The following is a 72,089-nucleotide window of genomic DNA, read 5'->3' on the forward strand; positions in this document are numbered from 1 at the left end:
ATCTTATTGCCCAACTTCTGGTGGAATTAATATACTTGATTTTCTTTTCCCTTTGATTGTCAGATTTGAGGAGGGGGGATGAGGGGTTGGATTTGGTAACTTTGCTGTATCCTGTCTTTGATCTATGAATTGTTTTGGCGTCATTTATATATCTTCCTTTTTAATATGGCACAATACTATTTCTTACCTGATCAAAATATAAATCAATACTGCAGATTTTCCGTGGTTTGGCGTACATCCACTCTGCTCATGGTGTCTGCCATAGAGACATCAAACCTCAAAATCTCCTTGTATGTTGATTCTATGTCATCTGTTCTATACTTCTAAGTTCCAACTGTCCTGGCTCCTGTTTTTGCATTCTTTAACGTGCACTTGGTGTTTTCTAGGTTGACCCCCTAACGCATCAACTTAAAATTTGCGACTTTGGAAGTGCTAAAGCTTTGGTAAGTTTGTCATTTTCTACTAAGCATCTTTTATTCATATTCATATGTAGTGCTGGAGTCTAAACCCTTGAGAGCACAAAAAGAAACACACAATAAAATGTGAATCATAAGTTGCAAATCCTAAGCTATTTGGCACTGCATTTCTTTTTGTGCATGGCACTTTCCATTAATGAGTGTTGTGTATTTTTCTCTGATTAATTTCCTTCTCTGAAGGTCAAGGGAGAACCTAACATATCATACATATGCTCTCGTTATTACCGAGCACCAGAACTGATATTCGGAGCAACAGAATATACATCTTCAATTGATATCTGGTCAGCTGGTTGTGTTCTTGCAGAACTTCTTCTTGGCCAGGTTGGTCTTTTGGGAAATTATGAAGTGTACTTGCTTCTGCTTGCTTTCCATGATCCTCTTTTCATTGACCCTTATTTTCTTTTTTTCTTGTCACATAATAGCCATTGTTCCCAGGTGAGAATGCAGTGGATCAACTTGTGGAGATTATCAAGGTAAGAATATAACATTCATGTTGAAATTGCCAAAAACTCAAGTAATGCAATAATTACAAAATTAATTGATTGTGACTATATTTTCAGGTTCTTGGTACTCCTACTAGAGAGGAAATTCGATGCATGAATCCCAACTATACTGATTTTCGGTTTCCACAAATCAAAGCTCACCCTTGGCACAAGGTATTAGGACAACCCCCCTCCCCTCCCCCTATTTTGTCATTCCATTTATTATACTGGATCATACTATAATGTGCATCACTTGGGCCTAATTTCATATGATGAATTTATGAAAGGGGGTGAGTGCTGTTGCTATGTTCATACATTGTTCATTTAGAAAGATTGAGGCGATTAAGTGGCCAGTATTTTGAGAGAATTGCCATTTAAGTGTTAAGCATTAGTATCCTAAGCCCTTGTAGCCTTGTGAAATTTATATGGCATCTCTTTTGCTGTCTCTGTGTGGTTTTTTTTATAAGAACCATTTATTTTTTGTTTTTTTTGGGAAGAAGATGATGTGTTGTTGGAAATCCTTGCATGCATCTGATTCTTGAATCTGGTGGAAATTCAAGGTCTATGTGTGAATCTGCATATATCGTATACAAGTATCTATAGATATATGTAATTGTCAATCAATGAACAGTTTGATGCTTGAAAGTATTTGTATACTGATAATGATGTTCGTTGATGCAGGTTTTTCATAAAAGAATGCCACCTGAAGCCATAGATCTTGCTTCACGACTACTTCAGTATTCACCCAGTCTTCGATGCACTGCAGTAAGTAACTGGCATCACCCATCACCCCCCCCCCCCCCCCCCCCCAACACACACACACACTTACTTTTTTGCACAATCTCTTTTGGCATAATCTCATTCTTATTTCCTCATTTGACCTTGCCTTTATGTAAAACCCTCCCTTCCCGTCCTAGGAAAAAAAAAATTTACATGTAATGATATCTAGAATTATATTCCCTATAACTAATCTTGTTGAATTTTATATGGTATTACATGTTCCTAACGTTTTTGCTAGTTTTAGAACCTGGACTTATCTTTTTCCCTTTTGGCTTGCAGTTGGAAGCATGTGTTCATCCTTTCTTTGATGAGCTTCGGGATCCCAATGCTCGCCTTCCAAATGGTCGCCCACTGCCACCTCTTTTCAATTTCAAGCAAGAAGTATGTCTTTATTATCTGTCTTGTGTGCTGGTGTGCTTTGATTTTCTTAATTACTAGATTGATATTCATTCAAGAGGTTTTCCACTACACTAATTCTGTATGGTGAAGGTAATTAATTAATTTCTTTATTACTCCTTGCAGTTAACTGGAGTTCCACCTGAGTTGATAAACCGGTTAATACCGGAACATGTGAGGCGACAGATGGGTCTTTCTCTTCCTGGATAAGCATAACTTGGGGCAGTGGAGTAGGTGAGGGTAATCTTTTGCTTACAGATGGAGGATGATAAAAACCTGGGAAGGTTGTCCTGGTTTAGATACTGGTGAACCTTGTGGCCTCTGTGGCTTTTTGCACACCCTACAAAGATGTATACATATACTGGCCATTTGGCTAGAGCTGCAATAACTGGTCTTATGTATTATCTGTTTCCTGTACATCATTTTGATCCGTAAATGTCTCAGGTGTATAACAAAGATGCAAAGCAATATCTCAGCTAGGTAGGGTTGCTAAATAGAAACATAGCCTGAAAACTAAGGGGCTCGAAAGGCATGCAGGCTGGCTTGTACGGCATAATTATTGCTCTTTTCTTAAATGTATTCTTGCCCTGTGGTCTTAAGGTAGACATTGACATGTTATTCTTGTTCATATTCCTACCAACAATTTTAGAGTAGATTTCTTTATATTGTTGCCAAAAGTTGTCTGAATTTGTTTTGTGCTTGGAAATTATGAAAGGGAATGTACATATTGTTTGATATTCTGTGTGCGCACATCAGGAATTTGTTGTGCAAAGGAGTTGCACTGCGTATAAATGATATATCGGTGATGAATGATGGTGGTAGATGCTTAAAGGGTCACACAGGTTTGTACATATAGCAAATAGAAGAGGCTATTGCTACTATCCGAGTTCATAGTTGATTGTTTCATTGTAAGGAAATCACGACTATAGTTGTTTTTATCACGAGCTTTGCTCAGCCTTTGGTAACACACTAACACCCGTATCAGTGACTAATCGTATGAAATAGTTCATGAATCTTAGTAGTATGAATATTTCATTATTTATACTGGCAACACAACAAATAGAACTTGGGCTTTAAATTGGTACTAAAATGGGGTACTAATTAAGCACAACTCTATTGTGACAACGTACTGTACTCGAGTTATTGAGGACGTGAATATTCCAATAGACTACCTTTAATTGAAAGTTGGATGTTCTCTGTACTAATTCCTCTTAACCCCAAAATACTAATCATCTAAATTATGGGAGAAAACAACAGATTACAGAGCTATTGTACCTTATCTAAATGATAGAATTAGCCAATCTAAACCTAATATACCCAAAATTTCATTGCTTGACATTGAGCTATGTTGATATTCGGTACAAGCTGATTCTTACAAAATTTTAATAAATGGTGTGCAACACTTAGTTACATCAAACTCTATGTCTATATGTCTAGAGCTCCAACTCCATTATATTTTGGATGATGTAATGTGTGTCCACGGTTTCTTACAAAATTTTAATAAATGGTGAACCATCAACAAAAATCGCCCCTTAAACAGACTTGAGGCAATGCGACTTCATTCTTTGCAGGGAAGTGCTATCCAGAAAATTGTGGACGAAGCTCTCTTCTTCCTTAAAGCTAGTATACACAATCTCAGTGTCACGAGAAAAACAATGGAGGAGTTCTGTGAACTTTTGGGTAAAGATGATCAATGTCCACAAGTCCTTTGTAATCTTCTCAAGAAACATGCCTAGTAGATTCAACAGGCTACTACAAACAACCTTAGGAATAGGAACATAATAAAAATTATAATTAATTTGTGCAAGAATAAGGATGAACTTCAGAGGACCTCTTTAGAAGCTGTTACTTGTCACGAAGAGTCTGGAAGGGAAGCTGGTTGGGAATCAACGTAGATGGTGGCGACTGGCGAGCATGTTGATCTGTCTACCCGGATTAAAAATACACTATAACAGCTCCTAGGTGTTGGTTTCACCTCTGCTCAAGCGGAAGCCCTGGCCATTCTTTTAGCAGTTGATAACACTTATTTCAGCAATAAAAGTGTCGAGATGTGGACAGACTCATATGACATGATCAAGAGTATTAAGTATGAAGAGCAAGCACAAAGAGAAGTGAAGGCAACTATCAGAGATTTCAAGAATAGAGCAGCAACACTATCATGTCTTACGATTATTAGGAAAGTCCCTAAAACTATAGTAGCAGACTAGCAGAGGCACATAAACTTGCATGCTAGGAAAAACCCTGACTCCATAATGTAATTTTTTTTTCTTCAACAATGCAAGTTAAATTAATCTCAAGGTCTCAAGTAATTTCACTATGTATTTCTCCTTAATCCACATACAATATTTATATATAGGTATACTTGGAGGGCAATGCCAAATAACCTAAGATAATGACAATATATTCTAAGATATCCTTTCACAATATTCACAATATTATCATTCCTAAAATATATCCCAATACCCCCAACAAGTTGGAGAGTACGGATCTCGGACACCCAACTTGCGAAGAAGAAACTCAAACTTAGCTTTTCCCAAAGCCTTTGTAAAAATGTCAGCCAACTGAACAGTCGTAGAGACATACGAAGGTTTAATCGTCCCATTTGTAATCGCATCCCGAACAAAATGTCAATCTGCTTCAATATGTTTCGTTCGTTCATGGAACACTGGATTTCGCGCAATGTATAACGCTGACTGACTATTACTATAAAGATGCATCCCATTCTCATGTTTAACAGCTAAGTCACCAAGAATTCGTTTCAACCACTTTAATTCACAAGTCACTGCAGCCATCAAACGATATTCTGCTTCCGCTGAAGAAAGAGAAACAATAGGTTGCTTTTTGGTTTTCCATGATATTGGAGACAAACCAAGAAGCACAAACCAACCACTCAAAGATCGCCTAGAAAGAGGACAACCTGCCTAATCTGTGTCACACCATCCTTCCAACCGTAGAGCACTGTCGGATCTCAATAAAATTCCCTGTCCAAGGCTCTTCTTCAAATATTTAACTATTATCAGAGCTGCTTCCCAATGATCAATCCTGGGATTTTGCATAAACTGTGATAAAATATGCACAGAGTATGTTAAATCTGGTCTAGTAATAGATAAATAAATCAATCGATCTAAGACGATGATGTTTCTCTATATCATGAAAATACTCTCCCTGCGCCAAGGCCAACCTGTGATTTTGTTCCATAGGGAACTCTGCAGGTTTGGCATCTAGTAAACCTACCTTAGTAATAATATCCAACACATATTTCCTCTGACAAATAAAGATCCCCTGTGCATTCCAGCTGCCTCTAGCCCTAAAAAATATTTCAACACTCCAAGATCTTTCATCTTAAAGCAATTTCCCAGATATGATTTAAAATTAATCATAGCAGATTTATCGTTCCCTGCAATAATTAAATCATCGACATATACTAATTTAATACATTAAGTTGCATCTTTCCCTTTGTCAGAGTAAATACAGAATAATCATAATATGATTGTTTAAAGCCATAAGATTTAAAGCTGTAGCTAGCTTTGCAAATCAACACCGGGGAGCTTATTGGAGACCATATAATGACTTTTTCATCCCGCAAATCATGTCAGAGTTATTTATTAAAACCTAGAGGTATTCTCATGTACACCTCTTCTTCTAAATCACCATGAAGAAAGACATTGTGAATATCCATCAGGCCCGTATCCGAGCCGGGGCAGCCGGGGCGATTGCCCAGGGCCTCAAAAAGTAGCCCAAAATTTTGTTATTATCTAATTCAATGCAATTAGTCTCAAGTTTTGTTCATTTGTCTTGCTGGTCAGCATTAATAAATAGAGCATTCTTTCTATGCAGTCAGAGGTTCGAATACCACATCCTTCAATTTTTGTAAAAATTTCTTTTTGTCAAATACACTGAAAAAAAACGTTTTCTTTATTCCTTTTTCACTTTCTTTTTTCTTTTTTTTTGAGGAAAATCCTTTTTCACTTTCTTCGTTATCAATCAAAAATATATTTTTTTTATCTCTACATTATCTTATGAGAAAAAATATATTTTCTGAAAGACCCATGCGTAATGTTAGTAATCAATTTAGTTTTAAAATGCCCATTATATCATAGTGTTGATTTGACTAATTGGCTTGCTATGTGAAATACTTGTATCTGCACAAATTTGCTGTTAATTTAGGTATTTTATGTATTTATTGTTTTTAGTTATGATATATGCAACTGTGCGTTATATTTACTTAGTACAAAATATTATTTATACTTAATACAGTATATATTAATATATAGTTGGACTATATGATTTTTTATCTTTCTAAAATAGCGAGCTAGCTAAAAGTAAATTATTTATTTAAAGTAATAATCATACAATATCCAAGTAAAAAAACTAGATCGAGAAATGAGAGGAAAAAAAAAAAAAAAAAGCTACCACGTCAATTGATCCCAATTCAAAAGCCGACTATATTTTTTCAACCATACAACGGCTTGCAAAGCTACGATGATCATTGTTTACAACCCCGAAAAAAAAGGAGAATTTCCTAGTGACAACTTATAAGTGGTTTTCTCGTTTCTAATTCTAATCGTTCCCTACATATTGTCAGAGAAAGTTAGTGGGAATCGATAGTTATTAGAGTGGTTACTCAACTTACTGTTTTAAAAATAATACGGAGTACTTCATAGTAATAAAATTTGAGAATTAGATACATATAACTAAAATGGGGCCCCAATATATTAGTTCGCCCCAGGCCTTCAAAATCTCAGAAACGGCCCTGCTATCCATCTGATGGACATCCCAATTTTTCACTGCTGCAACTGCTAGAAAAGTCCTAACGATCACCATTTTTTCCACAAGAGCAAAAGTCTCGGTATAGTCTAAGCCTTCGACCTGATGATGGCCGAAAATCACTAACCTCGCCTTCAATCGCTACAAATTACCATGCTCATCTAATTTTTCTTTGTACACCCATTTGCTTCCGAGAGCCTTTTTACCAGGTCGCAATTTTTCAAGCACCCAATTGCCTTGCTCCTCAAGAGCCCGAATTTCTTCCGCCATTGCTTTCCTCCAACCTTCATGTTTCATAGCTTCCCTGAAAATTTTGGGCTCGTTGCCTCCTGTAATTGCAGCAATATACTACTATGTTTCACAGAAAAGCGATTAGAATCAACAAAATGTGTTAAAGGATAAACAGTACCTGCAGGAGGCGATGTCACGAGTGAAATTTGAGGAGTAGATGGACATTTTTTTTTTCTGTATGGTGTGAGTCACAAAATCATGAAGTTAACCAAGGGAAATTTTTGTCTCATGCCTTTTCCCATCTCAAGAGTGTCATGCTGCTCATTCCCAAATAAATCACCACCCTCACGCTGCCTTTTTCCAATTAAATCATCACCCTCTCGCTACTCAATCTCCCCTATATTACTCTCCCTTTGCTGCCCATCTTGGTCTGGGGTCACGACCTGCTGGTTGTTGGTCATTTGATCACTAGAATGCTGCTCATAGGGCGTGGCAGTACCCTTCGCAAGCAGGCTCCGGTCTACCATTGTCTGTCGCGGCCTAGCTGCGTAGCATGCTGCCCCATCACGCACATCACCACACACATCATCTTTTGCTGTTAATCCAACCTCCTGCGCTACATCCCACTCACTATCACTGAAATAATCTTCCGTCATAGGCACTCGATACCCCCTAGGGAGATCCTCATTCACCGGAGTAACAAACGAAAATTCAAGTTCATGAAATTGAACATCTCATGAAACAAAAAATTCTTTTGTCTCTAAATCATATGCTTTCCAACCCTTTTTCCCAAAGGGCTACCCCAAGAAAACACATCTCCGACTAGCAAATTTGTCACCCTTACTTCGTTGGTTATAAGCATAGCATAAACATCCAAAAGCTCGAATATAATCATACAAAGGAGTTTATTAAATAACACATCAATCGGAGTTTTATAGTCAAGCAATCTAGGAGTTCTATTAATCAAATGACAAGCCGCTTGCACACATTCTCCCCAAAATTTTAATGGTAGATTAGCTTGAAATCTTAATGCCCTCGCCACATTTAAAATATGTTGGTGTTTATGCTCAACTCTCCCATTTTGTTGAGGTGTGCTCACACATAATGTCTCAAACAATATTCCATTATCAAAGAAATAATCCCTCAAAGAATTAAACTCCGTTCCTTTTTCACTTCTCATAATTTTAATTTCTTGATCAAATTGTCTAACAATAGAAATAAAATTGAGAAACATATATTTAACTTCCGTTGTATTTTTAATCAAGTAGGTCCACACACCTCTAGAAAAGTCATTTACAATAGTGAGGAAATAATGAGCTCTACAAGACGATGAAGTCTTGTAAGGCCCCCACAAATCCACATGAACAAGTTCAAAGATACGACTAGCCATATTAATACTAATAGGAAAACTATCGCTATGTTGTTTTGCTCGAGGACATACATCACATGATTTATTCTTAAAACTTCTACTTGAACTACTCACAATCGGAAGAAATTGCATAACCTTTGTTGAAGGATGTTCTATTCTTTGATGCCAAAGCTCAAATGTTTGATTCTCGTTCACAACCAAAGCCTTCACCCGAGGAACACCACGAAAGTAATAAAGTCCATCTACTCGTTCACTCATTCCAATCACCTTCCTCGTTAGTAGGTACTGTATAACACAAAGTTTGTTAGTAAATTGCATAACACAATTTGATTCATCACTCAATTAAGTCACTGAAATTAAGTTGCAATTTAATTGTGATACAAAGAGGACATTCTCAATGGTTAATCCACAGTCCAAGATAACCGATCCAATTTTGTTTGCATTGGCATTTCCCATCCGACAGTCCTACCGGACATTTTTGAACATTAGAAACGTTCGTCAACAAAGATAAATCGCAAGTGACATGATTCGATGCTCCGGTGTCAATGATCCAACCTAGGTTATGCTTACCATTAGTCTTGGATGCAAGACTATTCAAATGGGCTAAGATCTGTTGGACTTGATCAGATATAAGCCCCACAAGAGATGCTCCATCTCTTGTTGATGATGCGGTGCTGCTGTTGTGGTGTAATGCAGACTTGCCGCTTAAGTTGTTGGCTCTCACAGGAGCAACAATCGGACCACTACCCTGCCTCCGTGGACTTCCACCTCCGCGGCCTCCCCGAGACCTCTCACTACTCCTATCTGGAAAGTTAGGTAGATGATAACAAGTGGCCTTAACATGCATGACCATCATGGTGGCAGTGGGTACAAGTATTTCTTCCACTATCAGCCATCACACCCAATTACACAATGTCTGAAGGTAAATTAAAATTTCACAAAAAGTAATTTGTAATCTGTCACCAAAAAGTACGCTCCCATAATAAAATCCACTCAAAAATTTCTCACAATTAAAAAAACTCACAAAAACTTTTCTCAAAGAATAGTTTCAAATATGATTGTGAACTCTCACAATTCTCCCGCAAATAGTGAAAAATTAAAATTTGTGAACTCTCAAACAAATTGTCGCAAGATCTCGAAAGTTTTGTTATACATAAATAAAAAAATTTGGATCAAACCTAAGCTCTTGATACCATGTTAGATTAATCTCAAGATCTATTTCAATATCTATTTCTCCTTAATCTACATACAATAATTATATATAGGTATACTTGGAGGGCAAGGCCAAATAACCTAAGACAATCATAATATATTCTAAGATATCCTTTCACAATATTCACAATATTATCATTCCTAAAATATATCCCAATAATGCAAATTCATCATCACTATATACACTGGAAGTATAAGTGACTCACAAAGTCCCAAGTTTAAAAATATTTGGTTTAAAAAAAAAAAGTTTAATAATTTTTTTTTTTTTTTTTTGAAAATGTACATATTCAAATTGATTAATACTAGTATAAAATAATTTTCGGGTTTTTCTATATAATAACCCTCTTAATTTCACTTTTTACATTGTGTAAATTCCGTTAGCGGGGCCCACTATCCACTTAATAATATACTACCTCCGCTTCATATTACTCGCAACAATTTCCTAAGATGGCCGCTTCACATTACTCACAACAAATATTTTTCTTTCCTATATAGTAAGTTTTTGACTATGAAATGACATTTTTTTACCCTTACTTTTTTTTTTTTTTAAAACATCCTAATTAAATTATAAACTTATTCTTATTACATTAATCTCTTAGGTTAATTAATTTCACCTTACCACCATATTCTTCCTAATTCATTCCCTCCATCTACATGCAACATCTTCTTTCATAAGTTTTCTCTCTCTTCCTTCATAATCCCCCACATTCAATGGCAACCACCACCTTCAAGGGAAACCACCACCATCACCACCGCCACTGCCACCGACCACCACCACCTTCAATAATGAAAACCACCGCCTTGTTTTCTCTCTCTTCCTTTGCCTTTTTGTTTCCTCATTAGCTATGAAACCCAAAGTCAAAGGGTTTTTTTTGTCAAATTTAACCATCAAAACTCTAGATCTAGAGTTTTGATGGTTAAATTTGACCAATTAATGTTGTAATCAATGATAGAGAAGGGTTTGTGGGTTCGCGGTAGTTTTGTTCATAGTTGCTAGATTCGTGGGTGCGGTGGCATCGTGGGTTCGTGGGTTAGTGGCGGTGGTGGGTTCCAGGATTTTCGTGGTTTATGCGTTGGTGGTGGTGGTGGTGCGTGATGGTGGGTTCTAGGATTTTCGTGGTTTGTAAGTTGGTGGTGGTGGGTTCTCGGATTTTCGTGGTGGCGGGTTTAACGTTGAGTGGTTTCGCTTGGTTGCTCGGTTCGTGGTGGTGCTGGCCTGCGGTGTGTCGGTGGTGCTTCTAGTGTCGGGTTCGTCGATTTCAGTGCTGGGTGGTGGTTTCGGTGATGTCGGGTAGTGGTGGTGGGTGGTTTCGGTGATGCTGGGTGGTGGTGGTGGCTGATTTAGGTGATGCTTGGTGGTGTTGGTGGTGGTGGGTTTTTTTTTATTAAATTAAGCTTGAATTTGTTTTTTCTTTTATTTTGGTTGGATTAATAGTTAAGCATATACCCTTATTTTTCAATAATCAGACTTTCAATCTTTTGCCTAGTGTAGACACCTAAAAATGTCTCCCCAAAAACAAACCCGATGATGAACACCTTTCACCGCCATTATTGGTAGGGTTGAGTATTTAATCTTTGGAGTGATTAAATCCATGTTCTATCCAATAAATTTCATAAACCAATCCATTTCCTAGCTCATTTCCCTAAACCATAACTTGTTTTCCACTTTTCGTGTCCACATCGCAAAAACCGGAAGAAACTGATTTTTTGGTCTTATAATTTTGATCCAATTATTATTTGGTTGAATAGGCCTCGAAATAAGATTTCCAACAATATATTATAAGCCCAATTCCAATTTAAAACGAAGAAGATATGAGCCAAACACTAAACTCGGTAAAAAACCGACACCCTTCTACTAAAACGGTCATATATTAAAATATTTATTATTTTGACTTTATTCTAATTGAGTTGAAAATTAGACTTGATAAGCTTTCCAATGATATATTATATGCCTTATTCCGAGTTACGGATCAAAAGTTATCGCAATTTTAAAAACGCGTAAAAAACTGGAATGGTCGCGCAGGCAATAAAACTACCGCATCGCGGGAGAAAGTGACGTGGCACGGGGTATGGTTCTGTGACACGGGATTTTTCACCGTGTCACGGTGCTTTCCCGTGTCTTTTCCGCGTTTCTTTCCCACGCGCCTAAGAATCTGGACGCAAAAACTACACCGTGTCACGAGAAAAAGTGCCTCGCCATGGGAAATATTGCCGCGTCACAACATATATTACCGTTTCACGGTGCACATCCCGTGACACGGGATTGCTCCGTGTTTTACCCGCGTAATCCTTAAACGCGTTTTATCCTCTGTAGGTTTGTTTCAGTCCCGCGTCACACCAAATTACCCCGCGTCACACTAAAGTGAACCGTGTCACGTTGCATTTTGCCGTGTAACGGTGCATTTTGCCGTGTCGCGGTAACCTTGTTTAGGGTTTTTAATCTTTTTAGGGTTCCGTGTGTTCCCTCTACTCATTTTCCCTGTAAATACCCCCTCCTTTCTGCAGTTCGGGGCACCAAAAATCACTCTCTCTCTCTCTCCCTACACTGAAAATCATTCTCTTCTCCCTCTTTAACCTAATTTCTAGCCTCCCTATTCTTCCACAATACTTCCCTTATGCACTCCAAGGAGTCCATACTTGACCCGAGGCTCCGTCCTTAAACCAAGGTGTGAAAGGTATAATTGACTAAGGGTTTGGACCAAATCAACTCTACTTTTTGTTAATTTAATTATTTCAATTTGATTTATTTTTATTGAAGTTACTAACAATTTATTCATGATGTAGCAATTTAAAGGAATGCGCGGAATGTGAGTAATTAATTAATTTTATTACTTATTTTATTATATTGCTAGTATCATGATTATGATTATTATTTGATTTGACTAACAATTTATTGTTGAATTGCTTCCAATATTAATGTTTATTCTATTATTATTTTTTGATTACCATATTGCATGTTTAAAGGGAATATGTAATTGAAAATCACGTCTAATAAGATAATTTGGACGCCCGGTTTAGGTTCCTTTTTAATCTTGTTGTTAATTAAAGTGATCACAATATTTTAGAATTATATGTTGCATTAATATTAAACTAATTTAGCTTAATAATAGTTTGGAGCAAATTGAATATTTGGTTTGTATGCCTTTGAGATCGCAGGAATCACTTTTCACTATAAGAATCGAGTAGAGGCCAATCAATACGGGTGAATGCGACTCCATGACTCACTTCGTACCATCATCCCCGATCCTCCTTTCATGGTTCCGAACCATATGAAGTTAGTAATCTCATGGATTATGAATGGGGTGTAACCTTCACGGGTCAATCGTTGTCGCCTTCGTTGTCCCTTAATCGTGGTTGCCTTTAATGATCCGTGAACGGTTTACAAGTTCCTTAAAAACTTGTTGGAAGCTCCCTACTTTCCTTATCCCTAATCGTATTATGTCAATTCCCACTTCCTATGAGTGCCAAGCATATTCACAACATGCTTTAACGTAGGCGCACTTTGAACGACACCTACACCTAGGTATCCGCAAACTTGTACTTTGTTGCGAGTAACCTGAAGTGGAGGTAGTATTTTTTATCGACTTGCTCGTTGGAAAATATCCCGTGAAGGTTTTAAAAAATAACCCAAAATTATTATACAAGTAAATCAAGTAATTTAAAAATAAGAAACTCCACTTGTTCATTCGAGTAATCTTTACTGGAACAATTTCTAACACGCAAGTTGATAAAAAAAATATTAATAGGTGGAGAGTGGGCCCCACTAAAGGAATTTGTTTAAGGCAAGAAACTAAGAATATTCACAAAGTTTTATATGCGGCTAGTCGCACTGTACAGACTTCCTTGAAGCTCCATCTCCGATCTATCAGCTGTCATTGTCATGGGTTAGGGTGGTTTCGTCGTCGTGGGTTAGGGGCTGATGTGGGTGATATGTCTAATTTATATAGTGTTTTATCCCCGTCCCGTGGTCATTATTAGTAGTGTTTTTGGCTCTTTCGGGCCACTTTTATTACTAATTTGTGTGTTCTAGTGTTTTCGTAGTTTTAGTTGTATTTTACAGGAAATTGCACTCTTGGAGCATTTTCCCGGGCCTTATTGGATCGACTACGGAAGCTAGAAGGACACGACCACTTTTGGAGCCCAAGATCGGTGAGAGCCGGTGATTAAGGGCTCGGTAATTTGGATCACGAGGCATTTGGACCATGTATTCGAGACCCGAGAGGAAATATGGATTGGGCCGAGAAATCTAGCCCAATCGAAGTCCAAGCCTCGAAGATGAAGACCGGGCCCGATCGGGCAAGCATACGCCCGATCGGGCGGCTGCGTGCATTAGTGCCCTCAAGGAAGAGGCGCGCTCGATCGGGTGAGCTAGGCTTGATCGGGCGCGGCACATCAGTAGGAGCATAGCAAAAAAGGCGCGCCCGATCGGGCGGCCTCTAGCCCGATCGGGCGCGTGTTTCTGGAAAGGGTCTTTTGACGAGCAATTAGTTTCTAATTAGGAGTTGTTTTTAGTTTTGTTTAAGTACGTTTTTAGGACGATTAATTGAGGGATCTCTCTTCCTTCTTAGACTTTCTCTCTCTACTTAGTTTTCTCTCTCTCTCTAAACTTTTGTTCTTAATTCTATCATTAATTCCAGATTTACTTTGGTAACGATTTCTTCCCTTAATCGTATTTATTTATTTTATTCCTTTCATCATGATTTATTTTATTACCTTGATTAGTTTAGTTTTTAATATGTGTGAGTAGTTTAATTTCTAGGGTTTATGGGGATCTAATAAATAATATGAAGGGGTAAATTATTGTTGTTGATTATCAATGCTAGATTAATTTCCTATTGATTGATTTAATGCTCTGTGACTAGATTAGGCCTATCTTTTATGCATGAGTTTGACAATATTGATTCAAAAATCGAGAGATGAGAATTAATGTTTAGGTCTAGCTTCAATAGGCAAGTTAATTTATAAATGGTTAAGTCAAGATTCGAGAGATGAGATTTAATACCGATAAATTAATTGTGTGATTGTAATAAGTAGCGAGAGCCCTTTACAATCTGGTTAATTGATGCATTGATGATTGGCTATTGTTGATTATTGGTATTGCATGATGATTTCTTATTGGATTGTTTTAATGTTTTACAATTGCGGCTTGTAAAAGTATATCAATATTAAATTGATGAATCGAGCAGATGTTAATTTGATATTAAAGGCTATTTTCAATGAGGACTTAGATCTAGTAAATTGCGAGAGCCTGTTAGATCTATGTTGATTAATAAATTGCGAGAGCCTGTTAATCATGTTATTTATGCCATGTCAATGATTGATTACCCTGTTTTACCCTGGAGTATTATTTATTGGTGAACCTATGCCCTAGATCCCTTTATATATTGTTTTCTTCCTACTCTTATTCTTTGTAGTTTAGTTTCTTGCTTAATTATAAACATTGGTTACTTAAATAATTTAGATTATATTAATTAATTAGGAGTAAAAAGACTTGTTTCTCTGCGGAGATCGACCCTACTTCCCTATCTACTTTAGTTAGAGGACTTAGGAATTATTTTTGATTAGGGAATACGACTTTACCCTATCAGTGGGTATGGTTAAGACTTCGATCAGGGTTAGGGTGGTTTTAGGGTGTGGGTTCGGGTTAGGGTTACGGTGGTTTTGGGTAATGGTTTTATGTGGGTGCATCTGGGTTAAGGGCTAGTGGCATTAGGGGCTAGGGCTTGTGGCGTGGGGCAATGTGTACGGGAGTTGGTGGTGGTGTGGTGGAGTTTAAGCTTTGAGGTGGTTAGAGGTTGCTTACTTGGTTAGAGGTTAATAGGGGGGTTACTAGGTCGGAGGGGTTACTTGGTCCGGACAGGGGTTACTAGGTTCGGTCAAAGGTTACTAGGTCCGGTTAGGGGTTACTCGATCAAGGGTTACTAAACCGGTCAGGGGTTACTAGTTAGGTCTGAGGTTACTGGATCGGAGGGGTTACTGGTCCATGTCACACCGTGCGACTGACCGCATCTAAAATCTGCTGAAGGGTATTTTGGATTTGCAATGTGGAAAGTTCTAAGTGAAGGGACATAACGAAGACAAGTGAAATTTAGAGGGTTATTATCTTGAAAAATCCTTTGTACTCACTTGTTTTTTTTTTTTTTTTTTTTTTTTTTTAATTTTTATTATTTGAAAAATTATACAATTTCATAAGAAAAATAATCCTACTAAACCTATACCACTAACAATCAAGTTTGTCTACCAAAAGGTACGATGAAGCCGTGAAGGTAAAGGAATATCTACTTCCAAAGACAATAAGCTCACAGATGGTGAGGTTCAATATAATTTAATCAAGCACTTAGTAGGGACTGAAACCTAACCATTCAGAATTGATCTCCAAATTCGGATTAGCCTGAGGTAATATATTTTTATTTTTTGTAACAATGAAATATTAATTTTACAATCTAGGATTTATTGTTAATTTTATTGTAGTATGCTCAATTTAAATTTGATAATTGAACTATTGGCTATTATTACTAAGGTTATGATCTCGTTATGATAGATCATAACGATTGATTGGTATAAAGATTGATTTTGTTACTAGAGAACCAAATTATGTGCCTTTTCGAGATTAATCGTACAACTTAATTAAATTTATCTTTGATATTTGGATGAAACTATGAAATTGGACCTTTTTTTTCACCTAAAAATATGTATTGCTGATCCATATTCTGTATTATTTATTTTCCTTAGAAAAAGAGATGAATAGAGAAGAACGAGTAGCTTTAAGGTTATGTGAGAAGAGGATGTGCATTATGAGCAAGAATGAAAGCTTGGATCGGATCTCATGGTTGCCGGAACACGTTCTCCATGTGATACTAGATAAAATTCCATTGAAAGATGCAGCTCGAAGTTCTGTATCGTCCATGACCTGGAAAAGTGTTTGCAGTTCATACCCCATGACCCCCTTCGTAAATTTGGATCATAACTTATTTGGACTGAAATCGCTTGAAAGTGTGCAAGACCCTGATATTGATGAAATAAGGAAGAATTTTATAGATTTTGCGGATGATGACTTGTTCCAACTGGTACAAAATAAATTACGCGTACATAAGTTAACATTGTATGTGGCAGTAAGTGATTCCATATGTATATCCCGCGTTGATCACTTGATTGAGATGGTCACTAAACTAAGTATGGTTGAAGAATTGTGCTTGTTTGTACAGACAAAAGACGCAGGGTGGAAGGAAATCGAAGAGGATTATGTTTATTACAGTATCCCATTCTCTGTTCTGGCTTCTAAAGGATTGCGTTCTCTTAATGTGCATGGATGCAAGTTTTCTAGCAGCATGTCGATTGCCTTTTCTTCACTGCAGCACTTGTCCTTAACATATGCAGTGATCGACGAGGATGATGTAATGAATATAACGCGCTCTTGTCCTGCAATTGAAACTTTAGAGTTTGATCATTGCACATTTTGGATTGAAACCCTTGACCTTTCGGTATTTCCTAGGCTAAAGAAGGCTACTTTTCTTGAAAATTATAATTGGCTCTATAATATTATTGTTGTTGATCACACTAGTCTTGAGAGTTTCAAGAGTGATGCTCTTACGATGTGTGAGTTCACTCCATCTGGTTGTGGTAGTATCAGAGAGCTGATCTTGTCCTGTCAAAGCTCCGTTAGTCTGCGTGATCTTTTTGTAGACCTAGATACCTTTCCACTCCTTGAGGAAGCCGAGCTTAGTATAGAATTGAGTTGTTTGGATGGTGCAAATACATTTAGAGCAGCTAATCATCATCTGAGGAGATTATCTTTGTCTATTTTTAAATTTTACGAAGGTATTCAAGTGAAGAAGATCGATATTGATTGTCCAAATTTGGAGTTCTTCAAGTTTCATGGTGGTGATCCGAAACAGATTTTCATCAACTGTCCCAGCCTAAGGCAGTTCCACTATGTGGGGATAAAATCCCAGTGTTTAACTCATCACCTGCGTGTTTGGAGGACATTTATTTTCGACTTGGTATGATTTGCAATTTCATCAGCCAGTGGTTTATCCAGTTGAGGGGATTAAGTGAACTGATGGCTCAATTGGGACGTGTGGTTCGTCTCAATCTAGATTGTTTTGTACAGGAGGTGATTTTTATCTGAAATCTTCTCTGTTTCTTAAAATTTTACAATATATCAGTAGTTTATTCTGTTAACCGCGGGCTTTTAATTTGATTTTGCCAGGTTGATTTTGTTCCCAAGGAATTTGGAGCTAATAATGAGACTTTACGACAGCATAATGTTCACTTAGAAATCTACCTGCGGCATCTTCATATTCCGGTTGGATTCGTTGATGGCTTGATTTGGAGCACTCGTGCAACCACCTTTTAACTATTTGTGGTCATCAACGTGATTTCGTCAAGGTAATAGATCATTCATTCACTTGATAAGTTGAAATAATAGACGACAATGCTTACTTTATGTTTGATTTTTAGGAAATGTGTCAAAAATTAGCGAAGAAATCTCAAGATGAAAATTGTGAGAAAAGTTGCGACAAATGTTGGTGGCATCACGTACAAAAATTTGAAGTTGAGAACTCGATCAAAGACGAAGACGTTACGTGTAATTTGGCAAGTCTTGTAGAGACGTCCCTGTTTAGACGACCTAAGACTTCTTTCAAGCTAGGGTGGCGCATAAATCAATATAATTAATGCTTCAAGCCTTCTATGCATTTAATAGGCTTAATTTGGAGTCAAATATTGCATTATTAACTCTGATTGTAAAGGACTAGATTATCTATCTTTAATGAAAAATATTTATTTGAAAATACAAATAAAATGCGTATGCACGAGCTTCATGTAATATATGTTTATTTTACAACAATTTGTACTAAACTCTTTTATCATAAAACTAAGTATTCTAATGCAACAAAAGTAAAATAATCTTTCTAGTTTTACAACTTTAACCAATACAAAATTTTATTATCTTGATTTGAATTGTATAAATAATAAGTACAAAGAAATTGTCATTTAATTAAATACATTGTATTCCTTCAATTTTTCTTAATGTATTGCTTGAAGTTTTACGTTTGTCAGCGTACTACTTTGACCATCAATATCTTTAATTAGATATTAATAAAAATTATTTTAAGAAAATATTAAATATACGTGGTGTTTGCTGATGATTGACTCAAAGTATGTGTGGTGTTGAACCAAAATTTCATGACAAAGGATTCCTAATGGAAGAGTTGTATGGCAATGTAGGTGTGTGTGTGAAAGTGATACTAAAGTTTGGTTGCCAGACTATGGCTATGGAAAAGATTTTAAAAGAGTCAAACGATAATGATTGTTTAGGTTGAGTAAGCTTAATAATAGGGCGCTGATATTGCCAAGGCAAAAGAGACACTTCCAAGACAAATTATCTATCCGCAACCCGTAATTTTTAAGGATCTAAATATGTCAAACTTATTTATTCAATAAAATGCTTTGTAATATTTGGTTGCCTTTAATATTAGTAGATAAATATTCCAATTGAAATCTCTTTAATTCAACTCCAAATACGTTTGATACATCTTCAAGGAGTTCTTCATTCACGATTGATACTGTGTACTAAACAAAACTAACATGTATGCACATTTTCTTCCATCATTATATGATTATCAATAATCTGCCAAAGAAATAAGTAAATAATTAAGATGCAATATTTAAAAACCTTTGTCTACTTAAAAAAACAATTGAAACCAATTCTTAAGAATGTCCAGCAACTAGATTTTAAAAATTTGAGAATTAAAGTATCCCACGTATACAGACATAGTGCTATTTTTTATAACCAAAAAAAAAAAAAAAACAAAAAAAAAACAAAAAAAAAAACATTAATGTAAATTTTTTATACCAAAATTTGTTTTCATAGTAAATTTAATAATAAAGGTACGTAGAACATCAATACGTTTTAAGTTGACATGAAAACACCTTTACAAACTAATAAAGGGCTTGATAAATAAATGAAATTTACTATTAAAACAAATTTAGAGGTAGCTAATACTTGTAAAGCTTTGATAATGGTGTCTCTTCCAATAAAACGTCAATTTTAGTGATTGTAAGAAGATTATACGTATGAGTGCATCCTCTGAAATTTTTCTTCTCAAAGGTGTTGATAAATAAATTGTGTGGAAAAATAACACCCAAGGGAAAGGATTGAAAGGTTCAGCTTCTGCTTATTGAAATAAGTTCTGTAAGAATTGCAGCTTCTCAACACATAACAATATTTTTGCATTTTCCCCATAATTGCAGGCTTGCAGGGTAAAAACCAAAGACAAATCTAGTAAGCATAACTTCTAGCATCAGAACAGCTGAAGTTGAATCTTCAGTTACTGAACTCCCACGATTCACTACAACATTAAAGGTCCCCTATCCTGATCTCATTTATCAGGGTAACAAAAACTTCAGATCAGATGTTTAAAACATCTATCTTATTGGCATATAAGAATACAACATTATTCTCTTCGTTATACATTTAACTCTACCGCTTGGAGTGCCAATACACGCCCTTAAGATTTTGAGACCTCATGAATAGCATTTGCCAAATATTCGACATTCTTTGTTGTAACACCAGCCATACTGCACCGTCAGATAAAAGGCATAAGATAGAGCTAACATTTGCCACAAAGAACTAGCAAAGGTAGCTGGAAAAAACTGATTGTAAAACAGTATTACCTGATACGGCCATTACGGGTCAAGTATATATGGAATTCACTGGTCAATCGATCAACCTGCTCAGGTGCCAACCCACTATAGCAGAACATACCAATCTGTTCATCCAAATAATAGGTTTATGAAATATTCTGACCGATGAGACATGTTTAATAACATAATTAAATGCATCATTTTTGCTGATTTCAAGTGCACAACTTTTTCTACCTGTTTAGTGATGTGTTCCCACGATAATGGTGACCCCAACTTCTCAATATTTTCACGTAAAGCTGTTCTCATTCCAATTATACGATCTGCCATGACCTGAAATTCATTTTATTAAATGACTTGATTGCAATTAAATTCACAGAATGAAATTCTTCATGATGATGGCATGAAAAGAACATGGGGTATATGGTACAAGATATCTCATATTGGAATTCTCCTTTAGTAACCTGTGCTAACAACATATGTGTATATAATCAATCCATCCTCTCTTACCAAGATGTGCGTGAGTGGGTGGGTGTGTAGAGAAAGAAGCATAATTTGAACAAGACATAAGAAATGTAACATTTCATGCATGCAAGCAGCAGCTTAGAAATGAGCTAGCTTCATTGATCTAACTGAAGTGTTTAGTCCCCTCTCCCCAAGTTCGTATGGGCAAAAAAGCCCCACATGCAACTAAAATACTAGATTTGAATTTAATGCACGATTTCATTATGTGCAAATTTTCTTTAGGCGTCACCTAATTCCTCAATACAAATTACCTTTTATGTTTCTTTAAAGTCCCGTTTTCAATTCCATTCCATCCCTAGCTATCAGATTTACAGCAAGGTGTAAAGGCCCTACACGCAACTAAAATACTAGGTTTGATGCGCACTTTCAATTTGTTTAAATTTGTATTAACTAGGCATCACCTAATTCCTGAACACAAACTTTATTTAAGTTTGGTTAAAAGTATTGTTTCCCTTTCCATTCCATCCCTAACCTAGATGGGAAGATCCTAAATTCTAATGTATTCAAATATTTTGTCCCAGCTTATTTTATAAAAACTCATTTTGTCTTGGAAAATATATATATATATATATATATATATATATATATATCGAGCAAATAAACGTATTTTGGTTGAAATACACTTAGTGTCGTATGAAATAGTCCGAGACGATTTTATCTCTAAACCATTCTGCAACTTTTTTCCTGAAATAAGTCAAAATAAGTTTAACACGACATGGCCCTAATGCTCTAACAGGTAATTAAATTTCATCCCCTCAATGTTACTCTTATTTTCCAAGTGCATGGTCTCTCATCTCTTTAAACTGATACTGCCATAAATGCCATTCACCCCAAGTAGAGCTGTCAAAAGCTGACCCGACCCGAAATACCGACACGGACTCGATTATTAACTGACTCATCTGAACCAGAAAAAATGGTGACCCAAACCTGATCTGACCCGACCTAAAACCAACCCTAGACCCGAATTGACCCGAGTATGTGAGACCCAAACCCGAACATGAACCGACCCAGAGATGACTCGATCCGAATGCAACCCGTAAATTATTGACTTGAACCAAACCTGACTTGAACCGAAATTGACCTAAACCTGTTTTAACCCATCAAAACCCGAATTTAACCCAACTTGTTGCTAACCTTGACCTGAATTCAACCCGACCCGTTCCTAACCCGATCCGAATTTAACCCGACCTGTTACAAACCCGACCCGAAATCAACCCGACCCATTCCTAACTCGACCCAAATCAACTAACTTGTTATTGACACGGCCTGAATTTTACCCGACCTATTACTAACCCGACCCAAAAATTTAACCCGATCTATTACTAACCCAACTCGAAATCAACACGACTGGTTATTGACCTGACCTAAATTCAAGGCAAATTGTTCCTGACCCGATTTCAAATCACCTTAAAATGCAATTTAGACCGCCTAATTATTGTTGATCAAACCATTTTGTCTAGGGAGACCAAGTCGGTCCAGGCCAGCAAAAGAAAAGAAAGAAGCATCATCCCCAAATTTAAGAGTAAAATATAGTATATATTTGTTGTATGGTTAAAGGAGATAATTATCTTCCTAAATTATAGACTACAGTTCCCTCGTATGTTGCCATACATATTACAGTCAAAGGAAATAATTAGCTTGATAGAAATGATAATTATCTATTTATAGTTAGTTGAACCCGAATATGACCCGACTTGGAAATGACCTGACCTGATTGTAACCCGCAAATTATTGACTTGAACATAACCTGACTTGAACTCGAGAATGACCTGACTTGGAAATAACCTAACCTGATTATAACTCGCAAATTATTGACTTGAACCGAACCCGACTTGAACCCAAGAATGACCCGACCTGATTTTAACCCGCAAATTATTGACTTGAATCGAACCCGACTCAAACTTGAGAATGACCCGACCTGATTCTAACCTGCAAATTACTGACTTAAACTGAACCCGACTCGAACCCGAGAATCACCCTAACCCGTTTTAATCCAAATTAAACCCGGCCTATTGTTCACCCGACCCAAATGTAACCTGTTATTAACCCGACCTTTACCTAACCCAAACCCGATAAAATGTATGACCCGACTCAAGCATGACCCAACCCGAACCCGACCCGCATAGGTTACGGCATTAACCTGAATTGACCCGACCCACTCTTATCCGACCCGTTTACCCGAATTGAAAGCTCTAACCCCAAGTATTAAAAATACAATGTGACTTACATGCATTGACATTCAAGTAACCAGTAAAGATATAATGCAAAATTTGTGAACAAAACAACCAATCAAGTAGCCTAGGCATTCCTTACCTTAACTTCCTTGAGCCACGTATTTTTTAGATCTGGATCACTAAGAATAATTGAAACAAGAAGGGCACCGTGAACAGGGGGATTGCTGTACATAGGTCTTGCGATTTGTTGCAATCGAGTTTTTACTGCCACAGCTTGTTTCTCGTCTTCACAAAGTACACTGCAGAATTGGGATCAGAAAAGAAGTCAGAGAAAAAGAATAAGTCTACATGAAGTTCACATGGTACATCACAAATCAGATACTCACTATGGAGATCAAGTTAGGTGCTTTCCCTGTTTCAACATTTTGTTTCAATATATACATGCATTGCCTAGCAGTCGGATTTTTCATCATGTCTTGCAGTTGGAGTTTTTAACATGATATCTGGAAGACAGCAAATGAAGACCCATACAGATGATTGGTAAACCTATGATATTATCAACTTAGACAAGAGCACAGCAACCTAGTATATTTTCAGTTGCTTTTAAAATGACTTGGTTGGAAGGGCTTAGAAAGGATATGAAGCATATGGATTTAAGTGAGAACGAGGTATTTGATCCTCAGGGATGGAGGAGGATGATTTTTGTGGATGACTATACGGAATAATCACTTTTGGTTTATGTAGCCGACCCCACTTATGGGATTAAGGTTTAATTGATTTGCTAATACCCCCATAACCCATATCCCTCAGTGTTGAGTCTTCTATAACATTTTTTTTCCTTAATTTTGGCAGAGAACAATATTAAAAGAAAAGGTTAATTTTGGCAGTGAATCCAACTTATCTTTTTTTTTTTTTCCATCTTTCCAAAATTCCAACCATCTCCAATGGTGAGACTCAAGTTTTAGTATTGAAACACAAAATGAGTTGTTTTTTACCTCAAATGGTGATACCATACCCACTTCTTAATTTAGCAACTCATGTGAAGTCTAATTTCCCAATGGTGAGACTCTCTTAAAATATACAAATGTCACTTTCAATTTATGACCTACTAAATCCATTTCTTTTTTTAATATCAAATATTTTAAGATTAAAAAACAAAAAAAAAAAAGGGTAAAAATAAAGTAAATTACAAAATATATTAGAATATTGACAAGGGCCCCACAATTTTTGTCGAGAATCTAAACTTAGCAACTTTCTTTTAGAGTTGCTAAGTTTAGATACAACTTATTGGTATACATTCCAAAAAATACTCTCTCTCTCTTAAAAATACTCACATGAGTCTCACCATTAGAGAGGGTCTAATATTGTCTTCTTCCGGCCTTAAAAATTTAAATGACTAACCTACAAATCCTTTTCTCCTATATCCTTGAACTTCAGTATCTAACTCCACAAACTAATTTGCCAACATTGGCTAAAATCATCTGAACCATTTCAACTTCTCTTTCCTTTGTAAGACATAGCCATGTTCACTTAAAAATACTCTATCTCTCTTAAAAATACTCACATGAGTTTCACCATTAGAGAGGATCTAATATTGTCTTCTTCCGGCCTTAAAAATTTAAATGACTAACCTACAAATCCTTTTCTCCTATATCCTTGAACTTCAGTATCTAACTCCACAAACTAATTTGCCAACATTGGCTAAAATCATCTGAACCATTTCAACTTCTCTTTCCTTGGTAAGACATAGCCATGTTCACTATCCAGCCCTCATTTAAAAGATTTGCTTGAACATCTGCCTTGAGAAGTAGCTTCTTGATCAAAATCAAAATCATTCCATCCTCTCTAATGCTTTCTCCATATCCCATCATAGTTCCCACACTAAATCAGATCCAAATAAGTAAAAATTTGTATGAAAATGTCCAGGAATTTACTATAATCAGTCACAGAGAAACTTAAAAAAGCATGGCTATTGGCCTCTCCCAACTTTAATTGCTCGGGTAAGGTAAAGCAAAGATTTGATGTTATCAATGTTTATCATAGGGATGAGAGGAGAGAAAGCTTATTTTATCCCTTTGATTCCTGCCAAGTGATGCTTTTGCAAAAGACTGGGTTCGAAAAAGAGGAAGAATAAAAATAGGGTGATTCAGAAGGGTAAAACAGTCAATTCAATGAAGATATTAAGTTGTGTACAGAGTCCTGGGCATTGTTAATATTCCAAATGACTAAGGTGTCACTTGAATTTCAAAACTTCCGGTCTACTAAGACATTGTTTAGAGAATAAAATTGCCAAAGCAAATTTCTCATCGAGAAAAGAGCCATAAGCCATATGGACAAGGGTCGTATTGATTCACTCATTTCCATTTTAACATATCAATTCTATAACTATAAATGACTAATAAGCACAGATTCATAAAGCACAACAGAGAAAAGCATAACTAGACGGAGAAATTGATCAGAGTATGTAAACAATCACCTAAGACAGCCTACTCTCTGACCATAAAGACCCATATTTTTTGCGAAGGATTGAGAAATTCCAAGTAAATGACCATCTTGTAGAAAAATCCTGATGGCCTTTGCATCTTTTTCTGGGTCACCACTAGCAAACCCCTGATAGGCCATGTCAAAGAAGGGAAAGTGCCCTTTATCCTGGAAATAGTCCACAAGATTTATGATAATGCAATAGGAAAAGGGAGTAATTATGTAAAAAATATACAAAGAAAGAGGTCAGTAAATTTCTTGCCTTAATCAGTTGCGAAATCTCTTTCCACTCTTCCTCTGTAGGATCAACCCCAGTAGGATTGTGAGCACATGCATGAAGCAAAAAGAAAGATCCTTTTGGAGCATTCTGAAAATTCAGAGTTATAGTGAAGGAGTGTTAGCGTTTAGCTTTAGCAACAAGTATCAATTCTTTTAGTGAAGAAAGGATGATGTTTCCAGCTTCATATACCTTAATGTCATCCATCATTCCTGAAAAATCTAATCCCTTTGATTCTGGGTGATAATAATGGTATGTTTTCTGTGAGACGTTTGCATCCCTCCAGATGTTATGATGGCTGTTCAAATATAGGATAATAAATACATTAATCTGACGGTGTATTGAGAAACAACTCAAATATGCACATCATTTTTTTTTTTTTTTTTTTTTTTTTTTTTTTTTTTTTTTTTTTTTTGTGGAGCAGGGGAGCTGAACTCACTTGGCCCAGGTTGGAACAGGAATGTAAATTTCAGATTCAGGTTGATAACGTTTCTGAAAGTCAGCAAAAAGTCGACATGCTCCAGTACCCGAAAGAGCCTGCACTGCTGCAATCCGTTTATCTTTTATAAATTCAGAATCTTCACCATAAGCAAGCTTCAATGTTTCCTCAACCATGTGGTTACTTCCACCCATTGGAAGATACTCCCTGTCAACCACAAAAAATGGGGTGAATTCATTTAAGAGTCAGTGATGTATGGTACTTAACATTTTAAGATAGTTCACAAGAAACAAATGAATACATGCCTCTTAGAAAGTCCAAAAGCCTACTACAAAGCATGATAGTATAATACTGTCCAAATGAAAGTATAAGAGGAGGCAGTCAATGGATCTGCAATATTTTCTTAGATATTTAGTGAAAAGACTTAATGTAATCAATTCATGAGCCAGAACAGAAAATTAAATGTTGGCATGCAACCATACTAAGCCATGAATTAAACTACTGCAAATTTTCATTCAAACAATAGCAGTCATATTTTGGAGAGACGAACGATTTGCTCAACAGTTGAGAAAGCTGGCCTTTTTTTTTTTTTAATACACTGGCAGGCTTGCTCAAGGTCTCTCATGTAAACTTGTTTGTAACACCCCCAAATTACTCTCTAATATTAACAATAATAATCCAACTTTAGGGAGTAACATGAGAGTATTACCGCCACGTGATTACGCAAGGCTTAACAGAGTTTTGCAGCGGAAAACAGTACTTGTCTTTTATTAATAATAATAGTAATAAAAATAGTTTGATACACTTTCAAAGTAGCTACACCACTAATACTACGTTTACTAAATTAAACTAGGTGATCACCGCCCATTATTCCCAATGCAGCATATAGTTCACGTTGTCCGATCGCCATCACCTATCTACTTATCAAAATGATAAGTAGGGCCAAAATGCTAAGTACATACAAATGCTAGACATGTAAAATCAATTTAATTAATTAAACATGCTTTCGAAGATATTTAACTTTAATAAATCATATTTATCCAAACCATTCCTGAATAGAAATTCATGTATAAAAACTTGTCAAAAGAACCAATTTCTGAAATAACCAACTTTCCAAAGATAATTCCGAATAGGATGGATCATTCCATATTTTCATAAATCATTTTCCCACCTAAGTGTGCACACCCCCCAAGCTAGTAACTCCTTTACATAGTGCTATCAAGGGGAAAGACTAGGTCATACAAAGTCCATAGTCTTCAACTTACTCCGCGTAGTGGGAGTTAAAAATCCAAAGATCCGATAAATAACTTTCCAATATCCCATACTCGGGATAAATTAAAACAATAAAACTTCCTTGAATATCAATACAAGTTTATAATCAACCATATAAAATATTTTAACATTTGAGATTAAACGATTAAAACATGTTTCACCAAAATATATTTCACTATTATTTAAACATGGTTCGAAATCACTTAACATGTAAAACACGTTGCATATAAAAGCCACTTTTTAAAAGATCTAGCCACGTGTACGTACCTTGATCCTTGCACACAAGTACGGAACTCCTAATTTCAAACCCGAAATTCCTCCTATAACAAACCAATAATCCTAATCAAATACTTTTCAACCCATAGACACAAGAACTTAGATATCGACTTTGACTAGTTGTGCATGAACAATATATTATCATAACCCTTTTATAAAATTAACACTTGTATTCATGAAATTATCTTTAATAATCCGTAATAATAATATTTATAATTTAAAAGGTAGAAATAGTAGTATCATATGTACGTAGTAGTATACAACATATATGTGTAGATAGTTGTTGCTAGCTAATAATAATAATAATAATAATAATAAGGAGTAGTAGTAGAAGTACGTGAAAGTGAGAGTAAGTAGTAGTAGTGTAGTAGTAGTAGTAGTAATATTACTAGTAGTAGTAATAATCTTATTAATAATTATAATAGTAGGAGTTAAAGTGGTGTAATAGTAGTAGTAATCTAGTAGTATATATATATATATATAGTAGTATATAGGAGGGACTTACGGTAGAAACAAGAGGGAAAGGAGGTGGCAGCAAGGTTGACGCAAGGTGGTGTCGTGGTGGCTCACGACCAAAAGGAAATGGAAGAAAGGAGGATATGAGGAGGTAATAAAGGAGGAGAAGGAATAAGGAGTAAGAATGCCTTACTTCCATGGCTATTTATAGCCTCCAAAAACTTCCATCATCAATGTTGCCATAAAGGAGATGGATGGTGATTGGGTGGTTTACTTGGACTTTGAGTGTTGACTTTGACCATTTACTTGGACTTTGACTATGGAGTAAGAAGTAGATGAGTGGTAGTTGGGTAAATTTGACCCGGAAATAAGTGTTTGACGGGGGATTTCGGGCATAATACTAAAGGTTAAAAATCCGATTTTTGGTTATGACAAATTTTAACATGACTCGTATAATTAAAATCATTATAAAATATAGGTATAAAATTATCATATAAATATTTTGTATGATAAAATATTTCGGAAAATCCATTTTTTTTTAGTCACTTGAAAATACGGGGTATTACAGTCTACCCCCCTTAAAAGAAGTTTCGACCTCGAAACTTAAGTTGAAAATAAGTAAAATTATTTGAATTGTTCAAATTGACTCATGCACAACCTACAATGACTTGGAACGACTCAAACTACGACTTAGGTATAACACATAACAACTCAAAATGACTCAAAACTAACAAAAAAGGGCAAAAGCGCGAAACTCTATAGCATTCTACCCCCCTTAAAAGGAGTTACGCCCCCGTAACTCGACTACTGACCTCAGAAAACAACTCTGGATATCTTTTCCTCATATCTGCTTCGGCTTCCCAAGTAGCTTCCTCGGTTTATGGTTTGACCATAAAACCTTGACTATCTTAACATCCTTGTTTCTAGTGCTTCTTACTTTACTATCAAAAATCTTCACAGGTCTTCCCTCTTAAGTCAAGTTCTCAGATGATTTCCGACTGTAAAACATGGGAAACATCTGGTATGTACTTCCGAATTTGGCTCACATAGAACACATTGTGAACTCTTCATTAGGCAAATCCAACTTGTATGCTACCTTTCCCACCTTTTGGATGATCTCGTACGGTCCAATGTACTTCGGGCTTAACTTCCCTCTCTTCCCGAACCTCATTACTCCCTTCATCGGAGATATTTTCAATAAAACTTTCTCACTTACTTTGTATTCCTCATCCCTCCTCTTCAAATCAGCATAGCTCTTTTGACGATCTTGTGCGGCTTTTATTTTCTCCTGAATCATCTTTACTTGTTTCACCGTCTCTTCAATCATTTCTGTCCCAAGTGTAACAATCTCGCTTATGTCGTTCCAACATATTGGGCTTCTACACTTCCGCCCATACAAAGCTTCAAATGGCGCCATCCCAATACTTGCATGATAACTGTTGTTGTAGGAGAATTCTATCAAGTCTAAATGGTCTTCTCTCGAACCCCTGATACTCCATAACACATGATCTCAACATGTCTTCTAATGTCTGTATTGTTCTCTGTGAATGCAGTGCTCATCAACAACTTAGTCCCCATAGCCTTTTGTAAACTCTGCCAGAAGTTGGATAAGAACCTTGAGTCTCTATCCGAGATGATATCCTTCGGCACACCATGGTATTTCACCACAAATTTCACATACGCTCTTCCCAATTGATCCATCGACCACGTACTCCTCATGGGTATGAACGTTGCACACTTCGTTAATCGATCCACTATGACCCAAATTGTATCATTTCCTGCTCGAGTCTTCGGCAAAGCTCCTACGAAATCCATAGAGATCGAATCCCACTTCCAACTAGGCACCTCCAAGGATTGAACTTTTTCTTGGGGTCTCTTGTGCTCGATCTTGACCTTTTGACAAGTCAAACATCTAGCCACAAATTCTGCCACTTCCCTTTTCATATTCGGCCACCGGAATTTCTTTTTCATGTCCTTATACAACTTATCCCCTCCGGGATGCATTGAATAAGGAGAACTGTAAGCTTCCTCCATCAACCTTTGCTTCAAATCACCTCGATTATGTGGAACACACCATCTCCCTTTAAACCTCATGCTTCCATCATCGGCTATTGCAAAGTCCAATATTTGCCCTTCCTCGATCTTTTCTTTAATCTTGTTCAACTTCTCGTCCCCAGGCTGACTTTCTCGAATCTCATCATAAATCGATGGTTTGCTCAACAAGGCACCCAAAATTTTCTTTACCTTTCCTTGTTCCAATACCTCCAAATTCATCTTTTGGAACTCCACACATAATCGATCGGGTAGGATCATCGCGTTAACTACATGACTTGACTTCCTACTTAATGCATCAGCTACAACATTCGCTTTCCCTTCATGATATTGAATCTCCAAGTCGTAATCCTTAATCAACTCCAACCATCGCCATTGTCTCATGTTCAACTCCTTTTGAGTGAATATGTACTTCAAACTCTTGTGATCGGTGAAAATCCTACATGTCACTCCATACAAGTAGTGTCTCCAAATCTTCAATGCAAACACAATTGCGGCTAACTCCAAGTCATGGGTCGGGTAATTCACCTCATAAGGCTTCAATTGTCTCGAGGCATAAGCAATCACCTTTCGATTTTGCATCTAACACACAACCTAACCCAAACTTTGACGCATCACTATACACCTCATATTGCTCACTTCCATCAGGCAGGCTAACACAGGTGCCATAGTCAACTTCTCTTTTAATGTCTGGAAAGCCTTCTCACACTCTGGAGTCCACTCATACTTACATTCTTTCCTCATTAAGCTCGTCATAGGCCTTGCAATTCTCGAGAAATCCTTAACAAATCTTCTATAGTAACCTGCTAACCCAAGAAAACTCCGAACATCTGACACACTCCTCGGGGTCGGCCATTCACTTACAGCCTTTACCTTTGCTGGGTCCACCGATACTCCTTCCTTAGAAATCACATGACCTAGGTAAGCTACCTCTTCCAACCAAAACTCGCACTTTGAGAGTTTGGCATATAATTGATGCTCCCTTAAGGTTGCCAATACCGCCCTCAAATGGTCCTCATGCTCATCTCGATCCTTCGAGTACACCAAAATATTATCGATAAACACCACTACAAACTTGTCCAAGTATGGCCTAAAAATTCGATGCATTAAATCCATAAAAACAGCAGGCGCATTGGTTAACCCAAATGGCATTACAGTGAATTCATAATGACCATAACGAGTCCTAAAAGCACTTTTTGCAATGTCCGACTCTGCTATCCTCAACGATGATACCCCGACCTCAAATCAATTTTCGAAAATATTCCCGCCCCTTTTAACTGGTCGAACCAATCCTAGGTAGAGGGTACTTATTTTTCACTGTCACATTGTTCAACTCTCGGTAATCTATACATAGCCTCAAGTTTCCATCCTTCTTCTTTACGAACAACACCGGTGCACCCCATGGTGATGAACTCGGTCGAATGTATCCTTTCTCCAGTCGTCTAACTGGGTCTTCAACTCTTTCATCTCATCCGGGGCCATCCTATATGGAGCCTTTGAAATAGGTCCTGTCCCGGGCACTAAGTCTATAGTAAACTCAACATCCCTCATAGGTGGCATCCCTGGAATTTCTACGGGGAAAACGTCAAGAAATTCATTTACTACTGGAATATTTTTCCCATCATCTCTACCTCCTTCTTTTATCCTTTGGACGCTACACAAATACAGTGGATGTCCCTTTGCTACACACTTCTTAAGTTGCAAAGCAGATATGATTTTTAACCCTGATTTCTTTCCCTCCCTTCGATAGGTTACCCTAACTTTGCCCGGGCCAGACAACGTGACCTTTTGGGCCTCGCAATCAATTTGGGCCTTGTACTTGCCCAACCAGTCCATCCCCAAAATAACATCGAGATCTTGTAAGTCAAGCTCGATTAAGTGTGACGGAAACTCTACATTTGAAATAACAAGAGGTACACTCTGATGCATTTTAGTGCAACTCATCACTTCCCCTGATGGGATAGCAATATCTAAGGAAACAGACACCGGACTCTCTAACTTGAGTCTATCTACTAAAGTTCTAGAAATAAAAGAGTGAGACGCCCCTGAATCAAACAAGACTTTAGTAGACATAGAACAAATAAAGAAATTGCCAATGACCATATCAGAAGCAGTTGCAGCCTCACGGCGGTTCATCACGAACACACGACCCTTGGGAGTGGCTCCACTGTTGATGTTGGATCCAGGCTTAGGATTGAATCCGCTAGGCTGAATTGGCTTGGGTTGGTTCTTCTCATCTTGGGGTTTACCCGATTGCTCATCTGAAACCTTCTTGTAACACTCATACTCACGGTGGCCTAGCTTTTGGCAGCAGCAGGTCACTAGGTTTCTCTCACAATCCTTTCATGGGTGGTTTTTCGCACATCTCTTGCAAAAATAGGTTCTCTTGGGTTTGTCTCCATTCCCTCGGTTCCCATTCCCTCTTTCAAAGTTACCCCTGTTGTCCCTTTTCTCATTAAAATTCCTACTCGGGTTCCCCTCAACCTTGGGTTTCTTCTAACCCCCATTGAAAGCTCCACTAGGCTTCCTCTTTTCCCCGGAATAGTTTCCCTCTAGCTCTCTCCCTTTGATCCCATAAAGATGCGCTGCCTTCCCGAAAACCTCATCTAAGGTCTCAAAAGTCACTCCTCCCAATTTCCCTTGAAGGGTTAAAGTCAAACCTTGCTCAAACCTCTGGGCCTTAAGCGCCTCAGTTGGCACTACCTCAGGTGCAAATCTCATTAACTCAATGAACTTGCTATAATACTCATTAATCGTCATGTTCCCCATTCTAAGGTTCGTAAACTCCATGCACTTCTGCTTCCTCAAATAGGCAGGGTAAAACTTCTCTCTCAAAGCTTCCTTTAATTGAGCCCACCCAAAGTTAGGATTACTCAACAAGTCATCTCTCCTTTGACTCCACCACAAATCGACTTCCTCTCTAAGATAATAAACAGCATTATTGACTTTTAATTCCTCAGGGCAATTAATAGCATCAAAAAGTTTATCAAATTCTCTCACCCAATTTTCTAAGCTCGTTGGGTCTACTTTGCCAAGGTAAGTGGGTGGTTTGGCCGCAACTATTCTTTTAAAGACTTCCCCAAAAGCGCATCAAGGTCATTATGGGCTTTTCCCTGGTTTGAGACAATACCAGCTATGTTTTCGGTTATTTTGGTTAGCCTTTTGATGACAGAGCTAACCTTGGAACTACTCCCTTTCTTAATTCGTTGCCTTAGAGACATGATCCTGAATAATGTGGTAATTAGACACATGAATTTACAAACAAATTACTCATCCATCCAACAAAGACTCATAGATGTGATAACTTTACTGTTCACAAAATATCTTGAATACTAAACGCTCATCAGTTTAACTAGCAATTCTAAATTGCCATTTTAGAAGCAACTCTAAGTGATATCTCAAAATAAATCATCACAAGATTTATCATAATTTGCATACAATTATAACATACAAATTAACAAACACTTCTCCATATAATTCATCACATAATAGTGCAATTCACCTTCCAATCCATTTCCAATTTAGGAATAGTTATCAAATAATAATTTGTGAACCTTCACTAATATACCGTGGAATATAAAAATTCTCAAAAGACTATATCAATTATATGCCAAATTCTCAAAATGCGAGTTTTGGTTGGAAGAGGTAGCTTACCTAGGTCATGTGAATTCTAAGGAAGGAGTATCGGTGGACCCAGCAAAGGTGAAGGCTGTAAGTGAATGGCCGACCCCGAGGAGTGTGTCAGATGTTCGGAGTTTTCTTGGGTTGGCAGGTTACTATAGAAGATTTGTTAAGGATTTCTCGAGAATTGCAAGGCCTATGACGAGCTTAATGAGGAAAGAATGTAAGTATGAGTGGACTCCAGAGTGTGAGAAGGCTTTCCAGACATTAAAAGAGAAGTTGACTACGGCACCTGATGGAAGTGAGCAATATGAGGTGTATAGTGATGCGTCAAAGTTTGGGTTAGGTTGTGTGTTGATGCAAAATCGAAAGGTGATTGCTTATGCCTCGAGACAATTGAAGCCTTATGAGGTGAATTACCAGACCCATGACTTGGAGTTAGCCGCAATTGAGTTTGCATTGAAGATTTGGAGACACTACTTGTATGGAGTGACATGTAGGATTTTCACCGATCACAAGAGTTTGAAGTACATATTCATTCGAAAGGAGTTGAACATGAGACAACGGCGATGGTTGGAGTTGATCAAGGATTACGACTTGGAGATTCAGTATCATGAAGGGAAAGCGAATGTTGTAGCTGATGCATTAAGTAGGAAGTCAAGTCATGCAGTTAGCGCGATGATCCTACCAAATCGATTATGTTTGGAGTTCCAAAAGATGAATTTGGAGGTATTGGAACAAGGAGAGGTAAAGAAAATTTTGGGTGCCTTGTTGAGCAAACCATCGATTTATGATGAGATTCGAGAAAGTCAGCCTGGGGACGAGAAGTTGAACAAGATTAAAGAAAAGATCGAGGAAGGGCAAATATTGGACTTTGCAATAGCCAATGATGGAAGCATGAGGTTTAAAGGGAGATGGTGTGTTCCACATAATCGAGGTGATTTGAAGCAAAGGTTGATGGAGGAAGCTCACAGTTCTCTTTATTCAATGCATCCCGGAGGGGATAAGTTGTATAAGGACATGAAAAAGAAATTCTGGTGGCCGAATATGAAAAGGGAAGTGGCAGAATTTGTGGCTAGATGTTTGACTTGTCAAAAGGTCAAGATCGAGCACAAGAGACCCCAAGGAAAAGTTCAATCCTTGGAGGTGCCTAGTTGAAAGTGGGATTCGATCTCTATGGATTTCGTAGAAGCTTTGCCGAAGACTCGACAGGAAATGATACAATTTGGGTCATAGTGGATCGATTAACGAAGTGTGCAACGTTCATACCCATGAGGAGTACATGGTCGATGGATCAATTGGGAAGAGCGTATGTGAAATTTGTGGTGAAATACCATGGAGTGCCGAAGGATATCATCTCGGATAGAGACTCAAGGTTCTTATCCAACTTCTGGCAGAGTTTACAAAAGGCTATGGAGACTAAGTTGTAAATGAGCACTGCATTCCACCCCATAACCGATGGTCATACAGAGAGACCAATACAGACATTAGAAGACATGTTGAGATCATGTGTTATGGAGTATCAGGGTTCGTGGGAAGACCATTTAGACTTGATAGAATTCTCCTACAACAACAGTTATCATGCAAGTATTGGGATGGCGCCATTTGAAGCTTTGTATGGGCGGAAGTGTAGAAGCCCAATATGTTGGAACGACATAAGCGAGACTGTTACACTTGGGCCAGAAATGATTGAAGAGACGTTGAAACAAGTAAAGATGATTCAGGAGAAGATAAAAGCCGCACAAGATCGTCAAAAGAGCTATGCTGATTTGAAGAGAAGGGATGAGGAATACAAAGTATGTGAGAAAGTTTTATTGAAAATATCTCCGATGAAGGGAGTAATGAGGTTCGGGAAGAGAGGGAATTTAAGCCCGAAGTACATTGGACCGTACGAGATCATCAAAAAGGTGGGAAAGGTAGCATACAAGTTGGATTTGCCTAATGAGCTAGAAAGAGTTCACAATGTGTTCCATGTGAGCCAAATTCGCAAGTACATACCAGATGTTTCTCATGTTTTACAGTCGGAAACCATCGAGAACTTGACTTAAGAGGGAAGACCTGTGAAGATTTTGGATAGTAAAGTAAGGTTTTATAGTCAAACCATAAAACCGAGGAAGCTACTTGGGAAGCCGAAGCAGATATGAGGAAAAGATATCCAGAGTTGTTTTCTGAGGTCAGTAGTCGAGTTACGGGGGCGTAACTCCTTTTAAGGGGGGTAGAATGCGATAGAGTTTCGCGCTTTTGCCCTTTTTTTGTTAGTTTTGAGTTGTTATGTGTTATACCTAAGTCGTAGTTTGAGTCGTTCCAAGTCATTGTAGGTTGTGTATGAGTCAATTTGAACAATTCAAATAATTTTACTTATTTTTAACTTAAGTTTCGAGGTCGAAACTTCTTTTAAGAGGGGTAGACTGTAATACCCCGTATTTTCAAGTGACTAAAAAAAATTGATTTCCCGAATTATTTTATCATACAAAATATTTATATGATAATTTCATACCTATATTTTATAATGATTTTAATTATACGAGTCATGTTAAAATTTGTCATAACCAAAAATCGGATTTTTAACATTTAGTATTATGCCCGAAATTCCGAGTCAAACACTTATTTCCGGGTCAAATTTACCCAACTACCACTCATCTACTTCTTACTCCATAGTCAAAGTCCAAGTCAATGGTCAAAGTCAACACTCAAAGTCAAAGTCCAAGTAAACCACCCAATCACCATCCATCTCCTTTATGGCAACATTGATGATGGAAGTTTTTGGAGGCTATAAATAGCCATGGAAGTAAGGCATTCTCACTCCATATTCCTTCTCCTCCTTTATTACCTCCTCATATCCTCCTTTCTTCCATTTCCTTTTGGTCGTGAGCCACCACGACACCACCTTGCGTCCACCTTGCTGCCACCTCCTTTCCCTCTTGTTTCTACCGTAAGTCCAATTACACCACTTTAACTCCTACTATTATAATTATTAATAAGATTATTACTACTACTAGTAATATTACTACTACTACTACACTACTACTACTTACTCTCACTTTCACGTACTACTACTACTACTCCTTATTATTATTATTATTATTATTAGCTAGCAACAACTATCTACACATATATGTTGTATACTACTACGTACATATGATACTACTATTTCTACCTTTTAAATTATAAATATTATTATTACGGATTATTAAAGATAATTTCATGAATACAAGTGTTAATTTTATAAAAGGGTTATGATAATATATTGTTCATGCACAACTAGTCAAAGTCGATAATATAAGTTCTTGTGTCTATGGGTTGAAAAGTATTTGATTAGGATTATTGGTTTGTTATAGGAGGAATTTCGGGTTTGAAATTAGGAGTTCCGTACTTGTGTGCAAGGATCAAGGTACGTACACGTGGCTAGATCTTTTAAAAAGTGGCTTTTATATGCAACGTGTTTTACATGTTAAGTGATTTCGAACTATATTTAAATAATAGTGAAATATATTTCGGTGAAGCATGTTTTAATCGTTTAATCTCAAATGTTAAAATATTTTATATGGTTGATTATAAACTTGTATTGATATTCAAGGAAGTTTTATTGTTTTAATTTATCCCGAGTATGGGATATTGGAAAGTTATTTATCAGGATTTATTGGATCTTTGGATTTTTAACTCCCACTACGCGGAGTAAGTTGAAGACTATGGACTTTGTATAACCTAGTCTTTCCCCTTGATAGCACTATGTAAAGGAGTTACTAGCTTGGAGGGTGTGCACACTTAGGTGGGAAAATGATTTATGAAAATATGGACTGATCCATCCTATTCGGAATTATCTTTGGAAAGTTGGTTATTTCAGAAATTGGTTCTTTTGACAAGTTTTTATACATGAATTTCTATTCATGAATGGTTTGGATAAATTATGATTTATTAAGGTTAAATCTCTTCGAAAGCATATTTAATTAATTAAATTGATTTTACATGTCTAGCATTTGTATGTACTTAGCATTTTGGCTAATACGTATTTGTTTTGTTTTGTTTTGGTTTGGCCCTACTTATCATTTTGATAAGTAGATAGGTGATGGCGATCGGACAACGTGAACTATATGCTGCATTGGGAATAATGGGCGGTAGGGGTGTTCAAAAATATCCAGTCCGAAATATCCGATCCGAAAATCCGATGATCCGATCCGAAATTTCGGATATCCGATCCGGTTTTTAAGGTTTCGGATATTTCGGATCGGATATCCGATCCGGTTTTTAAGGTTTCGGATATTTCGGATCGGATATCCGAAAAAAATTTCGAATTTTCGGATCGGATACGGATCGGATTTTGTCCGAAAATTTTAACTACCCGATCCGAAAACCCGACTATCCGATCCGAAAATTCGGATATCCGAAAATTTCGGATCGGATTCGGATCGCAATTTCTCCGATCCGAAAATTTCGGATATCCGAATTTTCGGATTAGATCGGATCGGATATCCGAAATTGAACAGCCCTAATGGGCGGTGATCACCTAGTTTAATTTAGTAAACGTAGTATTAGTGGTGTAGCTACTTTGAAAGTGTATCAAACTATTCTTATTACTATTATTATTAATAAAAGACAAGTACTGTTTTCCGCTGCAAAACTCTGTTAAGCCTTACGTAATTATGTGGCGGTAATACTCCCATGTTACTCCCTAAAGTTGGATTATTATTGTTAATATTATAGAGTAATTTGGGGGTGTTACAAAGTGTAGTTGTAGGCTTAGTTCATGTTTTTGAGTTGGTTCATTTGGGAGTACTTCATGACATAAAGCACATGTCTATAATTTGGTTAGCTTCAAATTTTGGTTAAATAAATAGAAATTAAGCAAATTGTTCAACATTACTTCAAAGTATCAATTTCATTAAAATAAAATCAAAACAAAAAGCATTCAAGGCACGATAGTCACTATGTTTGACCAAATAAGTTGAATTTATATTTCAGATAAGAGCATTTGGTTCTAAACTGAATTTCACTTCCTGGACTATTTATACGGACTTATTTTTTTGTGAAATAAGTTGAATTCAGGTTAATAAGGCCTAAATTGCCGAGGTAACATGCTCAGATTGTGTACCTTGATAGAGTTGTCACAAGGAAGTACTTTATGGAGCAAATAGTCACTGACAATTTGAAGATCATATGATTAACACTAGGAGCATGCCTGGATTGTAGGTAATGGAGGTGGGAAAAACAACGGAGAAAGAATTCTGTTTTTTTTTTTAAAAAAAATGCCTGACATGGAACTAAAATTACTAAAACTTTCTAACAAGTAATGATTTCTTGTCCAAACGAGGGTAAAAATTACTCATCCCCCTCCCCCAACCCATACGCATGTAATCTTTTCCCCCCTTAACTATTTTTCATTCTCTCTAGACATCCAGTGGTCCGTGAGTTGGTTTGCAAGGAGGTGGCGGGATAGCAGCAGTAACTTTGTGCAATCAGGCATGAAAGTGGCTTGAAGATGATTATAGGGAGATTTTATCCAAGGAATATTGCTAAACTTCAAGGATAGGAAAGATTATCCTTGTAATAATTCCTTAGCAAACTTTCACCGCTAACTGTTTCTCCCTTAATTAGTCAAGGGAATCCAGGCATGCCCTAGGTGCAATTCCTAATTTATATTCTTTATGGAGGCTAAAAAACTACTAGATTGCTTTTGCTGTATGGAGAATCCAAAAGAGGTGTAAACTAAATACGTATCTAGTACCCAACAGGCCAACACCAGATAATACAGAACAAAAAATGACAACAACAAAAAAACAATCAAATTTCTAGCATAAGTTTGAATGAAATCAAGGAGCACCTATGATGGATTACACATACCTTAAAGCAAAGTCACACAAATATCAAACCACAAAAGTAGTCAAAGTACTTCAATGGGTCAAGTTACCCGTATTGAATTGCTATACAAAAGCTTCCCTCTTATTTACGACCCTTGCTTTGTTCTTTACCAGATTCTAAAGTAGGTTTTCAATGTTTCTATCTCATTCGGAAAAAAGGGCACATTTCCACTAGTTTATCACCTTAATTTAACTAAGATCCATGGGTATTTGAAGTAACAATCAATCAATTAAAGCCTAAATCCCATAAGTGTGGTTGGCTACATAAGCTAAAAATTTGAAATAACAATGGAAATACAAAATTAAATAAACCTAATTACAAAAAATCTATTGTTGAAAGCTTACTGTATTTATACCAGCTTCAATTAAACCAAATTACTACCTCCGTTAACTTCTAGTTGCAATTTTGGAATATTTTATATCTCGTAAATAATACCCAAAGTTGCAACTAAAAGCTAATGGAGATAGTACATGTTTGTAAATCTTCAAATTACTTTCACTAACTTATCATTACAAAAAACAGTATAAGCTACCCATCCTATTAAACATCTCCCAATTATACTAATTAAAAACAAGAATTGGACAAAACTTGTTCGAGTTTCCTCGTCTAAGCTACCCCACATGCATCATAACTCCAAAAGCATCAAATAAAAACTATAACATTAATTCACATTTCATAGCAAATAAACATTTATAGATTACAAAATATTGAAATTCAAAAACAGGGGACTTACATGTTTAAATTACCAGCAATTCTAGCTTCAGCTTCTCGTACACAATTCAAAACAACAGGTTTCCCATCATCATCTCGATAAGCACCCTGAAAATTCATTCGAATAAAACCAACCCCAAAACCAAAAAAATCACAAAAATCAAATTAAATTCTGAGAAATAGCAAAAATTAAAAAAACAAATCGAACCATGTATGAATTATAAGCTAAGTAAAAAAAAAAAAAAAAACATACAACTCCAACATTGACTTTGTTGGGAGAAGGATCGGCCAAGAAAGCTTCGGTGACACCAAGAATAGGGTCTTTGGGTGCCGGATCCACGTGACCCCACCACGTCGACGACGACGACCACCGAGCTCCGGCAATCAACGGCGGAGTTCTGGAGGTGACTGCTCGTGAAATGGCGGAGGATGTGGCTCGTAGTGCTGCCGCCATTTTTGGATAAATTTGAAGGTTTTGAGAGAGAAAATGGTGGTGGATTCTAAGAAGACGATGACAAAAAATGGTGGGGTTTTTTTCAGATTTAATTTAACGGATTGTGTTGTTGGGCTTATTGTGTTGGAAAATGAGAAAGTGGGAATACTTTAATGTTTGAGTAACGATATGGAACCATCAGGTGTCGTTACGTTTTTGTTATTTATTTCCATTTTGTTTTGTAAAATTTGTTACAAATAACACCATCTTTCACCGGACTTTTATAAATAGAACGACTTTTAGTTTATTTTAAAATAGAATGACATTAGACATACATTTGTAGAAAATGAAACGTGATTTGTTGGTAATCTTTTAGTTGATAACCACTTCAATAGGTTACCTGTAACATGTATCACAACATCATTAGTCAATTTTTTAAAAACGAAAAAAGGAAACCCCTCCCCTTGCCGGCAGCAACCCCACCACCACCGGGCGACGCCTGAAACCCCTCCCCATGCCAGCCAAACCATTTTGCTCCTTCGCTAGCCGTCGTCTCCACCCCCTCTGAAATGTGGCATTCTTCACATACATTGCTTGCGAGATTGGGACGAGAGTGGGTCAAAATTGAGGTTGCTCCGCGAATTGTGGTTGCGATTGGTGGTAATGGGTGGTGGCCGTTGTTGACACTGAAATTTTGTTAATTATTAGGTGTTAGATGTATGTAAATAAGGGCATAATATCAAAAAATATATATAAGATATTGTCTTCAAGATCTCGTAAAATATTTGATGGTTATCTTGTTTACTACTATACGACACTCTATATAAAGAGAGTCGTTTCTAAGGTTTAATTAGGCTCAGATGGAATAAGTCACAAGACCCATCTCCTCCCTACTACCAAACATTGTAGGTACATAGTATGGATTAAGCTGACAAGGCCCCGTACTATAAAGAAATATCAAAACCCTAGCCCTTTGGAGAGAGAAATCAAAGGATCTACGAGAGTTGTAATCCACAAAATATTAATATAATCATTGTTTCCGTATATTTTTCTACTTCTTTAATTATATATTGTAGGTTTGAAATTTTATGGTTTACAAATTGGCACGCTCTGTGGGACAATTTTCGCTATTCATCTCCGCTCTCCGAATTTCAAAACTTGTAGATTTAATGGGGGCATGCCAAATTTGATTTCAAATTCTACATGAAAGTTTCGAGACCAAGTTGCATCCGATGTCAAATCTCCACAAAAAATCTCAAGGGGGGCATTTGTTGACACCGAAATTTTGTTAATTATTAGGTGTAAGATATATGTAAATAAGGAGATAATATCAAAACCCAAAAGTATGTAATAAGCATGGGCACACCTTAGAAACTCAATAACCTTGGGGGCATAGCTCAGAAAAACTCAAAAATATAAGATGTTGTCTTCAAGATCTCGTGGAATATTTGATAGCTATCTTGTTTACTACTCTACGACACTCTATATAAAGAGAGTCGTTTCTAGGGTTTAATTAGGCTCAGATGGAATAAGTCACAAGACCCCATCTCCTCCCTACTACCAAACAATGTAGGTACATAGTATGGATTAAGCTGATAACGCCCCGTACTATAAACAAATATCAAAACCCTAACCCTTTGGAGAGAGGAATTAAGGGATCTACGAGAGTTGTATTCCACAAAATATTAATAAAATCATTGTTTCCGTATATTTTTCTACCTCTTTAATTATATGTTGCAGGTTTGAATTTTTATGGTTTACAAATTGGCACACTCGGTGGGACTATATCTGCCTCTCATCTCTTTTTCCGTACGTTCAAAAAAACGAAAAAAAAAACTTGAAATGACCTCAAAGACCCCTGTCGCCAAAAGGATCTTTGCTACAGCTCAACAAAGGGTTGTTGAATTGGCTGAAATGCTTAACAGCCAAACTGATGAGGGCATCGTTACTAGAGGGATGAAGAAAGATGTTGTTGACTCCGCCGCAAGAAGCTTGCGTGCCGCGTCAGTCCCAACCAAAGCACGAAAAAGTCGTGATCGTCTTGCTGCTTCTGTGAGGTCTCTCACGTCCTCCGATCCACTCACGAATCACATGAGAGTCTTGTGTTTGGTTCGTTCGAACCTGTCATGCACACAAACTCATCCTTCGATCACTTTAATGAAGAACATGACAATGAGTTTAGTGTGAGTTCACTTGAGCCTACTTTTGCTACTGTTATGGTGACGCATACTAAGACGGTCGAACAACAACTGGCTTAAATGAGCAGTATCCTTGAACAGCTGAAGAAAGATGGGGAGGAAAAAGATGCTCAAATCAAACAACAAAATGAACAAATTGTTGTTTTGACAAAGAAGCTTGAGAAACAACCGATTGAGATTGAAAGCAATGACAGCTTAGATGGTAGTATTAAATCGACGGAATTAAAGCCAAATGGGCCACAAAATTCAATCACTGCTGAACAAGTTCAAGCTATGATAGCTAATACTGTCAAGAGCCAACTTGGAGGTGGAGTTGCATACAATAGCCGACGTTATGTGAAGCTTTACACTAGGAGAATAGATGAGCTGAAAATGTCGTTTGTATATCAACCTCCAAAATTTCAACTCTTTGATGGAAAGGGTAACCCAAAACAACATGTTGCGCACTTCATAGAGACATGCAGCAATGGTGGTACTAGGGGTGAGTTGCTGGTTAAACAATTCGTTCATTCTCTTAAGGGAACCTCTTTTGACTGGTACACCAACTTAGAGGCTGAATCCATTGACAGTTGGGATCGGATAAAATGGAAATGGAGTTTTGAGGTCGATTCTTCATCATTGAGCGTGTCGTTAGCATGACTGAGCTAACCTAAACCGCAGAATGGGAGGAAGAGCCAGTCATTGATTACATCAACCGTTGGCGGGCTCTAAGTTTGGAATGTAAAGATCGCCTGACTAAAACCTCTGCCATCGAGATGTGTATTAATGGGATGAGTTGGGAACTACATTACATCCTAAAGGACATCAAGCCAGGATCGTTTCAAGAATTGGCGACGAGAGCTCATGATATGGAACTCTCAATCGCCTACAACAAGAAGAAGAAGGGGCTTTCTTCGGAAGCCAAGAAAGAAAAGAAGGAATATTACAAAAGCGACAAGTCCTCCAAAAGTTCAACTAAGGAGACGTTGTCTGTGACTACCTCTTCTGCACCCATCAAGATTTCGGGAAAGAAGAAAGTAAGGGTACATCTTCAAGATTTGTCAAGAAAGATAAACCTACTTTGAAAGAGCTTCAAGCTAAGAAGTACCCTTTCCCAGACTCTGACTTGTTTGTCATGTTAGACAAATTGGTTGAAAACAAAATCATTCAATTGTCTGAGTCAAAGAGTCCTGAGCAGATGAGCAAGACATCCGATCCCAATTATTGTCCGTATCATAGGTTGATCAATCATCCTATTGAAAAGTGTATAACACTTAAGGAGAAAATAATGCAATTGGCAAAGTATGGGACAATCGAATTAGATGTCGACGAGCCAGTGACATCCAATCATGCCACAGTAGCTCTTGCACCATCATTTCAGGCTCAAACTTTTCAATTTGGAAGTTTGGAGAATGTGATCATACTTATGGAGAGTCAACCTATTCGACATGAAGTCTCATCCCAAGTTGAACAACCTACACATGTTAACTCCTGGAATGAAGATGATGACGAAGGGTGGACATTGGTGACAAGGATAAGGCCAAGGAAACAAGTGCATACTCCTAAATCATAACCTTCACATCGTAGAAGAAAGCAGAAAAGGAAGAGAAAACCTAAGCTTTCGAAGTGTAGAAAGAAAGAAAAAGAAGCCAGCAAGCAATAGGTCCTCCCTATAGATTTGTTTGAGCAAGAGTCGTTGTGTCCCGTTACTTAAGAGGAGTTTCCCGGAAGACTACTTTACTGTGGGTACGGTGAATATAGTTTCTGTAGGGAATATTTCAAGCATTACCCCAAACTTGAACCCCACTGTGATCATAGACTTAAGCATGGTGGCGTCCAAAGGGAAGGAAGCTAGAGCAAAAGAGTCGCCAACAAGTGTTATGAACTTGTAAACCGTTCACAGGGTGAAGGTTACACCCCTTAACGATCCAGGAGATCGTTAACTCCAATAGGACTGGAACCAAGACTGGAAGTTCGGGGATGAAGGTACAAATCCAACCTAAAAGCGATTGAACTTGCCCTAATAATAGACCTCTACTTTATTCTTCTCGTATTCATGTGCGCTTTCTGACTAACATGCAATCAATAGGTTAACCCTAAACCTGTTTAATCTATGTTGGTTGAATATTAATGCACAAATAAAACTATTATTGGCGATCACTTGAATTATAATCATATTAACCCTAAACAAGATTATTAATTATCTTATTAAGTGTGATTACAAGTACGAATTCCCTTTAAACATGCATAAAAGGTGTGATAAAGCAATAACAATAAATAAATATCAAGCAACAAAATAATAATAATCATAATAATCATAATTAAAATAATCATGTTAAAACATAATAATAGCAAGATCCTAGGCATGATACTAACAAGATTAATAACAAACTCTAGCATGTCACTAAGCAATAAAGATCAAAGTTTTAACCCTAACATGATACTAACGTGAATATTAGGAAAGACAATAGGAAGCATCGCAGGAATCATAATAACCATATTTGATATTATAACCTTTTCCCTAAACATGATACTAGGAATCATTGTTGTCATTTAAAACATCAAGCATCCTAACATAATACTAGGAAATATAATAACAACCTAGACATGATTTCTATATAATAATATCAATTAAAATAATTAAAGCACTTACTTGGATGCCTCGTATCTCTTTCTAATAACAAAATACACACGTTAGTAACTTCAAGGAAAATAATAAATCAAACAATTAAATTAAATAATTGAAAGAGAAATTAGGGACCAAACCCTCAGAAATTAAACCTTTCACGTCTAGGGCGAAGGCAACTTCGAATTATGCTAGGCGTGTCTGATCTTGTGAATGCGGAATTTTGTTTCTGAAAAGTTGGTTTAGAAAGAGAGAAAGTATCAAGAATTTCTTAATGAGAGTTGATGAGAAGAAAGAATTGATAGGGAGTTAATGATTTAAAATGGAGGTTTTAGGAGGCTATTTATAAAGAAAATCAGCCGGATATGATAAAAAACGAATCAGAGTTTCGAAAAGAATAAAACACGACGCTGTCGCCAAACACGCGCCTGTCGCCAGACGCCAGGTCTATCGTATGGCGCTGCAATCAGTTTTCCACCCGTTTTCATATTTTGATAAAATTTAAGCGTACGAGAGGGTAAAAGTGTAATTTCCTTAAAAATACTTCTTTTATTCTAATTAAAACTCTTAAAAGTCAATTTATCAATGCTAATCAAATTAGGATTCAAAAGAACCTTCTAGAAAATTCTAGAAGACTATAATCAATCATAATTGCATTAAGAATGATAAATCATAATAGGCCCTCCTCTAGATCAATGGGCCGCATATAAAAATTAAACCGGACCCAGTTTAGTAATTTGGTCATAACTTTCTCATTATTCATCGGAATTGGGCTTATAATATATCGTTAGAAAGCTCTTTTCGAGAACAATCCAACTACACTATTATTGGACCCTTTCCAAGGACCAAACTAAACTAGATTGACTATTTCCTTAAAATATGTTTTCAAAAACAGAGAGAAAGAAAATAATTAAAAACTAACCGCAGCACTAGACTTTCCACACTTTCACTTCATTCGATTATGATCCGACGTGAAAAGTACTCATCACTGGGTTTGGTTTTGGGGAGACACAAATGGGTGTCTACAGTTTCCTTTGTTGAAAGTGAGGAGGAACAAGTTGATAATGAAACATCAACAAAATTAGCTTTACAACAATCCAAGGTGGTAGTAAATCCAAAAATATCTAATGTCTTAGATGCTCTTCCTTCACACATGGGATGGAGGCAAATTTTTCATTTGCCCAAAGAGATGTGTCAACATTTATCTCTTGCACTTCAACACCCAGAGTTGTATGCCGATAAGGTGAAAAATGCTGAAGAACATGAATATTCTACGAGATCTTGAAGATAATATCTTATATTTTTTTTGATATTATCTCCTTATTTACGTATATTTGACACCTAATAATTAACAAAATTTCGGTGTGAACAAATGCCCCCTCGATATTTGTTGTGGAGATTTGACATCGGATGCAACTTGGTCTCGAAACTATCCTGTAGAATTTGAAAGAAAATTTAGCATGCCCCCATTAAATCTACAAGTTTTGAAATTTGGAGAGCAGAGATGAAGAGCGAAAATTGTCCCACAGAGCGTGCCAATTTGTAAACCATAAAATTTCAAACCTACAATATATAATTAAAGAAGTAGAAAAATATACGGAAACAATGATTATATTAATATTTTGTGGATTACAACTCTCGTAGATCCTTTGATTTCTCTCTCCAAAGGGCTAGGGTTTTGATATGTGTTTATAGTACGGGGCCTTGTCGGCTTATTCCACACTATATACCTACAATGTTTGGTTGTAGGGAGGAGATAGGGTCTTTTTGACTTGTTCTATCCGAGCCTCCTTAAACTTAAAAACAACAACTGGGAGGTCTTTGAGACTTATTCCATCTGAGCCTCCTTAAACCCTAGATTCTACACTCATTATATAGAGAGTCGTAGAGGAGTAAACAAGATAGCTATTAAATATTCTACGAGATCTTGAAGATAATATCTAATAATTTTTATATTATCTCCTTATTTACATATATCTTACACCTAATAATTAATAAAATTTCGGTGTCAACAAACGCCCCCTCGAGACCTGTTGTGGAGATTTGACATCGGATGCAACTTGGTCTGGAAATTTCCTGTAGAATTTGAAAGCAAATTTGACATGCCCCATTAAATCTACGAGTTTTGAAATTTGGAGAGCGGAGATAAAGAGCGAAAATTGTCCCACCGAGCGTGCCAAAATTTATTTTAACAAATTTCGATTCTAAATAAATAAAGATGGGAAATAAAGTAACAATGAATTTATATTAGTATTTTATTTTTGGGTACAATCTCTGTATAAAAGTTTATAATAAAATAAACTAAACAATCTTATTTATTCAGTTCCACACCTTGACGATGACACGTGTGTGACACTTGTAGGTTGACGTTTGATGACGTCAACTTGAGTTTAAATGCTAACTATGTTATTTCTGTAACAACAACTCTAACTAATTTTGTTTTATTATCCTTTTTCTCATCATATAAGAAGATTACTAACTATATTTAAAAAAAAAACCTATTCATTCATTATGCGTTTGCCATATTAATATGATCTTATTCCATTAAAATTAGATGATCGAATATTAAAAGACAAAAAAATTATAAACTTGTAATATACACATACTAACTCTCGATCAATAATTGTATTTTTAAAAAAATAAAAATTATGCTCTTTAATAATAATACAACTACTAAATCTATACCAATTATTTTGCCAATAAATGAAATTACGCTCTTATAAAAAAAGTGAAATTATGCTCCTTAATATTGAAATTTGATAATAATTGACTATATAGTATAACATACAATTATTAATATTGTAATATACAATTGCTTACACTCGATCAATTGTTTTTTTCACCAAAAAGTGAGATTATTTTACAAATCAATCAATCAATCAATCATCATCAATCAATCATCAATCAATCAATCAATATATTATACTAAAAGACAAGCAAATCAATGTGATGCTCACACATGTCACTCTATGATTTGCTTGTCTTATAATGGTAAAAAAATAATTTAAAGAAATCTTAGAACAATAATTTTGGTTAAAATTTATTGTATAAATCATTTTGATTCAAAATATTGTTAATAAAATTTGATAGAATTTAAACTATTTGGAAATAAGTTATTTTACGACAACTTATATTTAATGAATTAATGCTAATATGAAAACAATTTTTTTTTTGAAATGATTGATTCAAATCTAACCTATATATTTAATTTTATTCTAACTATATACACTAGTAGAAAAAAACGTAATGGCAAGCGGTTTTGAACCGCATGGGCTTATGGGGCTTGCCATTAGGGGAGAATGGCAAGCGGTTTTGGCGCCAAACCGCTTGCCATTTGCACTTGACATAATATTATGTCAAGTGTAACAACAAGCTATTTTGGCTCCAAACTGCTTTCCATTTGATTTTTTTCCACAAAATTAGTATTAATTAATAATAATAGTATTAGTGACCTGTTTTAATATACATACTAATCTGTCAATATTATGAATTATTAATTATTATTATTAATTCTCAATATTATTATTAATAATATTAATATAATAATTAGTAATAATTAAAATATTACAAATTAAAGAATAATAATACAATAACAAAATGAAATAAATATACATATCAAAAGTAACATCAATAATATACTTAATTAACAATTATATGTACACCGAAATACATAAAGATAACACTCACAAATAATATATACTACGTACTAATTATATATAATTAATGTAAATATATATAAAAAAAACATAACTAAACATTGTTCATAATAAGTAAACTTAAGCTCACTTAATTCGGTGTGTGCGCCCCCACTCCGACAACTAGATGCCATGATTGCCATCAAATGTCACAAAAAAAAGCCCACATGTCGCAAATTTCATCAATTTCTTTGCTTGCTAACGGGCCTTCCCTTTGAATCTTGCAAACCTTTGGAAAAAAAAAAAGAAAAAACCAAACATTATACATCATGCATATTACATAAAATTCAAACCAAATGTATGTCAACTATTTCAAAGGCCACATATATAGGTTTATTTCTTTCACAAAATGGCCCAAATAAGGCCTACATGACTTCTACTTTGCCCAATTTCTACATTGTCTATCAAATGAACAATTTCTTTGTCATAGCATGCCCATATTACCTACTCTTAGGTGTCTAAGGTTTGAAATCACATCAAAAGAGAGTTTTACTAAATTTTAGGACGCCTTTTATCCAAATTTGCCCAAATAAGGCCTATATGACTTATACTTTGCCCATTTTCTATATTTTCTATCAAATGAACTATTTTTTTCTCATAGAATGCCCATATTACCTACTCTTAAGTATCTAAGGTTTGAAATCACATCAAAAAAGGGTTTTTACTAAGTTTTAGGACGCTTTTTTTTATCTAAATTCGCCCAAATAAGGCCTATATGACTTCTACTTTACCCATTTTCTACATTTGTTATCTAATGCACTATTTCTTTATCATAACATGTCAATATTACCTCGTCTTAGGTGTCTAATGTTTGAAATCATATCAAAAGAGCATTTTACTAAGTTTTAGGGTTTTTTGGGCCCAAGATGCAAAGGCTTTTTGGCAGCCTCTGATAATGAATCAAATACATCAAATCAGTCACCAAATTCACCTTCAACATCGCGTATCATCTCATCTAAGTGATCACTACCACCATCCTCGGTCTCATCCCCATCTCCACCATCATCACTCCCATATTCTTCTTCAACATGAATCTTGACACTTTTATCATGCGTCTCATTCCCAACAACATTTTCTCTATACGATCCCTTTTCACCGTGCCAAACCCACACATGATATTAAGGCCTAAACCCATGACATTGTACATGAGCCATGATGGTATCAACACTATCGACCCGTGTGACATTATTATAATTTACACAAGGACAATAAAGGTAACTTAAACCCATTCTGAACTGATACTGTGAAGCACTCTTGCAAAAATCTTAAACCCCATTAAAGAATTCCAATGTATCACGTCTACCATACATCCAACCGCGATCCATTGACGTTTTAAATTACCTTTAAACATACCAACTGTAGAGAATATTTCAAGCATTAAACCCCTAGCTTGAACCCCACTGTGATCATACACTAAAGTACGGTGGCGTCCAAAAGGGAAGAAGATAAAGCAAAAGAGTCGCCAACAAGTTTTAGGAACTTGTAAACCGTTCACGAGGTGAAGGTTACACCCCTTAACGATCCAAGAGATCGTCAACTCCATAAGGTCTAGAACCAAATAAGGGTTCGGGGATGAAGGTACAAATCCAACCTAAAAGAGATTGAACCTGCCCTAATAATAGGCCTCTACTTTATTCAGATCGTATTCATGTGCGCTTTCTAATTAACATGCAATCAATAGGATTAACCCTAAACCTGTTTAATCTATGTTGGTTGAATTTTAATGCACAAATAAATCTATTATTGGCGATCACTTGAAATATAATCAAATTAACCCTAACTAAGATTATTAATTATCTTATTAAGCGTGATTACAAGTACCAATTCCCTTTAAACATGCATAAAAGGTGTGATCAAGCAACATAATAAATAATCATAATCAATCATTATAATAGTCATAATAATAATATCATCAAAATAATAATAACAATAATATTCATAATCATCATGAATTATAACAATTATAATCATAATCATATTCATGTTAATATTAAAGCATAATAATAGCAAGATCCTAGGCATGATACTAACAAGATTAATAACAAACCCTAGCATGTCACTAAGCAATAAAAATCAAATCTTTAGCCCTAACATGATACTAACAATCATAAATATTAGGAAGAACATAGGAAGCATCGTAGGAATCATATTTAATATTAAAATTACCCTAGACATGATACTAGGAATATCATAATAACAATTTAAACATGATTTCTACATCATAATATCAATAAATCAATTAAAGCACTTACTTTGATGCCTCGTACCTCTTTCTAATAACAAAATACACACGTTAGTAACTTCAAGGAAAATAATAATCAAAACAATTAAATTAAATAATTGAAAGAGAGATTTGGGACCAAGCCCTCAGAAATTAAACCTTTCACGTCTAGGGCGAAGGCGACTTCGAATATGGCTAGGTGTTTCTAGATCTTGTGAATGCGGAATTTTGTATGTAAAAGCAAGTTTAGAGAAAGAGAAAGAATTGATGAATGATTGAGAGAATGAGAGGATTAATTGAATGAAAACTAATTGTAGGTGAATGCTAATTAAAACTGATTGTTGATGATGACTCGTGAATGAAAACGTAGTTTTTAATACGTTATTTATAGAGAAATCAGCCAAAAAGATAAAATATCAAAACAGAGCACTTGGCGCACGCAAAACGAGATTGGCGCACGCAAAACAGAGCTGGCGCCAACACCAGCTAATTGGCGCCAGGCGCCAATGGGTAGCACCAGGCGCCAATGCCTGGAGTCAGGCGCCAGGCCTGTTTTTGACGCGTTTTCGAAAATCAGATAAGTTTGCAGTACTGGAGGATAAAATCGTATCTTTTTCTCGAAAATGCTTTTTGATTTTAATTAAAACTCTGAAAAGTCAACAAAAGTCAATTTATCAATGCTAATTGAATTAGGAATGAAAAGAACCTTCTAGAATAATCTAGAAGACTAAAACCATTTCTAATTGCATTAGGAATGATAAATCATATTAGGCCCTCCCTAAGATCATTGGGCCGCATATAAGGCTCAAACCAGGCCCAGTTTAGTAAATTGGCCATAACTTCCTCAATATTCATCGGAATTGGGCTTATAATATATCGTTGGAAAGCTCTTGTCAAGCCCCATCCAATTACACTATTATTGGACCCATATCATGTACCAACCAAACTAGATTGGCTATTTTCTTAAAATAAGTTTTCAAAAACAGAGAGAAGAGAAAAGAAATTAAAACTATCCGCAACACTAAACTTTCCACACTTTCGCTTCATTCGATTATGATTCGACGCGAAAGGTACTCATCACTAGGTTTGGTTTTGGGGAGACACAAATGGGTGTCTACAGAAGCCCCCACTTTGACTGAGTTTGGAGAAACGTAAGTTTCGAAAACAAAAGTCAAAGTATCGATAGGGACGGAGAATGATTCAGAACGTTCTGCGATCCTAGATCACTCTTGTAACGCCGATACCTGCAAACTAGCATTAGTTAAACAGATAAAAGAGTTAAGAAACGCGTATCTTGCACCGTCGAGCACACGCCTCTGAAAGTAACCGATTTGTTTTGATGACCTCCTGCAAGCTAGAGAATGCCATCCTGCCTGAAAACCGCTACGCCCGTAACTGTTTCCAAATTAGAAGATTGCTTCGCCTGAAACAATCCTCCTCCGCTATGATAATATTCCACGTCCAAGGGAATACCATCGAAGATTATTTCTCTTGAAACAATCCTCATCCGCGTTGATAATATTCCACGTCCAAGGGAATACTATCGAAGATTATTTCTCTCGAAACAATCTCCTTCCGCATCATGACCCTCTTCCATGCCTAAGGGAACACGATCGAAGACAACTTCGCCTGAAATTACCTTCAGTTGTTTGTGACAACTCTCCGCAAGCTAGGGAATGCCGTCGAAGATATCCTCGCTTGAAGTCATCCTCATTTGATGCGATAATTTCCCTAACGAAATTACCGAAGACCTCCATCTGTCGATCTTTAAAAGTTCGCCTCAACTTTGCTTCCGCTATGCCTATACGTCGCTGCTTCTGTTGCTTTGAACCTGTATGTCGGTGCTTTTTTTTTGCGAATGAACTTGTATGTCGGTGCCTTTTGCTTTTGAACCTATATGTCGGTGCTTTTTGTTAATGAGCCAATGCTTAGGTGCTTTAAGCTAAGTGAGACGATCTTTCATCAGGTCGATCACTTTACGTAATCAAGCCGATTACTAAAAATCATGTCAAATTGCTTAGAGGGGCTAACTGGCGTACCAAGGAACCCAAAAATATGTTTCAGAAAGGTAGAACAACCTCACCAAGTGGCTGGGTGTTCTGGCGCCGCTATCAGCGCCACATAATTAGCCTTAGCGCCAGGCGCTGAGATTGGCGCTAGGCACCAAGCCTAATTTTTGACGCCAATGCCTAGGGCTTGGCGCTAGCACGGGGATTTCCTTAAATACCCCTTTCTTCTTCATTTGCTGCTTTGCTCGTCGCGAAACTGCTCGAAAAAACCAGAAAATTTCATTTGCTCGGTTCTTGCTCGTTTTTCAACCGAATTCACTCAAATTCATTGCAAATCAAAGCTCTTTTCATCTATTTTCCCGATCTATGTAAGTTTTCTTCAAACTCACATCAGTTTTTATGAATTTTTGGCATGTTTATTCACGAATTTCATGTAAATTCGAAATTAAAAATGCTCAATTTGCTTTGTTTATCAAATTTTATGCCATGAAATTGCCTGATTATGTTTATATATTGCCTTGGGAGTAATTTGAGACTTGTTTGACTCAATTTGGTGAAGAAATGAGCAATTGCCATTGTTGGACTTCCTAAGGTCGTGAAGAACAATGTGACTTGTTCTTGACATTTTTGCTAGCAATTCTTGTCCAATTTGTCACAATAATTACTATAGTATTTCAAGAAATTGTGTGATTGCTTGAAAAAATGTCGTTATGCTCAATTTGAATTTGTGCTCTATTTTAGTACTACGTACTCTGTTTTTTGCGAACATAGTATCATGCGGCTAGGCGAACCTTAGATACTACAGAACCTTAATTTATGATGATTTTGCACAATGTAGCATGGCTAGACAGCGAGGTTCGGGTTCACGGTCCCGAAACACTCGACGGGAGCATGAGCCCGTAGAGGATGACGTCACACCTTCCACTTTGCTTGGGCGGCTCCCTGAGTGGGATGAGCGGACCCTGTTCTTTGCCCCCGTCCACCACATTTTCGAGAGGGTGAGACGGGGCATCACTGTCGGGAGGACGCGCTATCACGGTTCCGGCTGTGATGGTTTGGGCGATTTGTACAAGATGTACATCGCCGGGGATCTTGAGACGAGACTCCTATGGGAGTCTTGCGGACTGTCTACCCTGTTTGAGACCTCCGAGGCTATGGTTGCCTCTAGTGGTGGTCACCATATAGTGCGTGCTTTGGTGGAGTTCTTCTAGGACACCATCAACACTTTCCACTTCCTTTGGGGAGAGATGATGGTCACCCCTACGGACTTCAGTCTCATTACAGGACTGGAGTTCAATCCTATGCCACTGCCGTTCGACAGTGGAATCGACGTCTTTTCTGCGGAGGCCAAGGAGTTGTTGGGGCCGATCGCTATTTGGGCCCGAGCTGAGGTCGAGACGACTCAGTTTAGTGCTAGGGGAATTCCCCGCTCGACACTGGCAGCGGCTTTTGATGACGATGCGACCACCCGAGAGCAGCGGGTGCGCATTTTTGCAATGATGTTGTTGTCAGGGACATTCTCCTCTGACAAAGGTAGTAGGGCGCTGCTTTATTACCTTCCTGCTGTCCGCGATCTTCACCGGATCGGGACTTATGACTGGGCCAGCTTGGCCTACGCTGACTTCGTTCGTGCACTGAAGGACTCGTGTCGGCACCGGTCCTTTGGGACGAATGTTGCTTTGTCTGCCTTTTGGAAGGTCGTAGAGGTAAGCATTATTCCCTATACAGTTTAGCTCTACATATTTAGCTAGCATTTACTTACACTTTTTACTCCTTGCAGATCTGGTTCTACGAGCACTTCCCCTCTGTTGCGCCGGCGAGACCATCGCCGCGCAGATTTCCAGTGAGTGCTTCTTGGGGCGGCCGCCATGTGGATATGTCTACTACACATGTCCGGAACTGGATCATCGCGGTACAACTTTTTATTTTTATTTGTTTTCTTTTTACGACGCTTTTGGTATACTCTTGCCTGATCGATGTTCTTTGTAGGGGTCTGAGGTGGTATACCGGCCGTGGGGCGGCTAGACAGTCCCTGGGTTAGCCGCACAGTATTCTGCTGAGCGTCGCTATTTCTTGGGGACTTATGGAGCGATCGCGTACTTAGGAGAGAGGGTTGCTAGACAGCATTCCTCTGATGTCTTCGTTGTTCCTGCTCCTCCACCACGTCATATGTTCGATGACGCGCGGTTGTTGAGCATGTCTGAGGGAGCTGGTACCCCTTGGCGGTCCTACGCGATCCCTGGGCAATGCTATGCTGAGGAGCTATTGCCGTTGTTAGCTCCAGCCCCCGTACCGGCTGAGGATGTGAGGGTAAGATTTTTCAGCTTTTACTTTCCATTGAGTAGCCCCCCAAGTAATTTTTTATTGACTTTTTGCTTTATTAGGACGGTGCTGCTGAGTTCGTGCCACCCCGTATGTCCATCCATTACCAGGGAACATATGGGCCGATCGAGGAGATGATTCCTCCAGCTCCCGAGGGTGAGCGCTTCGTAGAGCGGTCGATTCCTCGCCACCAGACTCGAGTAAGCTTAGTTTATTTGCAATTTTTTGTCCATATATTATGCATATTTGCTGACTTATTTCTTTGACAGTTTTCGCGCGAGGGGGTTTCGGCGATGGCACGATGTATAGATGCCTTCCGGAGCCAGCTCGTCCGGATAAGGAATGCAGCCACCTGCCGTCGGGACGACGTCATCCGAGAGGTAGTCTTTCTTTATATATATTTTGCATTATCGCTTTGATTTTGCCTTATTTCTGATTTCATTCTTTTTACAGGGCCAGCCTATTGCTTCTCACACCCGCACGAGACCTGAGGTGCGGAGGGATCCGACGAGGTCTAGCTCGAGACGTCGTCGTACTACGTCAGGGGGTAGAGGCGGTCGCTTTGAGGCTGCTTATGCTGACGTTGCAGAGGGATCGGTTCTTCTGAGGGTGCTCATGCTGCACCGGTAGGAGAGGCTACCTCGGCTTTCAGAGGTGGTGGGATGTACGAGGTAGGCTCGTCATCGCAGCACCCTCCGCAGCCTCAGCCTCAGGTTGATCCTGGGTGGAGTGGACCTACATTGAGTTTTCCTCCTCCTGCGGAGACTAGAGCTGGAGCTGAAGCTGGAGTTGGTGGAGAGGTGACTCCTCGTACGGCGCAATTTTACGATATGATGGGTATACGTCCTCCGGTGCCGTAGTTTGTTCATGTGATTTTTTATTTTGACTTTTTTATAGAACTTTGCCTTAGACTCATTAATTTTAGACATATTTTGTATATTTATGCTATTATGAGTTTATTTTGTTTGCTATTATTATGTGTATGTTTGTGTGTGCAAGATAAGTGTGACAAACAATTTTGCGCAAAAATTCCGTCATTTTTATTATTAATGGAGGGTATCCGACTCTCTCCCCCAAAAAGAAAAAATAAAAAAGGAAAAATTAACTAAAAGCTTGTGTGTATAAAAATTTGGAAAATTAATCTAAATAAATCCAAAAAGAGAATAATATAATTAATATAATAGCTATATTAATTAACTTAAAAAGGATAAAAAAAGATGTTTAGAAAAGATAAACGGAGCCATAAAGTCATTAGCTGACTCGAGTTTAAGATAAAAACGCAATTTAAGCAAGCGCCTGATGTGGCAACTTGGCGCCAGCTGGCGCCACGCAATGGCGCATAGCGCCAGGCGCTACATTTGGCGTGTGGCACCAAGAGCTGACGGCTGGCGCCATTTACAGAGTCCGGCGCTAATTGGCGCTGATTCTGTATTTCAGTCTGATTAAAACTTCTCGCGATTTGTGTATAAATAGCCCCCTGCCCAGCCGATTCTTCTCATAATTCCAGCAAGTAAAATAATTCTTTGCCTTAGAAAAAATAATACCATGTCTTTAGTCACCAAAACTTTCACCCAATACACTCATGAATGGTGTCGATCTCTTAATGCTAGAGAAAGAAAAAAATTAGATTTGTTCCACTTGGGGGGAATTTATGGCATCAAAGGGGTAGATCTTGACTTAGATTTCATACATACCGCTCTAGAATTTTGGAATGTTGATACTCATTGCTTTAGAATAGGGTATGATGAGATTAGCCCTTTGCCAGAAGAATTCTGTGCTATTTTAGGCTTCCCTGCAATAGACCTCATAGTAACCCCTAGAGTAGATACATATTATTATAGGGATTTGGAGCGCTTCTTTAATTTAAAAGAAAGGGATTTATCAAAAATAGTAGATGGCAACATAGTTAATTTGAAAGAATTTGCACGCCATTATTTTGATAAACCTCTTTCTGAATCTTTTCATATATATAGAAGAAGGGCGTTCTTGTTTTGCATGCTTAATCAATTTTTTCTTAGTAGTGGTAAAAATAATGAAGGCCAATCAATTATAACCACCGTTTTAGAACAAATTGAATCAGGGAGGAATCCAATGCCATTGATAGTTGGAGAGACTATGATTAGTCTTGATGAACTGAAAAAGGACCCAAAAGCGCCTTTTCGTGGCTCTCCAATTTAATTACAGGTAGAAAAATAATATTTTTAATTACAGAAATCAAAAAATATATTTTTGTATTGTAATAATAATTTATTTGCATTGCAATTTCTTTACAGATGTGGCTAATGGAAAGGTTAGGATTAATTAGCCCTCCGGATGATATTGAGAAGTATACGCCCAATTGCTTTGTGAGAAGGAAGAAACGATTCCCTAAGATTGGGCGCCATGGGTGGAGAAAAGTCTTCGAATCACGTGATTTTGCTATCAAGTGGGTCATCCCATGGTGGAAAATAGAAAGGATGGTTGGTGTCAACAAGCAACCTTTCTTCCGTCTTCCAAGCTTATCTCGTATGACTTATTATTACCCCTGCAGGGTAAAAAGACAATACGACTTGCTTCAGAATATTCCTTCCGGGGATCTTCGTCCTCCCTATGAGTACCCTGTTTCTCAAGAAGTAGACAGATTTGATGCTTACTGGAGTGCTAGACCTTTATGGGAAGTGATTTCCCAAAAGGTTCCTCCTTCTTTGCCCAATGATGTGAAGAAGTGGTTGCTGAAGAAGCCTTCGAAGGATTTGAAGAAAGATCAGGGTAAAACTGATGTGAAGAGTCGTCTGGGTGACAGGGTGATTTCTGCCAAGGAACGCCTAGGTGCAAGAATTGAATTCAAAACACCTGCAATGCCTAGGAAGAAAAGTGTTACCAACGATAAAGGGAAAAGGAAAGCTGACACTACAGATAAAAAGGCTTGGATGTAAAAGAAACACGGAGTATTAGCTGAAGGGGAGACTATCTATTCTAAGATTGAATGTAGGTCCTCTAAAGGATTCCTACTAGCTAAAGTTATGGATGAGGAGGAGGAAGCAGACAAAAATTGGAAAAGGGCTAGAAAAGAAAAGAAAGATTTAGAGCATTGCTTAACTTTCAAATTATTAGACTTAGTTTATTTTTCATTTAAAGTTAATTTATTTCAGCTTTATTTATATTCCACCAATAATCTAATATTATTTTATTAATGAAATTTCAGCTTTTAATTAAATTATTTACTTTAAATTTATTTTATTAAAGCAATGAAAACCGAAAAAAATTAATTTTTCAGGAATTCTTCGAGTACGGAAGTCGAAAATTTTCCGAAAAAACATCGAAATTTTCCCAGAATTATTTTGAAATTGGCACCACTTATTTGCGATTGGCGCCTGCCATGTAAGTCTGGCGCCAGGCGCCAATTTCATCGGCTGGCGCTGATGGTTGTTGGCTGGCGCCAGAGCTTACTCTGCGACGCCGATATTTCGCCGATTTCCTGTCGACTTTTTAATTAAATCTGGGGCGCGAGAATGTCGAAAAATAAGGTGGCTGCACCCGTAAAGGGTTGCCTACGTATCCTTTCTTAAGGAATTAGGCCGAACGTAGCTCTCTTGAGTATCCTACTCAAGTAATTACGGGTAGTATTTTTTAAGTTGGTCAAGATTTGTCATGTTCGAGAATTCATTGCCATCCATATCAGTTAGTTTTGCTGCACCTCCTGACAAGATTGTTTTGACAATGTAGGGTCCAGACCAATTAGGTCTAAATTTACCCCTTGGATCTAAAATATTTTTCCTTAGTGCTTTTAACACCAAGTCTCCTACTTTGATATTTCTTGTCTTGACCTTCTTATTAAAATGCTTAGCCATACGAGTCTGGTAACACTGAGTGTGTAGAGCTTCTAGTCGTTTCTCATCGAGTAGAATTAATTCTTCATATCTTGCCCTAGTCCATTCAACCTCATCGAATTTACTCTCTAACGCAATGCGTAGGGATGGTATTTCTAGTTCGACAGGTTGTACGACATCCATTCCATATACCAAGGAAAATGGCGTATTTCCTGTTGATGTACGGATTGATGTGCGGTAACCCCACAATGCGAAGTGAAGTTTGTCAGGCCAATCTTTATAATTTTCTGTCATTTTCTCGATGATAGTCTTTAAATTTTTATTAGCTACCTCGACTACTCCATTTGCTTGAGGCCTATAAGGGGAAGAATGATGATGTTGAATGACGTATTTTTGTAGCAATTCTTCACATTCGGCTTGAAAGTGAGTTCCATTGTCACTTATCATTTCATGTGGGACTCCGTATCGACAAATAATATTTCTCTCGATAAAGAGTGCTACATGTTTTGCAGTGAGTTTAGCGTATGATTGCGCTTCGACCCACTTTGTGAAGTAATCAATTGCTACTAGGATATATTCGTGGCCTCCTGTTCCTGGGGGAGTGATTTTGCCAATGATGTCAATTCCCCATGTAGAGAATGGCCATGGCGATGTGTAGGTGTAGAGCAAGGATGGAGGAACATGTTGTAAATTGGCATAAATTTGGCACTTAGGGCATCTTTTTACGTATTGATGGCAATCCCTATTCATTGTAGTCCAATAATATCCTTCTCGCATTATCTTTTGGACTAACATTTTGCCATTTATATGAGTGCCACAGATTCCTTCGTGGACTATCCTCATTGCTCTTTGTGCATCCTTTTTTCCTACACATAAGAGAGCTCGACCCTTAGGTACCCTTTTATGTAGCTCGTTGTCTATGAGTACATATTGGGGAGCCAAAAGCCTTAATGCTCGTTTTGCTCTTTTGTCAGCATGAGGAGGGTATTCTCCTTTGGTGACATAATTGAGTATGTCCGTGTACCACGGTTCTTCTTCTTCTTCTTCTTCGCCTTGGACTACTTCATCGTCTTCTATAGCCTGGATGTATGCTGGTTTGTGCCTTTTTTCTATAGTTAGAGGCATTTGCTCGATTTCCGTGGGAATCCTAACCATTGAGGCTAATCTTGCCAGGGCATCAGCAAATTGGTTTTCTTCCCTAGGTAGATATGTGTATTCTACCTTCTCTAACTGATCGGTAAGAGTTTCCAGATAGGTTTGGTAAGGGGCTAGGCTTTCGCTCCTTACTTTCCACCTTTTAGATATCTGATTGATGATCAAAGAAGAGTCTTCGAATATCCTTAACTTTTTTTACTCCCAATGCCAAAGCTATTTCAAGGCCTACCACGCATGCTTCATATTCAGCAGCATTGTTGGTGACGTCGAAATCAAGCTTTATGGAGATTGGAACATGCTCTTCTTTAGGTGATACTAGTAGTACTCCAACGCCACATCCCTTTTGGTTCGAGGCTCCGTCGAAGTACAAGGTCCAAGTATCATCTTCAGTGACCATTAAGTCTTCATCTGGAAATTCATTGTCTTGTATTGGCGTCGAGTCTTCTATTGAAAAGTCTGCTAGAAAATCTGACACCACAGATCCTTTGATAGCTTTTTGTGGCATGAACCTTACATCAAACTGGGCTAGATTGACTATCCATCTTGATATGTGTCCATTGAGTGTAGATTTCTCAAATAGATACTTGAGTGGATCTAATCGGGAGACTACAAAGACGGTATGCACTAGCATGTAATGTCTTAACTTGGTTGTGGCCCACACCAAGGCGAGGCACAACTTCTCTAGCGGTGTATAGCGTGCTTCGTATTCGAGCATCTTCTTGCTTAGGTAGTAGATTGCGTTCTCTTTGCCTTCTACTTCTTGTGCTAGCATAGCTCCCATTGTCTCTTTGGTAACCGTCAAATATAACCTAAGAGGTATTCCGGGAAGTGTTGGTGCTAATACGGGAGGATTTTCGAGATAGGCTTTGATCTTTTCAAAGGCTTTTTGACACTTGTCATCCCATATCACTGGTACATTCTTCTTGAGTTTTTTGAAGATTGGTTCACATATTGTCGTCAATTTTGATATGAATCTACTTATGTATTGCAACCGGCCAATAAATCCTCGAATCTGTTTCTCAGTCTTAGGCGGTGGCATTGACATGATTGCTTTGATCTTGGTTGGGTCTACCTCTATTCCTCTAGAGCTTATGACGTAACTCAAAAGCTTGCCTGAGGTGACTCCGAAAGCACACTTAGATGGATTCAACCTCAAATTATATTTTCTTAGCCTTTCGAAAAATTTCCTTAAGGCTACTTGATGGCCTGGACGGTCTTTTGATTTTACAATCATGTCGTCGACATATACTTCGACTTCTTTATGCATCATGTCATGGAGTAAAGCAGTTGCTGCACGTTGGTAAGTAGCACCCGCGTTTTTCAACCCGAATGGCATTACCGTGTAGCAGTAAGTGCCCCATGGTGTTATAAAAGTTGTTTTCTCCATGTCTTCTTTTGCCATGAGAATCTGATTGTAACCTGCGTACCCATCCATGACCGAGAGAAGCGCGTGATTTGCCGTGTTATCTACCAGAATATTGATGTGTGGCAAAGGGAAGTCGTCCTTTGGACTTGCCTTTTTTAGATCTCGATAGTCGACACACATTCTTACCCTTCCGTCTTTCTTCGGAACTGGGACGACGTTGGCGACCCATTCGGGGTATTTGGATACCTTGATGAAACCTGCAGTTATTTGTTTTTGAACTTCTTCTTTTATTTTAAGAGCTACGTCTGGTTTCATTCGACGTAATTTTTGTTTTACAGGTTTCATTCCTGGAATTAGTGGTATAGTGTGTTGAACTATTTCTCTATTAATGCCTGGCATATCTTCATATGACCAAGCAAATACATCGATAAATTCTTTAAGTAAGTTAATTAAATCGGTTCTTTCTTGTTTATTCAGTGTTAATCCGATATTAACTTCTCTTTTATGAGTTGAATCATTTGAAATATCAATTGTTTTTAGTTTCTTCAATTACCGGTGTTTTCTTTTCGAGTGTTTCCATTGCTTTAATAATTTTTTGTCTTTTTCATTGTTAGTTAAGCAATGATCATCATATTGGGTTAGAGAAGAACACGAGAAATAAGGAGAATGAGAAATATTATTATACTCTGAGATCATTACATCAAAGAGTGATATGTCCTCAGGGAATGGATCACTAACTATCCTAGGAGAAGAAATAGGAGGGGAAGGTATTACTATTAAAGACTTAGAAGACTCTAGGGGGAAAGACTCTGATTCAGACGACTCTTCAAACATCGGTCCTTGCCCTGTCGTGATGGATATCTTCTTTCCGCTTGGAGTAGTCACCTTGATAGTCTTGCGCCACCCTTGTAGGGATCCTTCAGCTGGAGTGATTAGCTTTGAGGGATCGAAGCTTTCACTTTGTAGGACTGTTTGAATGAGCGAGGAGTTATCCTCTTTACAAGTTGGCTCATTCTTTTCTCGCCCAAACAGTAATCCCATGACGTTAAAGTCAAAGCATGGGGGTGCTTTCTCCTTGCAGACGGGAGTTGGGATTTCATCAGTGAAGTAGCAATCCAAGAAAATCTCGAATACCAGTTGTCTTATGTCGTTTACAACAAATGGCTCGGGAAATTCATGGCATGGATAGTCCTCTCCTTCTTTTATAAATTGACCATTAAGCGTAAGAGGGTACTGATCCATTGGGATTGCTTTCTTTTGAATGCGAACGTCCCTACGTGCTTTTGAATTTTCCTGGGCTCACTTGAGATCTTTCCGAGTCGGTTCAAAACCAAGTTCGAAAGTGTCTAACTTAGGGAGGCCAGGTGACTCTAGCGGTTTTGCCATTCCTTTCTTCTTTCCTAGGGTCATCCCAGGAAAGTGTCCTTGTTTCTTCAGCATGGCATTGACAATCATGTTGGAATGGGGGTCATGGCAAAGAGGGGTCCTTTCATCCTCCTGGATTAAGGAGACTTCTTTGTTAAAGCCCCATAAATCTTCATCGTCCTCATCGTGCTCCACATTAATGATCGGATTCTCTATAGATTTGATCCTCATAGGCGAAGCATCGATGGTCATTGGAATTCCTCCAATTATAGCTTTTACTTGTTGGTGGAGAGATGAAGGGACGGCCTTTAGATCATGAATCCAAGGGCGTCCCAACAACAAGTTGAACGAAGCTTTAATGTCTACTACTTGGAAAGTATTAGCATGTTCTATTGCTCCTGCCGTTACATTTAGGGTAATCCTGCCAAGAGCTTGACGACGAGTGTTGTCGTAGGCCCTTATTCCTTGTGTAGACGGAGTTAAATCTTCGTCCCTAATGCCGAGCATCCTCGCAGTTCTAAGTGGACAGACGTTGATGGCCGATCCATTGTCTACAAGAGTCATAGGAACATTCATCCTCTTGCAAACTACTGTGAGGTTTAATGCCTTGTAATGTTTGTCACCTTCTGGGGGTAAATCTTTGTCAGAAAAAGTGATCAAATTAATCGGACTAGGAAGGTCACTTGTGAGGAAGTTGACTAATCCCTTAGGAGTAGTGTCAGAATCTATCCCAATTTTGTCCAAGGCATTCATTACAGCCAACCTATGTTCTCGAGATGTTTCCAGAAGAATCCATACATTCATCTCAACTTTTGTCTTCTTAAACTGCTTAACAATATCATTGTTTTCAATGATAGGTATGGGAACTTGTTGTGTGGTTGGCATAGGTTGTGTTGAAACGGGAGGTTGTATTCTCCCAGATCTGGTGAGGACGTCTATCGATGAGTCTTCTTCAGCCCAAATGTCATCTGTGGTGTATGACACAGAAGGTGTAGGTCCTACTAGGTCCTTTAGATAGACATCTTCTTCATCACTGTCCCAAACTCAATTAATGGTTGCATCCTCTTCTTGTTGAACTTGGACTAGTTTCTTTTCATCAATCATTTTCTGAACCAAATCTTTGAATTTGAAACAGTTTTCTATAGTGTGACCCCCTGATTGATGATACTGACAGTAATATCTATCTGTTCTTTTCAATGATTCGAATGGTCTTGGTCCGAGAGGTTTGATCTCGCCACTCTCGGAGAGCATTTCGAAAATTTGTGCGTATGGGATCCCGATTGGAGTGTAAATCCTATTGCTCTTCTTAGGTTTTTCAGTGACTTGTAAAGGAAAATACTTTGCCTCATAAGTCGTTCCCTTGCTAGCTAGAGGTAATGAGATTTTATTAGCTTCCACAAGATCTTGAATGAGGTTTTGAAACCTGTAGCATTCATCAGTGGTATGACCGTTTCCTCGATGGTACTTACAGTAGGATTTGGGATCCCACCTTGGAGATCGCTTTTCTGATATTGGATCCTCTGTTGGACCAATAGGTTTGATTAGTCCTTGATCATAGAGACGATCAAAAGTAGCATCATAGGTCATTCCTATGGGTGTGAATTCTCTTTTAGGTTTATCTTTCGAAAGTGGAACCTCGTCACATTTTTTTTGGGATTCCTTTATAGCCTTGAGAGCTTCACGTAGTAGATGCGATACCTCCATCATAGATAGTGTGAGCAATTGTATATCTTCCTTACTTGCCGGTTCTGGAAGGTTATCCTTGACATCGAAAAAGATTTCCTCTTCCTTTTCTGTGGCATGGATTTCTTTGACAGGTCTAATGACAGATGAGGGGTCAACCTCGTTTTCCTCATCAGAGATAGCCAGGGTATGAGCGAGTGGTGCATTGTAAATGCTTGGCTTCATACTGGCAGGGGGCAACGACAACTTGTTGTTATCGATTAAGTCTTGGATAGCTTCCTTAAGCTTCCAACAGTATTCGGTGAGATGACCCCTACCTTGGTGATACTTGCAGTGTGCATTGGGGTTCCAATTAACCGACCTCTTCTCGACTGGTGGGTCCCCAAATGGTCCAATAGGAGTTATAAGACATTTTGCATTTAATCGATCAAATGCGGTGTCATAACTCATGCCAATAGGAGTAAAGTTCCTCCTAAATGGTTTCTTCTGTCCTTGATTGTTCATAGCAAGGACTTCTCCTAAATTAAAAGTGCTAACGTTGTTTGAGTGGGCGGTTTTGAAAGAAGAAGGATTGTCGTTCTTCTTTCCTTTCCAGCCATTGTTGGAGTTATTGTTGGCAGCTTTTAACTTAGCCAAGTCGTCTTCAATATTGATCCCAATATCATAAACGGCCTTGAAGGTATGGAGATTATTTTGATACTTGAGATGCTTGGAATATTTTTCTTGAAGATTTTTGATGAACAGCCTTACAGATTCTTTTTCACTTGGCACCTCAATCATCTTAGCTGAGGTTTCCCTCCATTTGTTAAAGAAAGAGGTGAAGCCTTCATTCTCTTTCTGCTTGAGGATCTCAAGTTCCCTATAGTTAGTCTCGACTTGAATGTTGCACTTGTATCTATCAACGAAAGAGTTTGCTATGGACTCCCAGGTAGAGGTCTTTTCTTTCTCGAGAGAAAAGAACCATTGTTGGCAAACGGTCTCGAGAGATAGTGAGAACAGAGAAGGGAAAACCTTCTTATCAATACCCTTAATACTCATTATTGTTTCGAATGCTCTTAAATGAAAGTAAGGGTTGTCAGTTGCTCTGAATTTTGGGATGTCGTTGGCGTTGAACTTCTGCGGAAGAAGATCTTTGTCCACCGAGACCCCTTGTGATGTAAGCTCTTGAAACTTGTAGTCGCTAGATAACTTGCTTAGACTCTCTTGCATGAGGTCCATCTGTTGTTGCTTCACGGGATTATCGATCTTGAGTGCGAGAAGCTTCAGTGTCTCAGTCACGGTAACCAGTTGGTTCCTAAGATCATTGACTTCTTCTTGTGTTGCCATTATAGTCTTAGCTTTTCTCTTACGAGCTATGGGTTTGTCGAAAAGTTGGACTTGTACGAAGAGGTTGTCTTTGATTAGCCGTCCTTCCTTTCTTGACCACGCGCTGTAAATTAAACCATTTTGCGTTTTAATTACTTGACTCGAATCAACTTGACTTTACAGTTTATTTTAAGGAGGAAAAAGAAATAATAAAGTAAAAAAAAAAAGGGTGCATATTTTTGGCAAAAATAATGTACATATTTTTAGGGAACTAAGTATAGTTTTTTTTTTATTGGAGGATTAATATCCGACTTACCCCCTTAAAAAATGACAGAAAAAACGCGCACACAAGACTCTCTTAAACATGGTCAAAGTATGTGTATTGGTGTGTGCGTTGAGTGTAAGTGACATGCTTGAACTCTTGTGTAAGACCATGGGACTTAGTGCCTAAACTCGACCATCGACTCAAATAAGCACTATTGACAGCAAAACTTGACCGAATTAGTTAGCAAACTGATTAATTAGACCCTAGGTGATGACTCGACCAATAATCCGAACTGTCGACCAAACGACAGGACTGGCGTCGCACCGTGGAGCTTGGCGCTCGTCAGGCGCTACACTCCATAGTGTGGCGCTATAGCTCAGACCTTGGCGCCAATATTGGAGCTTCGATCTGGGACTGTTTTCAGTATTATTAGTCAATTGGGGTATGCCTAAAGTCGTACTAGGTCAATTCCGATTAAAATATTAGACTTTATTGACTCAAATTAATTAATTAATTAATTAGGCAAAGTTCTGTAAGTCGTTAATTTATTTAATATCAACACAAGTCAAACAAACGGTTAAGAGAAATCATAACACATATGCACGACAAATAATGCACAATTAGTCAAGTAGGCACAATATGATGCAATGCGTTTGCAACCTAACCATGGCTCTAGTTCTCTAAAGTTCGGGATATGGTTTAGTCAATAGAGGGTCCATGGTTAATTTTCCGGATGCACTGCGCGGAAGCCTAACCGTGAAGGGTTGGCGCGAGTGGATGGGACACCGCGAGTTTAGAAAAACTCGCTTCCATGGTTTGGTGAATTCAACATCTCGGATGTACCCTTTGTTGCACGGAGCGTTCAATCAGGTAGATGGAGCATGAATTCCCAGAGGGTTATGTCCATATGTAGAACACATACGGGTTTCAGAAAAGTGAGAAAAAAATTCAATCAGGAAGTAGGATCGAGCAAACAATACGAAAAACCGGTCGAAATTAGAACGCATATTTCTGGCTCGGTATTGGGGGAAATTGGCGCCAGCAAACAGAGACTGGCGCCAGCTTTTAACTGTAGCGCCTGGCGCCAATACTGGCGCCAAGCTCTGGCCCCTGATGCTACTTCCCACATTCCTCAGCAGCTTTCTGTGCTCGATAGAATTTTTTAGTTTCGCGCGGTGTTATTTCGGTCCTAGTTGTGAAAGATATTTCTCAAATTTCCTACGTGTAAAATCCTATGTTTTTAACTCATTACGGATGGTCTTTCCAATGAGATCTTTTTTATGCATATGGCAATAATGTTAATCAAAATTACGCACAAGAAATACTTAGAACGTTTCGAGTCTCATCCACTCATTCTAAATCATTGCCGAAACAAATTCAGGAATTAAAATAGAAATCCTTCCCAACGGAGTCGCCAAAAACTGTAGGGAATATTTCAAGCATTAAACCCCTAGCTTGAACCCCACTATGATCATACACTAAAGTACGGTGGCGTCCAAAAGGGAAGAAGATAGAGCAAAAGAGTCGCCAACAAGTTTTAGGAACTTGTAAACCATTCACGAGGTGAAGGTTACACCCCTTAACGATCCAAGAGATCGTCAACTCCATAAGGTCTAGAACCAAATAAGGGTTCGGGGATGAAGGTACAAATCCAACCTAAAAGAGATTGAACTTGCCCTAATAATAGGCCTCTACTTTATTCTGATCGTATTCATGTGCGCTTTCTAATTAACATGCAATCAATAGGATTAACCCTAAACCTGTTTAATCTATGTTGGTTGAATTTTAATGCACAAATAAATCTATTATTGGCGATCACTTGAAATATAATCAAATTAACCCTAAAAAAATTATTAATTATCTTATTAAGCGTGATTACAAGTACCAATTCCCTTTAAACATGCATAAAAGGCGTGATTAAGCAATAACAATAAATATCAAGCAACATAAAAAAAATCATAATCAATCATTATAATAGTCATAATAATAATATCATCAAAATAATAATAACAATAATATTCATAATCATCATGAATTATAACAATTATAATCATAATCATATTCATGTTAATATTAAAGCATAATAATAGCAAGATCCTAGGCATGATACTAACAAGATTAATAACAAACCCTAGCATGTCACTAAGCAATAAAAATCAAATCTTTAGCCCTAACATGATACTAACAATCATAAATATTAGGAAGAACATAGGAAGCATCGTAGGAATCATATTTAATATTAAAATTACCCTAGACATGATACTAGGAATATCATAATAACAATTTAAACATGATTTCTACATCATAATATCAATAATTCAATTAAAGCACTTACTTTGATGCCTCGTACCTCTTTCTAATAACAAAATACACACGTTAGTAACTTCAAGGAAAATAATAATCAAACCAATTAAATTAAATAATTGAAAGAGAGATTTGGGACCAAACCCTCAGAAATTAAACCTTTCACGTCTAGGGCGAAGGCGACTTCGAATATGGCTAGGTGTTTCTAGATCTTGTGAATGCGGAATTTTGTATGTAAAAGCAAGTTTAGATAAAGAGAAAGAATTGATGAATGATTAAGAGAATGAGAGGATTAATTGAATGAAAACTGATTGTAGGTGAATGCTAATTAAAACTGATTGTTGATGATAACTCGTGAATGAAAACGTAGTTTTTAATACGTTATTTATAGAAAAATCAGCCAAAAAGATAAAATATCAAAACAGAGCACTTGGCGCACGCAAAACGAGATTGGCGCACGCAAAATAGAGCTGGCGCCAGCACCAGCTAATTGGCGCCAGGCGCCAATGGCTAGCGCCAGGCGCCAGGCCTGGTTCCAGGCGCAAATGCCTGGAGTCAGGCGCCAGGCCTGTTTTTGACACGTTTTCAAAAATCAGATAAGTTTGCCGTACTGGAGGATAAAATCGTATCTTTTCCTCGAAAATGCTTTTTGATTTTAATTAAAACTCTGAAAAATCAACAAAAGTCAATTTATCCATGCTAATTGAATTAGGAATGAAAAGAACCTTCTAGAAGAATCTAAAAGACTAAAACCATTCCTAATTGCATTAGGAATGATGCATCATATTAGGCCCTCTCCAAGATCATTGGGCCGCATATAAGGCTCAAACCGGGCCCAGTTTAGTAAATTGGCCATAACTTCCTCAATATTCATCGGAATTGGGCTTATAATATATCGTTGGAAAGCTCTTGTCAAGCCCCATTCAATTACACTATTATTGGACCCATATAATGGACCAACCAAACTGGATTGGATGTTTTCTTAAAATAAGTTTTCAAAAAAACAGAGAGAAGAGAAAAGAAATTAAAACTATCCGCAACACTTAACTTTCCACACTTTCGCTTCATTCGATTATGATTCGACGCGAAAGGTACTCATCACTGGGTTTGGTTTTGGGGAGACACAAATGGGTGTCTACACTAAGCCTATACGGAAACAAGTCCTGCTAGCTTAGGTGTTGCTGTGTAATTTAATTTAATTTAATTTATAGGGTTAATCTCTTGATTTTTGGGTTGTGTAATATTTTTGAATGCTTTGATTATCTTGGTTTTAAGTGTTATATGTGTTATCTCACTGTGAGGTGGATTTTGTCGATCTTGTGTTTATGACATTTCAAATATAAAGTTCATCTGCCTTAATTAGTGTGTGTTATATCATAGTGTATACTTTGTCGTTCAAATTCTATTTATGAATTACGTCATATCTGGGTAGATACTTTGATTTTTTTGGTGTTGAACATAACATGTTATTACATTTTAGAAATGAATCGTGAATGGATGTATGATGCAATCCGAACGTCACCTGCATACTTGGAAGGAGTTAATGAGTTTTGTAAAATTGCTGTGCAACATCAGTGGAGTGTTGTTGTTGAACAAAGACTTACTAGGGCAAGACCTATCTTCTGCCCTTGTTGTCATTGCAAGAACGTGAAGAGGTGGGATGACATTAAGAAAATAGAGGAACATTTGATTATTCATGGGTTCATGTCAGACTACACAGTTTGGTACTGGCATGGTGAAAAACTTACTCCTATGGGCAATTCATCTTCTGTTAATAATGATACCGAACTTGATAGGGAGTCGGGTGGTAGTGATAATATTGATGGGTTTGATGAGGAAAACAATGTTGATGAAGATAACATCAATGATATGATGGAAGGGTTGGAGGATCGTGTGAATGAAAATTCTCGTACAATTGAGGAGGTGTCGAAGGCTGCAGAGACACCGCTATACTATATCCTGGTTGTACAAAGTATTCCAAGCTTTCGGGGGTGTTAACATTATTCAACTTGAAAGCAAAGAGCGGTTGGACTGACACGAGTTTCACTTTGTTGTTAGAAACTCTTTCGGATATGTTTCCCGAGGGGAATGACATTCTAAGTCCACCTATTATGCGAAGAAATTGATGTGTCCCATGGGTTTAGAGTACACCAAGATCCATGCATGTCCTAATGACTGTGTGATTTTTCGAAAGGAGAATGAAAACTTAGATGCTTGTCCACAGTGCGGTGAGTCTCGATACAAGCGGGAGGGTTTAAACTTGGACCGTAAGAAATGGCCGCCAGCTAAGGTTGTATGGTATCTTCCAATAATTCCAAGGTTTAAACGTCTGTTTTCAATCAAGCAAGATGCTAAAAACTTGGTGTGGCATGACAATGAGAGGAAGAAAGATGGGTTAATTAGACACCCGGCTGATTCATTGCAATGGAAACACATTGATGAGACATTTCCAGAGTTCGGTAATGAGCCTAGGAACTTGAGGCTTGCGTTGAGTACAGACGGGATGAACCCTTATGGCACTTTAAGTAGCAAACATAGTACATGGCCGGTTCTTTTGTCGATATACAACTTACCTCCTTGGTTGTGTCAGAAGCGAAAGTACATCATGCTGTCACTGTTAATATCAGGTGCTAAACAACCTGGTCATGACATAGATGTGTACTTAGAGCCGCTCATAGATGATTTGAAGCTGTTGTGGGATGAAGGTGTTGTGACATTCGATGCTCATACCGGGACGAATTTCAGACTTAGAGCCATGATTTTCTGTACCATTAATGATTTTCCAGCGTATGGAAATTTGTCGGGGTACAAAAACAAAGGACAAAAAGCATGCCCAGTATGTGAAGATGATATGCCT

At 37.5% G+C, this 72,089-nt stretch overlaps 4 protein-coding genes across 4 annotated transcripts in view; 2 read left to right on the forward strand and 2 right to left on the reverse strand.

Annotated features, from left to right (window-relative positions):
* Window positions 1–2,871, forward strand: part of LOC145558569 (shaggy-related protein kinase eta-like) — a 5,119-nt gene extending 2,248 nt beyond the window's left edge. Inside the window, exons 5-12 of the mRNA XM_081619848.1 lie at window positions 216–290; window positions 387–443; window positions 657–797; window positions 899–949; window positions 1,037–1,132; window positions 1,640–1,723; window positions 2,018–2,119; window positions 2,261–2,871. Of these exons, the coding sequence (XP_081475974.1) occupies window positions 216–290; window positions 387–443; window positions 657–797; window positions 899–949; window positions 1,037–1,132; window positions 1,640–1,723; window positions 2,018–2,119; window positions 2,261–2,344 (690 nt within the window). The 3' untranslated portion in view covers window positions 2,345–2,871. The remainder of the gene's footprint in view (window positions 1–215; window positions 291–386; window positions 444–656; window positions 798–898; window positions 950–1,036; window positions 1,133–1,639; window positions 1,724–2,017; window positions 2,120–2,260) is intronic.
* A 1,890-nt stretch (window positions 2,872–4,761) lies between these two features.
* LOC145557722 (uncharacterized) lies at window positions 4,762–9,357 on the reverse strand. The gene is made up of 6 exons (XM_081618897.1): window positions 8,971–9,357; window positions 8,411–8,786; window positions 7,539–7,865; window positions 7,054–7,230; window positions 5,369–5,531; window positions 4,762–5,035 (listed from the first exon to the last, which is right to left on the reverse strand). The coding sequence occupies exons 1-6, from the start codon at window positions 9,355–9,357 to the stop codon at window positions 4,762–4,764; spliced, it is 1,704 nt and encodes a 567-aa protein (XP_081475023.1).
* A 7,096-nt stretch (window positions 9,358–16,453) lies between these two features.
* On the forward strand, window positions 16,454–18,069 carry LOC145557723 (putative FBD-associated F-box protein At1g05080). The gene is made up of 2 exons (XM_081618898.1): window positions 16,454–17,713; window positions 17,923–18,069. The coding sequence occupies exons 1-2, from the start codon at window positions 16,454–16,456 to the stop codon at window positions 18,067–18,069; spliced, it is 1,407 nt and encodes a 468-aa protein (XP_081475024.1).
* Window positions 18,070–19,864: 1,795 nt separating this feature from the next.
* On the reverse strand, window positions 19,865–41,078 carry LOC145559873 (aspartate aminotransferase, mitochondrial-like). Its single transcript, XM_081621153.1, has 10 exons — window positions 40,751–41,078; window positions 40,520–40,605; window positions 26,254–26,460; window positions 26,007–26,112; window positions 25,800–25,904; window positions 25,533–25,705; window positions 23,196–23,355; window positions 20,595–20,690; window positions 20,391–20,485; window positions 19,865–20,294 (listed from the first exon to the last, which is right to left on the reverse strand). Exons 1-10 carry the CDS (start codon window positions 40,949–40,951, stop codon window positions 20,225–20,227), a joined length of 1,299 nt encoding a protein of 432 aa, XP_081477279.1. The 5' UTR covers window positions 40,952–41,078; the 3' UTR covers window positions 19,865–20,224.
* Between the last annotated feature and the right edge of the window lie 31,011 nt (window positions 41,079–72,089).

Source organism: Chenopodium album, chromosome 9 (genome assembly GCF_948465745.1).
Source record: "Chenopodium album chromosome 9, dcCheAlbu1.1, whole genome shotgun sequence".
NCBI lineage: Eukaryota > Viridiplantae > Streptophyta > Magnoliopsida > Caryophyllales > Amaranthaceae > Chenopodium > Chenopodium album.

Coding starts and splice junctions, on each gene's coding strand:
- LOC145557722 (XM_081618897.1), bottom strand. CDS start 9,357: ATGATGGTCATGCATGTTAAGGCCACTTGTTATCATCTACCTAACTTT. Junction 5,532..7,053: donor AGAAAAATTAGATGAGCATG/GTAATTTGTAGC, acceptor TAATTATTGCAG/GGAACGATAAATCTGCTATG. Junction 5,036..5,368: donor TGTTGGATATTATTACTAAG/GTAGGTTTACTA, acceptor TCCTCTTTCTAG/GCGATCTTTGAGTGGTTGGT.
- LOC145557723 (XM_081618898.1), top strand. CDS start 16,454: ATGAATAGAGAAGAACGAGTAGCTTTAAGGTTATGTGAGAAGAGGATG. Junction 17,714..17,922: donor GGACATTTATTTTCGACTTG/GTATGATTTGCA, acceptor TGATTTTGCCAG/GTTGATTTTGTTCCCAAGGA.
- LOC145559873 (XM_081621153.1), bottom strand. CDS start 40,951: ATGGCGGCAGCACTACGAGCCACATCCTCCGCCATTTCACGAGCAGTC. Junction 26,461..40,519: donor ATTGCTGGTAATTTAAACAT/GTAAGTCCCCTG, acceptor TGTGGTTGACAG/GGAGTATCTTCCAATGGGTG. Junction 23,356..25,532: donor CAGAGAGTAGGCTGTCTTAG/GTGATTGTTTAC, acceptor CCAATTCTGCAG/TGTACTTTGTGAAGACGAGA.